At 48.2% G+C, this 55,595-nt stretch overlaps 3 protein-coding genes and 1 pseudogene across 3 annotated transcripts in view; 1 reads left to right on the top strand and 3 right to left on the bottom strand.

The window, feature by feature from the left end:
- Positions 1-214, bottom strand: part of LOC119289717 — a 4,692-nt gene extending 4,478 nt beyond the window's left edge. Inside the window, exon 1 of the mRNA XM_037568966.1 lies at positions 92-214. Within this exon, the coding sequence (XP_037424863.1) occupies positions 92-93 (2 nt within the window). The 5' untranslated portion in view covers positions 94-214. The remainder of the gene's footprint in view (positions 1-91) is intronic.
- A 20,615-nt stretch (positions 215-20,829) lies between these two features.
- LOC119284085 lies at positions 20,830-24,261 on the top strand (annotated as a pseudogene).
- A 6,684-nt stretch (positions 24,262-30,945) lies between these two features.
- Positions 30,946-36,633, bottom strand: LOC119284084. Its single transcript, XM_037563366.1, has 5 exons — positions 36,506-36,633; positions 32,723-33,107; positions 31,871-32,302; positions 31,715-31,805; positions 30,946-31,283 (listed from the first exon to the last, which is right to left on the bottom strand). The coding sequence occupies exons 1-5, from the start codon at positions 36,631-36,633 to the stop codon at positions 31,186-31,188; spliced, it is 1,134 nt and encodes a 377-aa protein (XP_037419263.1). The 3' UTR covers positions 30,946-31,185.
- On the bottom strand, positions 36,386-41,942 carry LOC119287919 (protein DJ-1 homolog C-like). The gene is made up of 9 exons (XM_037567534.1): positions 41,665-41,942; positions 40,908-41,222; positions 40,631-40,831; positions 39,255-39,404; positions 38,993-39,172; positions 38,594-38,662; positions 37,826-38,026; positions 37,162-37,299; positions 36,386-37,075 (listed from the first exon to the last, which is right to left on the bottom strand). Exons 2-9 carry the CDS (start codon positions 41,100-41,102, stop codon positions 36,854-36,856), a joined length of 1,356 nt encoding a protein of 451 aa, XP_037423431.1. The 5' UTR covers positions 41,103-41,222; positions 41,665-41,942; the 3' UTR covers positions 36,386-36,853.
- Between the last annotated feature and the right edge of the window lie 13,653 nt (positions 41,943-55,595).

Below are 55,595 nucleotides of genomic sequence, written 5' to 3'. Positions count from 1 at the left end.
GCTGCCAATCTGCGATTTGACAGATAAAACAGTATACATAGAAGGGAAGGGAAGGGACGGGACTGGTCATGAGGAAACAGAAAACACTCACATCGCGCAAACTATCCTAGCTGATTCCGTGCGTCGAGCGAGTAATGAAGGGTGGCGCGGCTTAGCCTTAGCCGGGAAGGAACAGCGGCAGATCGCCCGTCTGCAGGGGATTGAGGATATTACCCTCCCGGTCCCAGCTAGGGTTACGCGCTCGGGGAAAAGGTTGGCTGCTCTCTTTAGATATACGTATCTATTGGGGGCGGTTTACCCAATCAGACCACATATTGGTTAGGGTTTGTCAATTGTCATGGATCCTATGGAGGGATGCCGGCGGCTGCTGTTTGTGGACTTATGCGATGTTCTCATCTGGCGCCCGCTGGTATTTGTTTATTTAAAATGTTTTATGTCTTAAACCGTGCGTTCAAATTTCGAATCCTTTTCACCGTTGGATTACCCGCATCGAGATCTTCAAAAACTAGATCTCATATTAATAGGTTTTAACGCACCTTTTTTTTACAAAAAAATTAGGACGAAAAAACCGAACTAGGAGCATGTTTTTTTCCTTTTCCAAAGTCGTTTACGAGAGGCACGATCGTTCCAAGCAAAACCGTGCCTCTCACGGAAGGAAAAGGAAGAAAAAAAACACGTTTTTTTCGTTTCCGAGAGGCAAATCGTGCCTCTCGCGGATACAAAACCATGTCTCTCGCGAAAGGAAAAAATATTTTTTTTCGCTTCCGAGAGGCACGGTCACGCCTCTCGCGGATGCAAAACCGTACTTTTCACGATAGAAAAATAAATAAAACATGTTTTTTTTATCCCTAGCCATGCACAATGCACCTTATCGCAGGGTCTTAAGTTGAGAAAGGGGACCGGCAGATAGCAGGGCACAATGCACCGTTTAGACAACTCCATCACCGCCAAAGCTGGCTGTCACTAGACCTCCATATCTATATCTATAATCTATAATATCTAAATAGTTGATCCCCACTATATTATTTCTCTTGACATGCAGCCTATCCACCTCAACATAGCTGCCAAATCATCGTTCTTTTACTCACTTACGTAATAGTTGATCCCCACTATGTTATTTCTTTTGACATGCAGCCTATCCACCTCAGCAAACCTGCCGAATTATCGTTCCTTTACTCACTTACATATGGGACCAACTACTACAACGCCACTGCCACGTAAGCTTCAGTTACTTGCTAAGGGGAGACCATCTGAGAAGAATCAGTAGCTGCTGTTTGCGTGTGAGGTCGCTTCTCTGCGTGATTAACTATGGATTCAGGTGGATTCATAGAGAAATAAGTTGTCAAGTTGGAGTTTCCGCTTCTATGGGGAGCAAGATAGGATTATGGAGTGATTTTTTTTTTTGAGGGAAGATTGATTTTGTTTCATTGGAACGGATTTCACACAGCCGTGTTGCTAAATTAGTGGGATTTGGTGCGTCCGGGCATGGCTTCACATCAATCTATCAGGACTCTGCCTCTTTTCCCGCATGATAGTATATGGGCAGCGCTCTGCGCCGGCGCACTGGCCCAATTTTTCGGCCGGTCAGCCCAGATCCATCCGATTTGCACGCACGCAGCCGTCAGATCTCTTCCCCTCCTCCCTCGCACCCCATCTTCAACCTCCCGCACGGAAGAAAGGGAGTCGGAGGACCGAAGGAGGGCGCCGCCCCCGCACACACCGCCCCCTCGCCTCGCCTCGCCTCCTCATCTCCTCTCACCGCCGGTTGTCCCTGGTCGCCGACCCTCGCCGTCGGTCGCCGACGAGCTCCATGCCTCGTTCACAAAAAAAAGAGCTCCCGTGCCTGCAGCACCTCGATGCGTCGTTCATGGATGTAGCAAAACAAAACGTTAGTCGTAGCAAAAAAGCACGACGGAGATGCAGCAAAACATTGTCGTCTCCGTCATCGCGGGTCGCGGCTCCGCCATGTCGCATGTAGCAAATTTTCTCGCCGGTGGTAGCAAAATTAAAATACGGTGGTAGCAAAAATTGCTCTTGCCCGGCAAACCAAAAGATGATAGTAGCAAAAAATGTGTCTGGTCGCAGCAAAAGAAGACACTGGTTCCAGCAAAACAGTAAGGGGTGACAAAAACACACTAACATGCACCGCAGTCATCGTGGTCACCATAGTCACCACTGAAGGAGGAAAAAGCCGATTCCAGCAAAACGTGACAACGGTTCCAGCAAAATGCCATGCTGGTTGCAGCATTGCATTGATCTTGAAGCAAACATGGGCACCCGTTCCAACAAAACACGCCCGGTTCCAGCACATCGTAATGCCGGTTGCAACATTGTCGTGGCGTCCCCGCCGTTCTCCACCGTCACACCACCGCGGCTCGTGGTAGCTTTTCCAAATGCTGGTTGTGATTCCAACACTTCATGCGGTCGGTTGCAACATTAATTAGCTCGCCGTCCGTCGTTCAGCTCCAGCGACGCGTCGCTCGTCGTGCCATAGCCGCGTTTCGTATATAGCTCCATCCTCCTCGCAGGTACCACCCTCATTTTATCTTACTCTTCCATAACATCCACTTGATCCCAATATAGGATATGTCTATGTCCTCCTGATTTTCTCCTTTCCCTCTATTTGTGCTTCCCGCCTCCAATTATCAGAGTCTTGCATCACTTGAACAATATATGCCCCATAATTCGTTTCTATATGTACAACTGTAAAAAAAACTGATGTTGTTGGTAGAAGTTTTGATATGCAGTTCCATTAGAGATTCAATTATCTTTTTTTTTGTTTGTTTATACAGCAGGTGCCGCATGTCATGCTGCCACGATAGCCTACCAAATTTAATTCCATATCGGTCCCATTGGTTTCTGTTTTTTTCTTAATCTATGCCCAGGTTGAAGGTCTATTTGTTTGTGCAAATAATTTGATTATTGACCTACCAAATTTACAGGTACTGCATGTCTCTTTGTCCTAGCAAATGATCCATCAGACGTTTCATAAACTCATAGCAAGCTACGTTCTGACCCTGACAGTTAGATCTGGAGAGAGTAACATTTCAGTGTGGTGCCTTGTAGTGGCGGTTCCACTTGGCAGGCTTCAATAGGCTTAAACCTACCCTCCAAACTCCTATTTAAGTTAAACATACCACTTGACAAGTATATTCTGGTGGTTTACATGCAACAATCGCAATGCATTTGCTAATTAGACTTAGGAAATTTGTGTTTTAAGTCTACCCTCCAATGTCCTGCTAGATTCGCCACTGCCTTGTGGGCTTTATTTCTTTGAACATGGTATGCTTCATCATATGCGACAAAGAAACATCTACTGGTATGCTCTAGCATATGTGACGAATAGACATCTACTAGAGATTAGTCTATTGTCTAAGAAAGTATATTCTTATGAAGTTGTACCTTTTTGCATGGCATATTGGGACATTCTGTTTGGTGACTTGGGAGTTATACATATGTCAGCCTATGTTGATGTAGTTCTCAATTGAAATATATTTATAATCTTTATCTTACACCAGCATATTTGTACCAATTACTTTTTTAATGAATTGATATTGTGTATGTATATATTTATATTTCTGTGCAGCTGACAAATTTGTGCTGATGCTTACCATTCTCTTTGCTACTCAGGCATTTTTTATGTTCTGAGTTTCAACTCAGGCACCATCACTAAATTTATCCCATGTCAACAGAAGTACAAATCAGTTTTGACACCCAAATTAAAGTTTTCTGAACTTTCCCTCGGCTCATATTTGCCTTTCATTGGATATGAGAACATTTCAAACATCATTTTTTTGGCTATGAGCCCGTCAAGCATAGCTATGATAACAAGATCTCAAGATATTGTGGTGACATTAAATGTCGTTTTTATCACTACAGAGTTGCATCCACTGATTTTTATTTGCTATATTTAATCCATATTTACAATACAGATGTGCAAACCAGAGAGATATGTATCTCACCATCAGAATTGCAATTTGTATGTCACATTTTATCTTCCCTTCTTGGGTTTTTGTTTTCTGCAGGTATATCAAGGATGGAAAAATCTCATCTACAAGCACTAGCATGATACAAATATTACAAACAAGATTCTTGATCGTTTTCTTTTATATATACATACATATATATAAGAGAGAGATTTTCTATCATAGCTTGCCCAAATTGAGGCACACTCGAGACCCTAGGGCTCCGCCTCCTTCTCCTCCTCCTCCAAGAAAGAAAGTTAGGGTTCGTGCCTCTCGCCGGCGTCGGCGCAGGTCCGCCTCGTCTCCGGTGGCCCTAGGGCCATGGAGGCGCGGTGGATCCTGGCAAGGGCCGGCGGGAGGGCTTCATTTTTAGTCGGTTTTTTCAATCTTGTTAGGGTTTGTGTCCTACTCAAGAAGGCGAGACGGCGGCGGCTCCCTGAAGATGGAATAAAGGTCTCCCCGCTTAGCCCCCGTTCCGGCGGTGCGTCTAGCATCGTTGGTGGGCGTGTGGAGGTGTGTCTCCGGCAGATCTATCTTTGGTGGATTTGCTCGGATCTCGTCGTTGTTGTCTACGTTCGTGTGCCTTCGGTTTGGATCCTATCGATCTACGTTATTTTTCATCGGCGGCGGTTGCTGTTCTGGGGTGCTGGTCCTATGGGGCCTTAGCACGACGACTTCCCGACTGTCTACTATAACAAGTTGTGCCCGGCTCCGGCGATGGAGGGGCGATGACGGCGGCGCGCCTTCGGCTCGCTTCGGTGCTTGTAGTCGTCGCTAGGTGGTCTATGATTCTGGATGTAATTTTTATTTCTGGTATTCATTGTACTGCCATAATTGAAGATGAATAGATTGAAAGTTTTTCAAAAAAAAAAGCTTGCCCTAGAAATAGCTTATTTGCACCGTTGGTGTGCTTTGTGATTCACACTGGCTGCATGTGGTGGTACCGTCTCAGGCTCATGTGGTGAGTTAATTCGGCTGTGTTCCAGGCACATTATGACTAATGGGCTGACCAAAAGCCTGCCTGGCGAGCAGTGTTAGACGCGAGCGTCCGTATGTCACAGGTTCCATCGTCGATCAGTATATGGTGTAGGTTCCAATATATACGGCAGACCCGTAACGTCCCGTTTCCGCACGTGACGCCCGCCAGTGAGTCGCATACAAGTTCGGACAGCCAGACACGACAGATCCATCCGTAGCCTGGGAGGAACCTATGCGAAGCCTTGTTTTTTTTTTTTTTAGAAATTCTTCATTCAAATTACGAATCAGTACAAAGTTGACTCCTACAAACACACTGAAACGCAAACACAAAGGAGCATGAACACCTAGAGTATCCTAAGACAACCATAACACAAAAAGATCTTCCGAACCCTGTGTCATCATCCCTGAATCTTGAGAGAAGACCCCTGCAGCAGAAGGATCTGCAACCAGTCGCAAACAGGTCATCATCTTCGACCATGGTACAATTGCCGCCACGCTGCTTCCTCCTTTCTTGACACCATCGCTGAGAGGGCATGAACATCAATCCAACACACCTGCAACAGCCGTCGCCATCTTTGGCTTTCAGTACCGCGAAAAGTGTCCCTTCCGAAAAGGAAGAGAACTCGAGTCATCCGACCGGTCCAGCACCGCGGCCGGGCCATCTGCCCGGACAAAGCAGGATCTCCCACCAGTATCAGCGCAGAGGAAGGAGAAGAACAGCAACAGCAAATCATACCAATAAAAAAGAAGAAAGGTCTTCGTCTCCCTGCATCCATCGGCCATCTGAGGATCCAAACGGCCAGTGCCAATGGACCTCCAACCACCATAGCCCGCGACCTCGACGAGATCCGGGGATCCCCAACACCGTTGGCTCCTAGACGAAGGCAAAAGCCTCGCCTGACCGCGAACGGAGTCCGAAGAAACTTATTCCGACGCGACACCACCGCAACGGCCTCGGCAACGTCTTCCTCAACCCTAACCCTACCGCACACCCACCTAGAGAACAGACCCGGGGTTCCCCCTCCCTCCTGCCGCCGGAGCGGCCGACGGAGAGAGAGGGAACCGGCGGCGTCACCGGCGGCGCGCAAGGGATCCCGGTCGCCTCCTCCGATCGCCTGTTGCGATTTTGGCGGAACAGTTTTTTGCCGATGGTATGTTCGCCAATCCTATGCGAAGCCTTGTTGAACCTACTCTTCGTGTACATATCCATCCCATGTACCACACATATCCCTGTGATGCGCAGCACGTCGCTCGTGAAAAACATGTTGTCTCTCCTTGTACGACACTTGTGATATGGTCAACTTGGGTTTGAAATTTGTAGGTGTGAATCGTGATGTTTCTCGGCACACGGCTCGTGTCAGACGGCTCGTATCAAAGGCGTGCGTGCATGTGTTGTGTCACATGCCGCACGGATGAGTTATGTTTGTTCGACTGTGTGTCGCTCGTGAAAGTTGTAGGAGAGAGATTTTCTATCATAGCTTGCCCTAGAAATAGCTATCTGCGTCGTCGGTGTGTTTTCTGATTCACACTGGCTGCATGTGGTGGTACCGTCTCAGGCCCATGTGGTGAGTTAATTCGGCTGTGTTCCGGGCACTATGACGCGAGCGTTCGTATGTCACAGGTTCCACCGTTGATTAGTATATGGTGTAGGTTCCAATAGGATCGACGTCCATGGATTTTATGGATTTAAGTATCAGAATTTGCGGTATGTGGATATGTGGCCTAACATTTGAGGGGTGTCCACCAGTGCCCGCGGACGCGTCCGCGGATTTTTAAGGAGCCGGATTTTCCATGTCCGGCCGTAGATGCTTTAACCTTCAGCTTAACGCAAGAGACAGCGGTATCACATCGATTCTTAGAATTGGATTCAGATGCTCATCAGTTGTTAATATAGGCACCAGAGGTGGTGCAGATGAGTACATGAGGTTAGGGTTTAGGTTAGGCGTGGATTGATCTCTCAAACTAACTACCAGGATCTTATCTCAACGCCTAACATGTCCTAACTATTTACAATACACGCCACATGAAACCAGCTAGCACGGTCTATACAATACACCGTGAGTACAATGTTTAACACTCCCCCTCAATCACAACTATCGAAGTTGAGATTGCGTTGAAAGACCTCCAGCTGCCGCAGTGATGACCAGTAGGAACAAACCGAATGTTTAAAAGCTTGTTGGCAACTCTTTCACGGACAAAGTAACAATCAATCTCAATATGCTTCATCCTCACATGAAAGACAGGGTTGGCAGAGAGATAAGTAGCTCCAAGATTGTCACACCAAAGTGAAGCTGCAGGTAAGTGATGAATGCCCAACTCTGTTAACAAATTATGCACCCATATAACTTCGGCAGTGGCATTTGCTAAGGCCTTGTACTCAGCTTCTGTACTTGACTGAGACACAGTAGCTTGCTTACGTTCACTCCAAGAAATCAGGTTACCACCAAAGAACACCACAAAACCTCTAGTGGATCGCCAATCATCAGGACAACTTGCCCAGTTTGCATCTGAAAAAGCACTGACAACTGTAGAGTCTGATTTGGCAAGTTTGAGGCCATGACTCTTGGTTGCCTGAAGATAACGAAGTATTCTTTTGACCGCTGTCCAATGGGTACTAGTAGGTGCATGTAGAAACTGACAAACCTTGTTTACTGAAAAACAGATATCTGGTCTGGTTAAAGTCAAATACTGCAAAGCTCCTACAACACTTCTGTACCTGGTGGAGTCTTCAGCTCCAAGCACCTCTCCATCATGAAGGGACAACTTTTCTGACGTAGACAAAGGAGTTCGAGAAGGTTTACAATCTTTCATGCCCACTCGCTCAAGGATGTCTTGCACATATTTTTCTTGAGATAAAATAATTCCACTGCCCACATGATTTACCTCAATTCCAAGGAAAAAGTGAAGACTGCCCAAATCCTTCAGCACAAAATCCACGCGCAGATCCTGAAGAAGGGCTTCAACTGCTCTAGAGGAGGAACTGGTGACGATAATATCATCAACATAAATAAGAATAAAAATGGTTACTCCATGCCGATGATAAAAGAACAACGAGGTATCTCCCTTGGAAGCAGCAAAACCAAGAGACTGTAACTTGGAGTACAAACGATAATACCATGCTCTGGGTGCTTGTTTTAAACCATAGATTGCTTTATCATGCTTGCAACCGTGTCGTGGTAAAGCTAAACTTTCATACCCAGGAGGCTGCCTCATAAACACCTCTTCTTCCAGAACACCATGCAAAAATGCGTTCTTTACATCTAGTTGTCGCATGCACCGATTTCTAGATATTGCAACTGGAAGAATCAATCTGATAGTAGAAGCTTTCACCACAGGGTTAAAGGTATCTTCGTAATCAATTACGTACCTTTGCTTAAAGCCTTTGGCCACAAGGCGTGCCTTGTACCTGTCAATCGTGCCATCAAATTTGCGTTTTACCTTGTACACCCATTTGCAGTCAATCACGTTTCTCCCTTTGACCGGTGGAACCAAGCGCCATGTCTTGTTTGCTACGAGGGCTGAAAATTCTTCATCCATGGCCTGCTTCCACTTGGGATCACCGAGAGCACCATGCAAATTCTTCGGTTCACCTGTGGCACAAAAAGAGCCCCAACGAACACAACAATCTTTATATAACTTTGGTTTGGCAATACCACTTTGTGACCGAGTAGGTGATCGGGCAAGAGGAGGTGGAGCTGGTCGAGCTTGCTGTATTTGTAGGAGATTTTGCGTAGAGGAGACAGCATAGTCGGACGCAGCAGATGTAGCAGCAGAAGATCCCGAATCCCCCTCCTGCAGCGGCCCAGGGGGATCTGGTGCGGCAGCCGGTGACGAACTGCCACTTGGCAGATCTGAAGTAGCCACGGGGTGAGAGGGGGACTGCGCCATGCCAGAGTCCGCATGCCCCGCCTCGTGGAGGCCACGTGGGCCGTGCCCGGCTGGCCCGCCAGGAGACCGCACGCCCTCCCATGCCGGAGACACCGCGGTAGAGCGCCCGGCTGGCCCACCAGGAGACAGCGGGTTAGGGCGCCCGCTTGGCCACCCGCCTGCTGGCGCGGATCCCGGCGAGGATTCGCCTGGCGCTGTTGTGGACGCGGATCCCGCGGCTGATTCACGTGGCGCAGCTGCAGCCGCCGATCCCGAGGCCACCTGTGGATCTTCTGTGGCTGCATGAGAATTCTCAGTTTGCTGCATAAAATCATAAGAATTTTCACCAAAATCTTCAATGTTTGGCTGCCCTGTTTCCTGCACACTTTCAGCCGGGTCATTAGCATTGGACAAAGACATATTGTCAGCAGCAAAATCAGCTCTCCCTTGAGCAAAGTTAGGAGATGGCAAAAGGTGAGAGGGGAGAAGGAGCAATTCTTTGCGAAGTTGAGCACCCGCATTGGAATGGAGGCTTGCGAAGGGAAAAACTTGCTCATCAAAAATAACATCACGGGAAACATAGACACGACCAGAGGAGATATCAAGACACTTGTAGCCCTTATGAAGGGTACTGTACCCTAGGAAGGCGCATTGCTTGGACCTAAACTCAAGCTTATGCTTGTTGAAAGGGCGCAAGTTTGCCAGACGACACACCCAAAGATGCGGAGAAAGGAGTAGTTGGGCTTAGTGCCAAAGAGTCGTTCTAGAGGAGTTTGGTTCTTGATAACTCTACTGGGAATATGATTTATAAGATAGACCGCAGTGAGGAATGCTTTGTCCCAAAACTTGAGTGGCATGAATGCATGAGCGAGTAAAGAGAGACCAACTTCCACGATGTGTCTATATTTCTGCTCTACGGAGCCATTCTGTTGACAAGCATGTGGGCAAGAAATGTGGTGTGTTATGCCAATGCGTTCAAAAAAAGAGTTCAACAGTTGGTATTCTCCACCCCAATCGGTTTGCATGGCAATGATCTTACGATCAAAGAGACGTTCAACATGAGCTTGGAAAAGACGAAACTTCTCGAAAACATCAGATTTATTTTTGAGCAAATATATCCAGCTAAACTTGCTAAAATCATCAATAAAACTGACATAGTATTTCTGTCTTCCTAGAAAGACGGGTCCAGGACCCCAAACATCTGAAAAAATAAGCTCTATAGGAGCTGTGGATTCACTAGTTGAACGGGAATAAGGTAACTGATGGCTCTTGGCCATCTGACATGCATCACACACTAGGAGATGGTCTTGTTTATTTGAAACAGGAGGTTGAAGTCGCGAAGAATCTTTTGAACTACCGGAAGAGCGGGGTGCCCTAGGAGCTTGTGCCACCGAGATGTGGATGGTTTGATGGCAGCAAGAACTTGGCCTTGAGGGGAACTTTGCCGTCCGGTCACGGGGAACAAGCCCCATCTACTCTTGTTTTGAAGGATTGTTCTCCGGATAGCCTGATCCTTGACAAGAAATAATTCAGGGTGAAGTTCAATAAACACATCATTATCTCGCATAAGATTATAGGCAGAAAGGAGACTCTGGTCGGCACTATGAGCATAAAGAATGTTGTTTAAGTGTAAGGAACCAGAGGGAGTAGATAGTACTGAGTGACCAATATGTGCTATGTTCATACCTTGCCCACTCGCCGTGTGGATTTGGTCGGTGCCGGTGTAGCGATCCCGAACGGCTAGCTTCTCCAACTCGCCGACAACATGATCAGTGGCGCAAGTGTCGAGATACAGTTGTTATCCACGCCGTAGGAGTGAGCAGAGTTGGCGGAGCGAGGGTTGCCACCACTACCGCCGCCGCCACTGCCGCCACCACCCCCGCGTCCGCCGCCACTTCCGCCGCCAGCGGGGTTGCGCACGTTGTTGTTGTAGCTTTTGTCGAACTGTTTCCTGTAGTGCCACGCACTGTGGCCTTCCTCCTTGCAGATTTGGCAGCACTCGCGGTGACCGCGGTCACCACCCTGTTGGCGTGACGCACCACTGCCACCACCGTTGCCTGAGTTGTTGGGGTAGTTGCTGCCTTTGTAGCCGCCGCGTCCACCACCCTGACCGCGACATCCGCCGCCGTAGCCGCCACGCCCTTTTTTGCAGGGAGGTTGACGGAGTGATGAGCAGTGTAGGCGGCGTGCTGAGCGGCGATCCGGGACTCCGTAGAGAGCAGCAGCGAGAAGTGTTCACTGAGGCCGATCGGTTGACAGGTGACAACGCGCGTGGAGATGGCGGTGACGAACCCGTTGTAGTCGGGCTCGTGCATGAGCCCCTCCAAGATGTGTGACACGACATCATCTTCGTCAAGGGGCTTTCCTGCAGCAGCGAGCTCATCCGCTAGCCCTGTCATCTTGGTGAATTAGGCGGAAGCAGAGAGGTCGCCCTTGCGAGCGTTTCCAATCGCCGATCGGAGCTGGATCTGGCGCGCCCTGGATTGCACGGAGAAGCCCTCGACCAGGGCTTGCCAGACGCCCACTGCGGTAGTGTGCTTGGAGACCTGCATCAGAACCTCGCGAGACAATGAGGCAAGCAGAAAAGTGAGCACCTATTGATCTTGGGTGATCCAGATCGCATGCTCTGGTTTCGGCGTCTCGGTGATCTCCTTCTTCCCGGTGTTCTCCTTCTTGGTGACGATGACAGCAGTGTGTTCCTTGATCGAGCCGGCGAGGTAACCCATCGTCGCCGCAGCCCTGATGTGCGGAAGGACTTGCGCCTTCCACACCAGGAAGTTATCACGGGTGAGCTTCTCCGTGATGGTGTGGCCGAGGGAGGCGAGGGAGGGCATGGCCATGGCGGGAGTGGAGGAGGAAGAAGACATAACCTAGATGTATTGGAAGTTCTAGGCTATGTATACCATGTAAACGAGGCTGAAAGCGCATGCGTTAGCAGGGGCGTGTTGTATGTTAATATAGGCACCAGAGGCGGCGCAGATGAGTACAGGAGGTAAGGGTTTAGGTTAGGCGTGGATTGATCTCTCAAACTAACTACTAGGATCTTATCTCAACGCCTAACCTATCCTAATTATTTACAATACTACCGGCCATAGCATCATCTTTAGCGTTCCTTTAGTGGGGGCCGAAACCGAAAAAATGGGAAAGAGTAGCGGTTTTGGAAACCTTCTGCACGGTTTCAGCTCGTTTTTTCTATTTTGTCTTTCTTTTGTTGGTTTTCTGTACGTTTTTAATTGCTTTTCTGATTTATTTTTATTATTTTCTTTATTTCATTTTAATACATGTCTCTTTTTTTAATACACGTTGCACATTTTTTGTATACGTGTGTACTTTTTTGACACGCATTAAATATTTTTCGAATTCATGTTTTGAATTTTTTGGATACATGTTAAACATTTTTAAATACATGTTGAACTTTTTTTTTACATTTTACATATTTTTCAAAATATCATGAATATGTTTTTGAAATGCGTGATATTTTATAGAATGTCGCGATTATTTTCTTGAATGGTTCAAAACATTTTCCTGAACTACATGTTTTTTTAACTTTGCATAAACATTTCTCTAAAAATGTCATGAACATATTTTTGAATTACTTGAAAAATCGTTTTAATGTCGCAAACATTTTGTTGAATGGTACGACTTTTTATTGAATTACACCAATATTATTTTCATTGTATAATTTTTTGTTTAAAAAAACATCATGATCAGTTTTTACGCGTGATCTTTTTATAATGTGGACGGACATTCTTTAGGTAGTGCAGGGAACATTTTTTACATAGTTTGTCACAATATTCATGTTTTGTCTTTATTGACACTATTCATGCTGATTTTATCTTTTTTGTTTATCCATGTGTAATTTGAATTTGGATCTGAATGTGTTGTGAACATTCATAGTCTTTCTAGGAGTTTTTTTTAATAAGTTCAATTATTAGTTTTTCAATTTCATAGCATGAAAGCATCTAAGGTGGTACTGCATGATATTCTCCCCTACTTGTTAGTAGTAAATTTTGGCGCAACGCAAAGGATGCGGCGCGGCTAGTCGTCTTGGCTTGGCCCTTGCAACCTCCTTCCCGGTAAGATGGCAAATTAACCCTCTTTGCTGCTGCCTGCCTGAGACGACTTTGCTTAGTAGCAGTGATTAGCTTTCAGATGGTACGGAATAGAATATTCGCTTGATTGATTATTAGTAACCCGAGTAGTATTTTAGTCCTGTCTGACGCTCATACATACGACAAGGTCAGATACCAGATGCGCGATCCGTCTAACTGGATGAATCAACGTGGGCATTTCAAACGGAATCTTGTGAGCAAGTAGAGTAGAAAGCTTCACGCAGGGCAAAGGATGCATCTTGGTTGTCCCTTGGAAGCTCCTTCCGGGTGAGTTGACAAACCCGCTCGTTAGAAAGAACGCTGTCCTGATGCGGCGAGACTCCATGGGTGCAGGAAATAAAGATGATGCTTCGATCGTTTGCTTGCTGGGTTTAAAGTTTCTTCGGTTCGCCGCTCCGCTAATATTGCGGCACATAAATTAGCTACAGTGTGGGTTGATGATGAGCTTTGTAAGGTTTGGTTGGGGGTTTCCCCGGATTTTGTTTTAGATGTAATTTTGGATGATATTCCAAGGTTTGAAGTTTGAATAAAGGGGCAATATTAACCTAAAAAGTAAAAAAATGCTGACCGTGTATGATAGCTAATTATCTGGCCGAGTTCTGATGACAAAACCACTAGTAATTAAAACGATGCATGTCTTTCTTTTTCGTCTCACGGGTACAACCTTTCTTCCTTTGATCTCTACCGACGAGTCCGTCGATTCACCTCTCTTCGGACAGTCGTTCCAGCGATGGGTGGCGAGAAAGGAAATCTTGATGCTTCAGCTCCGGCTAGTAAACATGTTAGGGTTTTTAGTCCTTCGTAGGGGCGGTGTTCGGATCTATGGCGCCATTCTTCTTCATGTCAGTCTTTCGGGATCTGATCCTTCTGAAGTTTGTCCCTCGGGACGGATTAGATGGAGCTCCACGTACATTCTTGACATCTTCTCGGGGCGGGGTGGATAGGAGTTTTTCATCGTGCATATGCTACGGCGAGATTTGGTGTCAGGTTCTTCATATCGATTCAAGAGATCAACTGCGACAATTGTGACTCCACGATGTAGGCCCTTAGGGGCACATGCACGAAGACTTTTCAGCTGTTATCGACAGAGTTAGACCCGCTTTGGTATGAGAGCGGTAACAGTGATGTGATCGTTCTAGTGGCAATAAGCGTTTGGTTGTTCAGGAACCTTGATGTGATTTTTATTATGCTAGGGGCGCTTTGTATTTCTGGTGAACTTTTATAATAGATCTGAGTCCTTAAAAAACAGCTAGTAATTACTACCTCTGTAGCAAAATATAAGACGTTTTTTAGACCAAACTAGCCTAAAAACGTCTTATATTTTGATACGGAGGGAGTATACGCTAACTCGCTTACAAATAGTGTCCACTAGTTAATTAGTACTAGTAGTTTATCCTATCTCAAAACTTTTGCCTAGTGGCCGTACGTGATGCCGTACAATGGCAGGGTCAACTGTCCAAAAAGAAAGTACTACACTGCGATGGTCAAAATACTATATGGTAGGGCCATCGTGGCACTTGAAACAGAATCCAACTCTTGTGAATGAATGAATGTACCATGACCTTCGAACGTGTGACTTTTGCACGGACGGATGCGGCTGCTTGGATGCAGCAGTAGCTCTAGTTTATTATATGCACCCACAGGTTCGCTGCTGCCCTTTCAAGACTCCTTTCCGGTGAACTGACAACGGAGATCTCGTTTATTATATGCACCCCACAGGTTCAACACACAGAATGATGCATCTTCACCTACCAAAATAATGCAATTGGCTCAAGAATACATATATCCATCTCCCAAAACCTTGACTTCTATGTACGACAAATACGGACAGCGACTGATACATGTCCTGACGTCATCTCTGTAATTTGGGACTAAATAATTATTCCTTATGCTAGTAGAACTGAGTTTTGTTGGGGTTCCGAGCACACACCGTCAGAGGCGCTCGGTCCCGCATACGAAACCTAAAGCGTTCGCACCCACACGCCTTCCAGACGAACTAAGAACCGGCCAAGGTACACGGTTAGCTCAGGATGACGATCTGAATGAACACATTTTGGGATGGAAACTATGTTGTTGGCATACGACAGTTTTCACCATTTTACGTTGATGTAACATGTCAATTTTCTTCAGCAACATGGCATGTCCTCAGCATGATAATTATCGTCATTTTCTTTCTTTAGGCTGGCAATTCTTCATGTTTGCATCACGACAATCATTGAAAACGAATGGCAGTTATTCTCATGTAGCATTGGAATTTTCTGAGAATTTCTACATACAACATATGGCAAATTTTATACTCTTTAGAGCATGCAATTATTTATTCAATACCATGGGAAATTCATGTGTTTTGCTATCGCAATTCTGAAGCATCCGCTGGGATTATCTCTCTTTAAGGGGCCGAAAACTTTTTTTTCTACATGGCTGGAGGAACGATCGTTCGTTCGGATTACCTCTCCCTCATGGCACCCAGGATCTTATCTACGCATAGAAGTTGACTTGTTTCTTTTATTTTTGCAAGAGTTTTATAATGGAATTGTCACATTCATCGAATGTACTCCTAGTTTCGTATTCCTACTTTACCATACCATCATACTAGCGGGAGAGAAATGTTTCAGAACAAGTGAAAACTACGAACTGCACGGATGGTACAAATAGAAGTCAGATCGGCGAACGTTTCAAACGGGACACATTCAAGCAGCTAATTAGCTGGCATCTATCGTCACTGATTTGGATGTTTTGCAGGAACAGTTCGTATCAGAGTTTGCTATTTTAGAAATCTGGACAGACGTGCCTTGTTGCTTCAACTAACGCATCTCTAGCAGATTCCTTGAAAGTTATATTTGAGTGAGGATTTTTTATTGATTAAGTGCTATCTAGTAGATTCCTCAAATGTTTAGTCCCTCAAAAATATATGTTTGTATTCCTTCAAAGTTTGCTCTCTAGCCTAACTTCTCAGGAAAAGTAGGGAGGCTGCTCCCCTCCCGCTTTCATGGCGTGCCAACCAGCCGATTGGCCCAGCTCCGACTAGAAAACATGGCACCGCAGCCCCGAACCCTAGACCACCCTCACTGTGCACCTATTTTGACATGACTTGGGCCTATCCCGCCGCCAATTCGGGCCGCCGCTGCCGCCTTCCTCTAGCTTGGTGCTCTAAGGGATACGTTTTGGACATTTAGGATATGGTGCCTCCTAGGGATCCTATAAGAGGTACCAACTCATAGATTCATCATGCGCTGGAATAAGACCATTTTCCCCATCCTTTGCTCCTCTAAATTCTTCCTATCCTTTAATCTCCAATATATAAGTCATTAAACCTTTGACACACCAAAAAAAAAACTTAATCCCCTAAAAATAACTGCACACATAATTTATCTCAACCACAAATTTAGACTATATTGATTGCATAATTATAAATACTACCACATTTACCATAACATAGCATAACTAAGCACTAAAACCAGCATAATTAAACATCTTTACCACTACATCGAGATAAAACGAGCTACAAGGACTAGAAGAAGGTGATCTACTCCTCCTCGTCGGAGGAGAGTTCGATCACCCTCGCGCCGGAGACGCCGTGCTCATGGTCGTTGGTGACGTGCCGAATCTAGGGCATACCATCATTGTCCTTATCTTTGGCTTCGACATCGAGCTCATCAAACAACTCCTCATGCTTTGTATCGCGGCGGATGATCTCACGGAAGTTACAAGCCACCTCTCGTCCTCGATGAAATCTAGGATGGCCTTGTTCTCTGCGACAAGCTGTGGGTTGGCGAGGAGCTCGGCCATGGTGGCAGCGGCCTGCTCAACCTCGAGTTGCGTCTCTGCTGCTAGGTGCTCCACCTCGGCTTATGCGGTGTTGTATTGTGCCTCCACCTCGTCCAACGAGAGGAGGCAGACGACATCACCCTCGTCCACCTTCACACCCCCTCCCTCCTCCCCCGTGGCAGTGACCTCTATTCACTCCTCCTCCACCGCCATCTCCTCCTCCTACCTCGAGTCTTCGCCGGTAGCCACGTGGGCCACGCATCACCGCTTCGCCGAGAGTTGTGCATACCAAGTGATGTGGTACTTCAACGGCAATGGGGAGCTCCTTCACGGGTAGACGACGATGAGCTCACAGGCGACGGTGCGGGTTGAGCTAACGGCATGGTCTCCTTCACGAATACTGACGGTGGAGCTCGCAGATATCATCAGTGAAGCTCGTAAGCGGCGGTGGCTGCACAATTCGCAGTTGCGGCGACTCTATCTTGGAAAACTGAATGGAGGCGGGTTGTGGGTAGGGTTTGGGGCCGGTCCGGCCGGCTTGTGCAGCCGAGGTGAGGGGGATCGGGCTCGTGCCTGCCACCACACCAATAATGTGGGGTGAGGAGCCTACCTCTATTTTTATCGAGAGTTGACATTCTTAGATGAAATTTAGGGCCCGTTCTGAATCTATCCAGCTTCAAGCTTCCGAAATTCTCGGAGTGAATCTGGCCCGAACGGTTTTCCGGAGAGAAGCTAGATTCACGAAGCGTTACTGGGCCATAGTGCAATTTGGTGGAGCGAGCTTTTCCCAGCTCCACGTTTTCTCGAAACAGAAGTTCCACTTATTTACGAGGAGAATGCCACCGCCAAGAAAACGTTTCAGCCTTCTCTTCCTCGCTCGAACAGGTGTACCCATCCCACAGCGCACCATATCTCTTCCTCTCTCTCTCTCTCTCGTTCTGTTCCTCACGAAACCCTCACCGCCGCCGCCGCCCCCCCTCCCCCGTCACCGGCCGGAACTGCTCTTCCGCGTACAGATCCGGCCTTCCCAGGCCTTGTCCCTCCGATTCCCTTACTCGCCGCCGCCGTTCCCGCCGTAAGGGAGGAGCAGCGACCCCATGGGAAGGAGCAGCGCACCCCCACGCCATTGACGGCCGAGACGCCCTCCCGAGCAGGAGCAGCATCCCGGCGACCGAGCCCCTCCCCCAAACCTCAACATGAGCTCCCTTGCCTTCTTCCCTATGTTCTGCATGGTAGTATAGCATTATTGGGTCCTATAGGTGTACTGTTGATGCAAATTGGGTGCTATGGCTGCAGAATATGTAAATGTTTTGTTGGCTGTGTAGTGCTATATGTGTGAAAGCAGTGTATGTGTGCACTAGGTTGCTGATAATTGTGCAATTTTTATTCCTACTGAATGTGCTATATGTGTGAAAGCAACATATATGTGTGCAAAAATTTTGGTGGCTCTGTAGTGCTATATGTGAACAATTCTGCCATGTGTGTAGTAGGTTGCTGCTGAATGCGCATTTTTTTATAAGTTTACTCCTTTATATGTGAAGTGAGCTGCTGAATGGCTGCTGAATGGAGTGTTGAAAACACTCGGATTATCTCCGAGTTGTTTGCTGAGCAAGTGAAAGCCGGAAATAGGCCAGGCAATTATCTGACACCAAATGCGTTTGATGAGTGTGGAAAGCAATTTAAGATGAGAACTGCGCTGGACTACACATATACGCAATTGAAAAATAAATGGGACAAGCTTAAAGGTGATTTCAGCCTATTCAAGAAACTCAAGTTCCGGGAGACCGGAGCCGGATGGGACTATGTGAACAACACCGTGTCACAAGATGATGAGTGGTGGAAAAAAGCTAAAATTGTGAGTTCTCTTGCTGATGTATCGCATATCTTAATTCCTCTGTACCATTTTATTTACTAATAATGTGTTTTCTTTGTTTTATCACAGGACATTAAAGGTTGTGGCAAGTTCAAGAAGAAAGGACTTGCTAATGAGGAAAACTTGCGGGTTATATTTGGAGATATCACAAGTGATGGTACTGACCATTGGAATCCCTCTTCTGGCAAACCTCCCCCCTCTAGTGCGGCGGTGAAAGCCGCCATCAATGTTGATGACATCGAAGATCTTGATTTGGATGATACCGGAGAAGAAGCATCTCAAGCAACACCTACTTCATCTAAAGTGAGGCTTGGGATCATCATTCCGGAGAAGAACAAAGAAACCAAAGACCGCACAAGTGATGTGTGACCAAGTTACAAGAATTGGTGACATTGCCGAGGCTTCTCACTCTTCATTTCAGTCTTTCATGAAGCAAGATGAGGCAAACTGTGCTATTCCATGCAATTGAAAATGACAAGGCCACATTCCCACATCCTCCGAAGGGTTAGTATTTCTTGTTATTGCAACTTATGTAACATATCCTCGAACTCACAATCATGTTTGTTGTTACTTTGTGTAGGCAAGTATTACCTTGTAGATGCCGGTTATCCTAATCGGGATGGCTATCTAGCACCGTACAAAGGAGAACGCTATCACGTCCCCGACTTCCAAAGAGGTGCACCTCCAACTACTCCTGTAGAGAAGTTCAACCGGATCCACTCCTCCAAGCGCAATACCATAGAGAGAACCTTTGGTGTGTGGAAGATGAAATGGCAAATCTTGCTCAAGATGCCAAACTACTCGATTAGCACACAAAAAATGATTATTGCGGCTACCATGACACTACACAACTACGTCCGTCTCCATGACAAAGAGGATCTTCATTTTCTTCAGTGTGAGAGGGATCCGGATTATGTTCCAACTATTCCAGAGAGATACAAGAAGTATGTCATTCCTCCAAATGCATCGGATGTTTCAACACCGGCGGAAAGTGGTCCTAACATGGATTTGTTTAGACACGAACTAGCTACCGCCATTGCTCTAAGTTGGTGAAGTATCATGCATGTTCATGTCTTTAGATGTGTGACCATTTTGATTTGCAAACTTTATATGCAAATTGACACAGTATGTTCTTGAAGCTTTTGTTGTATGACACATGACAAAACGAGTCATTCATCTTTATTTTAACTTGTCTTAACTGGGAATATTTGTGATCTTATGAAAAATACTTTTGTGCTGTACTTTGAACACTACAGTTCTAAAAATAGCTGCCTGGATATCTCTCTGTACGCTATCTGTACAACCACAAAATCTCAGGAAATTGCTCCTCTAAAAATGGATAAGGATAGAAATACATTTGTGTTATATTTTGAACACTACAGTTATAAAAAAAGCTCTCTGTACAGCCACAAAATCGCAGGAAATTGCTCCTTGAAAAAAAAAGGATAGAAATCAGCCCAGCCATCCTTTCTCTATCTCTATGTACGCCTGCGGGCTGCACTTTGCCCCGCAATGGGCTGTTCCCAGCCAGCCTGAGCTGGGACGAGCAGGCCTGCAGGCCCACTAGCTGGGCTGAAACCCTGCTGGAGCGACTTGCGAGCGCTCGAGAAGCTCTTTTGCTGCCGAACGAATTCCAAGCGCCAGGTGAAGTGAGAAGCCAAGTTCAGAAGCTGAATCAGAGAAGTTTTAGAGAAGTGGAGGAGATCAGAACAGGCCCTTAGTCTTGAGAGGGTCTGTTTTGAGTGATAATCTATCATCTAGAGCATTAAAGGTACATGAGATGGACTCCTTTTTTTTTTGAGAAAGGAAGGACTTTGACTTAAGATTTGGCTATCCTTAGATCAGGATGAGAGAGGAAGACAAACCCAAAACTTCATCAGAACCCTGTAACTATGAATTCAATGTGACGCGGGCCTACAAATGCTCCTGCAACGTTTCAGGCACTCATGAATGATTTGTGCAAGCCCAGAAGATTTGCGTTGGTTTGGTTATATACTTCTTGACAGTAAAACACCAAAGGAGCATCAACATCAGTTGTATGCTAAGATGACCAAGTGTGAGTTTGCACTTTTAAAGGCGGAATATTAGGGGTAAAATGGGAAATCAGGGTTCTAATTTTCTAACCATTTTTTCAAGCGTTGCGTGTGTATATATAGGCTTGCACCGCTTGTTGTTCCGACAGAAATCCCACCACAAACTAGTGCTTCCTACACTGCCGCAACGTACCAGAGCGCCACCATAGAACACAAAGCTTTGTCCCACAAGCATGGCCGCTTCCGTGGAGCTCGAGCCGGTTTCTGTGCCGGTCGACAGTGGCACCAACGGCATCGCGGAGTCCCCGCTTATATCACCGCCTCAAGTGGCGTCGGACGGCGAGGAGGATGAGGAGCACGAGGACTGGAGGGAGCTGTACGGCTCGCAGCTGCAGCTGGAGGTGGAGCCGCCGGTGCGCGACGCGCGCGACGAGGGCACGGCGGACGCGTGGATGGAGCGAAACCCGTCGCTCATCCGCCTCACCGGCAAGCACCCCTTCAACTGCGAGCCGCCGCTGGCGCGCCTCATGCACCACGGCTTCATCACCCCGGCGCCGCTGCACTACGTGCGCAACCACGGCGCCGTGCCCCGCGGCGACTGGTCCGACTGGACCGTCGAGGTCTCCGGCCTCGTCAGATTGCCCGCACGGTTCACCATGGACAAGCTGGTCCGCGACTTTCCCGCCGCGGAGCTCCCCGTGACGCTCGTCTGCGCGGGGAACCGCCGCAAGGAGCAGAACATGGTGCGGCAGACGGCCGGGTTCAACTGGGGCGCCGCGGGCGTGTCCACCTCCGTGTGGCGCGGCGCGCGCCTCCGCGACGTCCTGCGCCGGTGCGGCATCATGGGCCTCAGGCAGGGTCGCGCGCTCCACGTCTGCTTCGTGGGCGCCGAGGACCTCCCCGGCGGCGGCGGCGGCGCCAAGTACGGCACCAGCGTGACGCGCGAGTGGGCGCTGGACCCGTCGCGGGACATCATGCTCGCCTACGCGCAGAACGGCGAGCCGCTGCTGCCGGACCACGGCTTCCCGGTGCGCGTCATCATCCCGGGCTGCATCGGCGGCCGCATGGTCAAGTGGCTCACGCGCATCGTCGTCACCGCCGCCGAGTCCGACAACTACTACCATTTCAAGGACAACCGCGTCCTGCCGTCCCACGTCGACGCCGAGCTCGCCGACTCACAGGCGTGGTGGTACAAGCCGGAGTACATCATCAACGAGCTCAACACAAACTCGGTGATCACCACGCCCGGGCACGACGAGATCCTTCCCATCAACGCCTTCACCACGCAGCGCGCCTACACCATGAAAGGATATGCCTACGCCGGTGAGTCGTCCATGCCTAATTATCATCCGTACGCCGGCTGGCCGTGAAAGAGGAAGGGAATCAAGTTTCCAAATAAGACTATATATGCTAGGCCAGCCAAAAAGACCAAGCAAGCAAATATAAGATGTATTGTTTTTCTGAAGTCACATGTCTTTACGTTTGACTAAGTTTATAGAAAAGAATGCAAGTTATTAACATCACAATAGTAAATAAAAAATGTGAAAATAATTTTAATAATGAACCTAATGACACTGATTGGACATCTTATATATTGATATTTCTCCATAAACTTGGGTAAAGTTAGAGATAGATGATATTAACAGATTGTTGAAGAGTAGATAATCACAATACTTGCATACCAGTTAGTGACATTGATTGTCTTCTTGAAATTCTTTCTTCATATTGAGTTGTCATAGGATATCGTACATACTCCCTTCGTAAAGAAATATAAGAGCGTTTAGATAACTAAAGTAGTGATCTATATGCTTTTATATTAGTTTACAGAGGGAGTACATAAAATAGTGGTCCCACTGCTTGTTATCGCAGCATGTGTGTTTTCATATCATCAAAATCATTGTAGTCATTAGATTAATAGTAGTTATTCTTGTGAGTGCAATTAACCTGATTTCTCACGACTCTTTTTCTTGTTGTTGCGTTGTGAAGGTGGTGGCAATTAAGAAGATCATACGAGTGGAGGTGACGCTGGATGGCGGCGAGACTTGGACGTTATGCACGCTTGACATACCGGAGAAGCCCAACAAGTATGGCAGGTACTGGTGTTGGTGCTTCTGGTCCGTCGAGGTCGAGGTCCTGGATCTCCTCGGGGCCAAGGAGGTGGCGGTGCGCGCCTGGGACCAGGCGCAGAACACCCAGCCCGAGAAGCTCATATGGAACCTCATGGTGCGTAGCCTGCACTCACATGTGCCCATCCATGGCATCGTGACCTTTGCAAATGCGATTGATTCGAGTGTGACTTTATTAATCCTAATGTGTTTCTACACATGACATGATTGCAGGGGATGATGAACAACTGCTGGTTCAAGGTGAAGGTGAACGTGTGCCGGCCACACAAGAGGGAGATCGGTCTGGTGTTCGAGCACCCCACGCAGCCAGCCAACCAGACGGGCGGGTGGATGGCGCGGCAGAAGCACATGGAGACCGCCGCCCCGGGACTCAAGCGTAGCACGTCCACGCCCTTCATTCACACCACCGATGACAAGCAGTTCACCATGTCCGAGGTGCGCAAGCACGGGTCCAAGGACTCGGCATGGATCGTCGTCCACGGACACGTCTACGACTGCACCGCCTTCCTCAAGGACCACCCAGGCGGCGCCGACAGCATCCTCATCAATGCCGGCACGGACTGCACCGAGGAGTTCGACGCCATCCACTCCGACAAGGCAAAGGCGCTTCTCGACGCGCACCGCATCGGCCAACTCATCACCACTGGCGCCGGCTATGCCTCTGACAACTCCGTCCATGGCGGCTCCTCTCTTGCGCCCATCCGCGAGGCTACCAAGGCCGCCGCCGCACCCATCGCGCTATCAAGCCCGCGTGAGAAGATCCGTTGCCGCCTCGTCGACAAGAAGGAGCTCTCCCGTGACGTCCGCCTGTTCCGCTTTGCGCTACCCTCCCCCGACCAGGTGCTCGGCCTACCGGTCGGCAAGCACATATTCGTGTGCGCCAACATCGAGGGGAAGTTGTGCATGCGTCCGTACACGCCGACGAGCATGGTCGATGAGGTCGGCCAGTTCGAGCTCCTCGTCAAGGTGTACTTCAAGAACGAGCACCCCAAGTTCCCCGACGGTGGGGTCATGACACAATACCTGGAATCGCTTCAGGTAGGCAGCTCCCACATCGACGTCAAGGGACCTCTGGGCCACGTGGAGTACACCGGCCGTGGCACCTTCATGATCGGCGGCAAGCCACGGCGTGCGCGGCGCCTGGCGATAATTTGTGGAGGGAGTGGTATCACGCCCATGTACCAGGTGATCCAGGCCGTGCTCCGCGACCAGCCAGGGGACGAGACGGAGATGCACCTCGTGTACGCAAACCGGACGGAGGACGACATCCTGCTGCGTGATGAGCTGGACCGGTGGGCGGCGGAGCACCCAGACAGGCTCAAGGTGTGGTATGTGATCGACCAGGTGAAGCGACCGGAGGAAGGCTGGATGTTTAGCATCGGACACGTGAGGGAGGACATTCTACGTGCGCACGTGCCGGAGGGGGGCGACGACACCCTCGCGCTCGCCTGTGGGCCGGCGCCCATGATCAAGTTCGCCATCTCGCCCAACCTGGAGAAGATGAAGTACGAAATGGCCAATTCTTTCATCTCGTTCTAAAATTCCACAGCACCTGCCTAAGCTAGCTTCCGCGACGACGCGTCCGGCATAGAGAACTAAGGCCTTGTACAATGGGAGGTGCTCAGAGAGATGCTTAAAAAAATAAACCGGATTTTTCTGAAGCACCGGTGCAAGCGTCTATCCTGTACAAATAAGCACCGGTGCTTAAGAAAAGTCTGGTTTGTTTCTCTAAGCACCACCCCTAAGCACCATCCATTGTACAAGGTCTAAAGCGGTCAGATGATTAGGAGGTCAGTGTTAGAGAAATATGTAATCCCAACCAACCTTCTCTCCGTATCCTCCTCAAACTCTTGTACCTTCTTGTATGCCAAGGCAGGCTCCGGCCGATAGTCAATATATACGAAGACTCTCCCCATCGAGGGAGTAGGGAGATCGCACAATATACAGAGAACTACCAAGTGGTCATCTTGGTAAGCTATCAACAAAAATTGCAACATTATACAGAGAACTGCCTTCATCATTAACTTCGGATCCTTCACGTTTCTCCTGAGCGCTTCAGTGCAATGCTTCACTGCTTCTGGGTATTTTTGCTACTTATGGAACTCATTAAACAGAGAACCTCATCATTAACTGCCCTAGACTATTAGGGGTAGAAAAGCAGTGTTAACAGTATAATTTGTAAAATTGGTTGAAGCGTATGCCTTAGCAGGGACGCGTTGCGTGTTATTTATAGATCATCGGTACAAGGTCGGTAGTTCAGGTTGTTGGTGGATTGATCCTCAAGCTAAGATCTATACAAGATAGAGATCAATCCTAACCAACCTAAACTACCTAGAGTACAACACACGCAACCCATACTACACGCGTACGTGGTTTATACATCACCACGTACGTACACATTTACATTGTCTAACACTCCCCCTCAATCATAACTTACCAAGTTGAGATTGCTCTTGAAATCTTCCAATTTACGCCATGATAGGGCTTTGGTGAAGCCATCTGCAACTTGATCATTGGTGGGAATAAAACGGATGTCCAGTAACTTCTTGGCTACTCTTTCTCTCACAAAGTGATAATCCACTTCAATATGTTTCGTCCTTGCATGAAATACTGGGTTTGCTGAAAGGTAAGTGGCACCAATATTATCACGCCAAAGACATGCAACTGGTGAATGTGTCACACCTAACTCTTTTAGCAGAGTTTGAACCCATATAATTTCAGCTGTGGCATTTGCTAACGCCTTGTATTCTGCCTCAGTACTAGACCTTGATACTGTTGCTTGTTTGCGTGCACTCCAAGATATCAAGTTGGGTCCAAAGAAAACAGCAAAGCCACCTGTGGACCTTCTGTCATCTGGACATCCTGCCCAATCTGCATCTGAAAAGGCACTTACCAATGTAGAACTTGACTTGGAAAATTTCAGTCCAGTACTCATGGTTCCTCTGAGATATCTAAGAATTCTTTTTACTGCAGTCCAATGTTCAAGGGTAGGAGAGTGCAAGAATTGACATACTTTATTGACAGAGAAGGACATATCAGGCCTTGTCAAAGTCAAGTACTGCAATGCACCTACCACACTTCTGTAATTTGTAGAATCATGAGCTCCCAAGATTTCACCATTTTCCTTAGAGAGCTTTTCGGATGTGGACAGAGGCATATTTGACACTTTGCAATTCATCATACCAGCACGTTTTAGTACATCTGATACATATTTTTCTTGAGTTAGAAGTATACCATCCTTGACCTTCTTCACCTCTATTCCCAAGAAATAGTGCAAGTCACCGAGATCTTTTAAGGCAAAATCCCTTCTGAGATCTTCCAACAATGATGTAGTTCCCTCCTGTGAAGAGCTAGCCACAATAATGTCATCGACATACACAAGCATAAAGATGGTGATCTTGCCTTTGCTATAAAAGAATAATGACGTGTCGGCCTTCGATGGTCTGAAGCCAAGCTTTTGAAGTTTTTCACTTAACCTAGAATATCATGCTCTAGGTGCTTGTTTCAACCCATACAAGGACTTATCAAGCTTACATACATAGTGTTGCTTGTTTTTCACCTCATACCCAGGAGGTTGTCTCATATACACTTCTTCCTCTAGAACGCCATGAAGAAACGCATTCTGCACATCCAACTGACGAAGACTCCAACCTTTTGATACTGCAATAGATAGAACAAGTCTGACAGTAGCAGCTTTAACAACTGGACTAAAAGTGTCCTCGTAGTCAATGCCATATCACGAGGAGGATCCAGGCGCTGGCAGCGACAGTTCTGCAGGCGGCGATCCCGAGCAAAATCTCTCGACCGCCGCGCCTGCAGGTGGGGACAACAGCCAGTCCACGCGCTCTCCCACGCACGACAGTGACCGGCCCACGCAACCCATACTACACGCGTACGTGGTTTATACATCACCACGTACGTACACATTTACATTGTCTAACACTCCCCCTCAATCATAACTTACCAAGTTGAGATTGCTCTTGAAATCTTCCAATTTACGCCATGCTGAGGCTTTCATAGCTGCCACCTACCTTATCAACAGAACTCCCAGTAAGGTGATAAATCTTGAAACACCTCTCGAACGATTGTTCCAGGAAAAACCAAACTATCATGCTCTCCGCACCTTTGGGTGCGCTTGTTGGCCTAATCTCCGCCCATTCAATTCTAAGAAGCTTGAATTCCGCTCCAAACGTTGTGTTTTTCTTGGTTATAGCAATCTCCATAAAGGGTTCAAGTGTTTGGATGTAGCTGTCAGACGGGTTTATATATCTCGTGACGTCGTGTTTGATGAAACCGTGTTTCCTTTTGCCTCACTAAACCCCAATGCCGGTGCTCTCCTTAGGTCTGAAGTTCTTCTTCTTCCTAAAAATTCTGTCACCAATGAGCCTCTTGATCATGGGGATGAAATTAGTGCTAATCCATCGGTTAATTTTCATGCAAATCCTGCCATAAACTTTGGAGGAAATCCTGTTGTGCGTCATGATTTTATGCAGCAACAGCCTGACGCGGAACACGAGGAGGATCCAGGCGCTGGCAGCGACAGTTCTGCAGGCGGCGATCCCGAGCAAAATCTCTCGACCGCCGCGCCTGCAGGTGGGGACAGCGATCGGTCCACGCGCTCTCCCACGCGCGACAGCGACCGGCCCACGCGCACGCCTCCGCCCGCTGACACTGACTGCGGGCCCGCTGGGAGTAGCCCCACAGCGCACTCCGGATCAGGCGGGTCCAAGGGCGGTACGACGGCCCCTTCGAGCCGCCAGGTGGCGGCCTCTGCACCGCGCGTTGACGCAGGGGAACGGCGGGTCCTCGACAGCATCTCTGGGTCTGCCGCGTCTGCTGCTGATTCTATCGAGATCCGCCTCGGATCGGGCGCGCCTGCTGATCCTGTCGAGATCCGTCTCGGATCGGGTGCCCCTGGCTCCTCTGCGACAGATCCGGTGGGATTTTCTGCGCCAGCTGCGGGATCATCTGCGTCAACCGTTGCCGCACCCGAACAAAATCGACGTACGCGCTCTCAGCATGGTATTGCAAAACCCAAAGTACGTACAGATGGTACGGTCAGGTATGGTAAAACTAAGTTTGTTGGTCTTACTACTACAGAAGAACCACATAGTCTACATGAAGCCTTTGCAAGTAAACAATGGAAAAATGCAATGGACGAGGAATATAGTGCATTAATCAAAAACAAAACTTGGCACCTAGTTCCTCCGGCCAAGGAAAGAAATATTATTGATTGCAAATGGGTTTATAGAGTTAAAAGAAAGGCTACCGGAGAAATAGATAGATACAAAGCCAGGCTAGTTCCAAAAGGTTTTAAACAAAGATATGGCATTGACTACGAGGACACTTTTAGTCTAGTTGTTAAAGCTGCTACTGTCAGACTTGTTCTATCTATTGCAGTATCAAAAGGTTGGAGTCTTCGTCCTCATGGTGAGCTTGTCAAGCTCACTAGTGATGTGATCTGTGGCCCCTGTGTCGACGTACCAGTTGGTGTCGACCCCGTAGGAGCTGGTGTTGGTGTTGACAGCCGCTGCGCTCTTCTCCTTGGTGAACGCGATGTCGAAGCGGCGGTAGCACTCCATAGCAACATGGTTGGGCTTGGAGCAGATCTGACAGAAGACCTCAGGGAGATCGTTGCGGCCTCCTCCTTGGCCGCGACCTCCACGGCCTTGCCCGCGGCCGCCGCCTCCACCTCTGCGGCCACCTCCATGTCCACCCCCTCGTCCGCCACGACCACCACCACGAGAGACGGCGTTGGCGGATGAGTGAGAGGATTGATGCCCGCCATCGAACATGGCGAGCCTGTTCTCGAAGCCGACGAGGAGGGAGTAGAGCTCGTTCACCTTGATCGGCTCGGCCCTGGCACACAGGGAGGAGACGAAGCCCATGTAGTCGAAGTCGAGGCCGGCGAGTATGTATGACACCATGTCATCGTCGGTGAGGGGCTTCGCAACAGAAGCTAGCTCATCTCCGAGCGCCTTCATGCAGCCGATATACTCGGCTATAGTGGAGGTGCCCTTCTTGGTGTTTGACAGGGCGATCCTCGTGTTCACCACGTGCGCTTGGGTTTGGGAGATGAACATCTCCGTGATGGCAGTCCATGCTGCCGAGGCCGTGGTGCAGTGGGCGATCTGGATCATCACAGGAGGTGAGACTGAATTGAACAGAAAACTCAAAACCTGGGAATCCTGTGCCCTGGCGATCTCGTACGCCGGATTGGGCGCATCTGTTGGCTTGCCCTCCTTGTCCATGAGCTTGGGCGCCGGATCTTCTCTGTCGGGGTTGATGTAGGCGACGAGCTGAGCGCCGCGGATGGCAGCAATGGCTTGGGCACGCCACACCAGGAAGTTGGAGCGATGGAGGCGTTCGGCGATGGGAATGAGGGCTGGTGCAGCGGCGGCGGCGGTGGAGCTTGAGGCCATGGCTAGGGTTTGGGATGTGCTTAGAGGTTAGGCTCTGAATACCATGTAAAATTGGTTGAAGCGTATGCCTTAGCAGGGACGCGTTGCGTGTTATTTATAGATCATCGGTACAAAGTCGGTAGTTCAGGTTGTTGGTGGATTGATCCTCAAGCTAAGATCTATACAAAATAGAGATCAATCCTAACCAACCTAAACTACCTAGAGTACAACACACGCAACCCATACTACACACGTACGTGGTTTATACATCACCACGTACGTACACATTTACATTGTCTAACATAATTCACGCAGCTTACCTTTCTCTCGCTCCTCATCAGCCTTTTATGGATCACAATACTCTTGTTGCTCGAGCTCCTTCTTTGCTCGTTCAGCATCATTTAGTCTTTTCAGGGTAGATGCTCAGTTAGAGCCTTCTGGAAAGTCTCAATGGCAACATCGTAGTCTTTAGAAGACTTGGCAAGTTTGACAAGAGCAGTTGCTTTCCTTGTAAGTGCCCTTGAGACTATCTTAAAGTCAGCACAGTCAGCATGAAGTTCCCTTCCCCTCTCAACAGCCGTATCACAATCCTTAATGCAATCATCATACTGGTATTTGGAGAAACAAAATATTAGCTCTCAAATCACCAGAGGCATAAGTAACTCGAGAGGGCTCCCGTTTCCAATAATTAAGTTAAGGCGAGTGCTAGGCGCCGGCGCGCCGGCCCAAGTTTCGGCCGGTCGCCGCGCTAGCGTCCGATACAATTGTTTTTGCCCGTCGGATGTGGGGCTCGCAAAAGGATAAAAACTGAATCGCTATTCCTCCTCCATCTCCGCTCTGCCTTTCTCCTTAATCCTGCAAAACTCTCAGTGTCGCCGCCGCACACTCCCCAGCACACCGGACCACCGCTTGCAGCAGGCTCCCGTCTCGAAGCCTCGCCAGCGCCGCTCGCCATTGTAGCGCCGTTGGTCGTCCCCCGGTTGCAGCTCCTTTCCCTGGATGAAGCTTTTTCGTTGTAGAAAAAAAACATGCCGGTAGAAGCTTTTTGGATTGCCGGTTAGAACAAAACAGGGCTCCAACTTCGTCGGTGCAGAGCCCACTCTGGTCGTTGTAGCAAATTCAATGGTCGGTTCCAGCTCAGGATTTCGCCGGTTCCAGCACAATCGGTTGCTGGTTCCAGCTTGCATCAAATGCAGCGTCCCGGCAAAAAATCTTGACCACGACAGCTCCCTCCCACCTTGGTTCCACCGTTCCAGCATTCGTGTTGCACAGTTGTAGCACTAGCCGTTGCTAGTTCCAGCAAATCTTGATCGTGGTAGCTCTGCCGCCCCATGTTTCCAGCTTTTTTACTCGCTGGTTCCAGCTTTTCGATTCGATGGTTGCAGCGTTTTGCTCAGCCGGATGCAACATCCTCATAGCATCCTCGCTGGAGAAGAGAAAATCGTGTGCGTGCCTCCCCGGCGATGGTTGTTGAGGATTGAGCAGATGAAGAAAACGAGGGCAATGGAACACGGACGAGAGAAGTTCAGGCGCGCGTGCTGGAGGTGGAAGAAAACCGATGTGGCGTTGTGTGGACAGGAGAAAAGAGGGGAAAGAAAGAGATAAGATAAAAAACGGTTCGCACGGACCCACCACGGACGCGTCTCGCGCGGAACTGTTCACGTGAAGGGAATACAAGGCTGCAGCACGTTGTGAGTGCCAGCGTGTCACGCGGTCGGCGGAAGTTTGGGCCGGCGTGCCGGATCTAAACGTTTCCCTTAAGTTAAAACATGTGGCAGTGAAAAATTATAGCAACACTACTGATTGACGAAATCTGCAGTTCATTCAAGCCCTGTAATATCATACAGAGCAAGTCCAAGCTCCCAAAAGGTAAGAAGGCAGATATATAGAGATAAATTCACTGTTGTTATTAAATATTGATGAATGTGTAAGGATCGCCTCGACAGTGAAATCATTCTAACTACCAGTAGTCTCTATCAAAAAATACTAATGTGTCTCTAAAACGCCCTCGCCTGTGCTCCGAGCCACCGCTGCTGCTGACACCTCCTGGCATCATTTTCTCTTAACTCGGTAAAATATGTTTCCAGTTGTACACGTATGGTTCCAGCAGTGTGAATACTTGACGGAATGATAAAAGCACAAGCGCTGCTATATTTAATCCTACAAAAACAATTGAAGATATGTTTGTACTGAATATGTTAAATGCTAATACCAAGAGCATACCAATTCATCAAGAAGGGTGGTGAATTGTGAGCAGACAGCGCTAGAAAGACAAAGCCTTTAAGATGTCCCTTTGAACATGAGATGCGGATAGTTTGTATTTACTGAATAGGCTGTGCTCCTGCCATTTATATCTAACAAATGGTACAAGTTCCCCAGTTGCATCCAGTTTTTTTAAGTAAAGATGTCAGAGTTAAGTTATTCACAGGGAATACATATCTGCATCTCAAACTCAAAGGTGCGGCATACAAGATTTTGTTCACTCACAGTAACACAACTTTTACAGAATTCATACAAACAATTGACCGAATGGCACTCTCATTGAACAGGCATTATCAAACACGATCATAATAAGCACAGAACAAACTCACCTCCATCTATCTCTCTGAACCAGCAAAGACATCTAAGCAGCAGCCACCGCCACTGCCTGCCCCCGTACCACCAGCAACAAAAGTAGCCCGCCTAATGCGACATCACAACTTCAAAATGTTGGGGATGAATGGTAAACAAGCAGAAACGTTATGTACCTCTATAGTCTGCGCACCAGCTGCCTCACGAGACCATGACACCTCACCCTTTGCTTCAGGTTCCTGCACCACAACAGTTGTGTCCGTATCCCTGACCAGCACCTCATCGGCCTTCGTCTCTGGTTGATGCGTAGGATGCACCTTGGTTGTGTCCCGGACCACCGCCTCCTCACTCTTCACCTCTGGTTCCGGCACCTCAGGTGCTTCGGACACCACATCCTGCACCACGGCATGCGCTTCCGCTCTCACATCCACCTTACCCTCTTGTTCCAGGTCAACAACTTCAGGCGGTAAAGCATCAACCATGATCTCCTCCCCGGCCTCGCATGTGCTGCCGTCATCAACGTCCTCGACGGCGCGCTCGACCGACACCTCTGATGTGCCCCCCTTCTTCCCCTTCTTCTCCTCCTCAGCCCAGCATGGAGGCCTGCGTCATCGAAGCTCCAGATCAAGGTTTTGTGGAGGAACGCATCCCGGCTCCCAGCGGCCGCGAGGGCCTCCAGCGCAGCGTCCAGGCGGCCGGTGGCAGCGTGGGATAGGGCCAGCGTCCTGCGGCGGTCGAGGGTCACCAGCCTTACCAGCTCCAGAACCACACCCCCCCCTTGGCGATCTCCTCTGTCACACACCCGACGGCTCACCGCAGCTTGTGCATATACTCAAACACCTTGTCTGCGTCCCGGCCTTCGTGCTGACCTCAAGGAGCGGGGCGAGCTCGGGCTCTTCCCGTCTTCCGGCGATGCAGCGGAGGCCGCCATGTGGGCCTCGACCGCGTAGGCCTTGCCAGCCTCTCCGGCGCGCCGGAACGCGGCAAGCACGGGGCTGTAGGACCGGAGGCGCGGCACGAGGCCGTACTTCTGCCGCGTGGAGGACGAGCCTGAAGGCTTCGTAGGCGCCCTCGGCGTCTGCAGCGACGACGCAGGCGAGCGAGGTGATGGTGGCCTCGGACGGGGGCGCCCTGGCCTCCAGCATGCCGGCGAACACGCGGCGCGCGGCGGCGGCCGGGTGGACGGGGAAGACGGTGCCGTCCGCGGAGGCGAGCAGGTGGAGGAGCTGGTTGTACTGGTGTGCGGAGAGGCGGAGGTCGGTCGCCGCGTCCGGACCGGAGGCGGCCGCGTCGAAGGTTGCCATGGTGGCCGCGGCAGCCCCGCGGCGGGTGCAGTCGGTGAGCGTGCGCCCCTTCCAGCCGGTGGATAAGATGAAGAAACGAAACACTTTTGCAGATCCACTTACGTAGGGACTGCGGGTCAAATACTAAAAAGCGCAGGGACCTTTATGCAAAAAAGCCGTGACAGTGAACCCGACACATTCAATCGGTGCTTTATTATTACTAGCAAAAGGACCCGTGGGTTGCAACGGGAGACAATCACATGTGTGTATTGCAAAAAGTATGGCTTAAGGCCTTCGTAGGTCCACACCTCTTTTTTAACCTGATGCCCACCTATGTCACCTTTTAACCTCCCTTCCCCTCTCATCGACAGTGGTCGCCGTGTCCAAGACAATGCACGCGAGCAACACAGATACTGATAAAACTAAGCAAAGTGTGTTTTTTCACATAACTTCATTCCAAAAATAATAAATAGCTCACAGGTAATTCATAGTGCATACCATCAAATTTTATAACCTTCAATATTATGTAACTTTTTTGTCTGGCTAACAAAATCACTTTGATATTATTTTTAAAATTACATCCTTTTGGTCTACGGATGTATACAATTGAAAACATTAAGAACTTATGGACATTTTTAAAATAAAGAATTAATGTTTGCATGATTTAAAAATTATATTTATATAACACATAATTAAATTAATGTTTTATTACTCATACCATTATTATTTACTCTGAAACATAAATTTAAGTTGTTAAATTTTGATCCACTGACAATTTTTAGATTTAGATTCTTTTACTAATCAAACTTCAGTCATGTTAACTTTTTTTTTTGAGAAGGAATACCATGTGCATACTCTAGAAATTCAACCACAAAATTTGAATACACTTGATGTGTTACCGGCCAACTACTTGGGCCTGACTAACCCCTCGCAGGAAAGCCCACCTAACTCCTAGCCACCCCGGTACTCTAGTCTCTAAACCTAGTCCGATCCCCTCCAGCCTATCGATCCCCCATCTCCACCCCAGCGCCGTCACACACACGCACAGAGGGCGGGCAGTGCCCAGTGCCCCTCGCTTCGCGCGTCCGCCACTCCGGCGAGGCCGCTGCCCCTCCGACCTCCACTCTCCTCCGACTGCCGTCTCCTTCCATGCTCCTCCTCTCATTCTCTTCCCGGCCACGCAGCTCCTATTGCCTCTGCCCATGGTGTCTCTCCGACTCCCTCTTCTGATGGCGCCCTTGCTCCTCCTCTGTTGCTCGACCGCCTCCCACCTCCACACCCCACGACCGCCTCCCATGGTGCGCTGCCGCAAACCCTGCCCCGGCCGCCGTGGTTCCAGCTAGGAGGTAGCTTCCATTGCTCTATGTATATTGCTGTGCTTGCAGGGTGACATGGTCCTCCTCGCCGTCTCCATGAACATGGTCGCCAGCCATGTGTTTGTTCCCCGTGCTTTCATCATCCAGCCCTCCTCGTCCTCTCCCTCCGCAGGGCCCTTCTTCTTCGACATTATCTCTCTGTATAAGTCTCAAGGCTACTTATTGATTTGTTTAACTCGTCCATATTTAAATTGGTGAGGATTAGTGCAAAGAAGCGAGGTGGGACTAACTATTTGATAAGAAACCTTGGTTTTTAACGCAAACAGGACGGAGTTCGGCTGGTTGCATTCTTTTTGATGGAACTGGAGGTCCTGTGTTGGAATCACACATGAGCACCTTTTTTATTTTTATTAGGCTGATCGTGGAAGCCCACTGGGCCCAGTAAAGCGAGGACCAGGCTGCGTGCGAAAAGATCGAGCGAGGCTCTACGAACGGACTGCATGTTGAATTTAGTATACACAGTTAAAATAGTACCACCTTGGATGTGGAAAATAATATTAGGTGAGAAAAACTGAAAGCGTAAATTCATGGGAAGAAGAAAGCGCATTGTGACGGTGAACCCGGAGACCCAATCCGTGCTTTATTATTAGGGAGAGATTAGGGAGAGAAGAGACGGGTTTTCCCCGCCCAATTTTATTAATTTTTTAGGCCAGCCCTATTTTATGAAACTAGATGAACACTAAACGCTTTACGTTGTTGCGGGACTATTTTCCAACATATTTGTATGTGATTCATTGTATGAAACATGAATATTTAAAATAATAATATAAAAGGCTAAAACTAAAAATACATATAATTTATTATGTTTGATGACTATATAGTTGCAAGGTGTGCGCCGATAAGGTAGACGCTCGGAGGTAAGGTGTGTGGAGATCCAGGCGCGGCAGAGGAGACAGCTGCTCCACCACGTCTGAACCTCCCTGTGACATCGCCGCCGCCTCCCTCTCTCGCTGTCGGCGTCGCCGCAACTTGCGGGCGACATTCTCCGCCTTGCAAGTCGCCGCGGACCAAATCATGTCGCCGACAGATGGGGCGGACTGCGTTTCCATTGCGGTGGTATGGGTCGGGCTGGACGACATCTTCGGCGGTGGATGAGGACCGGAGGTGAGGATTGGGAGCAAGGGTGGAGGCCGGCGGGGGTCCGGGCTTGAGAATGGTTGGAGGGCGGCGGGAGGAGGAAGGGTTTGATGGATTTGATGCAATTTAGGGTGGGGTCGGGCTGTCGGGTCCGACGTGGCGGGCGTGCCCAAGTGCCCCCATATCCGCCCCATATTTGGGCTGGATAGGGGGGGGGGGGGTGCCGGTCAGCCCGGGTGTTTGAGGCCCGTTTAAGGAGCCCGTCTGGGTCAAAAAATCATGACCGCACATTGACCTGGCGGCCTTCCCGGGCGTATGAGACGGGTTTGAGAGGTCCGGTTATAGATGCTCTTACCTATCTTACCTATCCTTGGTCCTAGTTTCTCCTGCCGAGCAAAGCAAGAAACCAGAGCCACCACCTGCTGCACAATCCTTGGTCCAAAGCACGACTCAACATAAACTCTCGATTTTAGCTCATCAGCTGAGCTGATTTCAGATGCCACCAGCAATGGGGGAAAAAAACGGGTTGCCACATATATCACTCGGATCTATCAGACAGAAAAGCCTTGTAATGTTCTGAAGTATATCTTGCAAAGTAGTACAAACTTCTGCACCAAGCAAACTCTCCAAAATATGCTTTGGGGTGAAAGAATATGGGATGACTAAGCCAGCAAAACACATGCAACGTGACGCAAAGGTTTTGTTGCATGTTCTGTTGTACTAGCAAACAGAAACACTGATCCAAGATGCATTCCCCAATGTGGTCTTCCCTCGTCTTTTCTTTCCTCTGAATATTACCATTTTTGGCAGTGTTCTAAGTATCGGCGTTGCCAAATTCTGACAGCAAACATAACATAAACGCGTTCAGTCACAAGGAAAACTAAGCAAGTACTCCCTCCGTTTCAAAATAGATGACCCAACTTTGTACTAACTTAATTACGTATTAAGCATCAAAGTAATATCAAACGATAAGCAGTTGGATTGATCTATTTTTGCAGGTCATTGCACCTCAATATTCAGGAATTGCCCAGAAGTTTAAAATAAACTTGCCAACATAATGCCAATATATTGTCACATGCTGTTCCGCCACAGGTCCAGTGCCCACTCACGCATGACGCTGCTGCCGTACTTGGAGCCGTCGCCACTTGGGAGGTCCTCCGTGGCCTCCAACCACACATAGAGCACGTGGCCCTTGATGCCCATGATGCCGCATCGGCGCAGAACATCTTGAGATGAACTGACCCCAAATGGATTTTCCCATTGCAGTTGTGGTTCATCTCAACATATTGAGTGGACATTTCACTGCAGTCTGCAGCTATCCACTAAGGCGGCAACAGAAGAAAATTTTGCCATCTCCGCAAGAGACAGTCACTTAAGTTTGAGCATAGCTACCGCAAGATCCAACTCCATAGTACCAGGAATGCTAGGCGTTTCTGCTCTTGGGGTAGTCAAAAACCATTCCATTTGCCACACCTTTCGCTCGCCCATGGCCAAAGAATTTTCTTACAATGGCCAGGGAAAAGTCCATGACTGTTCCAAGTCCCTTCCCGGTAATCAAATTTCCGTCAATCACAACCTTTGATCCGTCAATAACCTGGCAAGTGAGCTGATTGACTATGGAAGGATGAGCAGTTACTGTTTTATCCTGAGTAACACAATTCCGATTCATTACTTCTATTTCAATGAAGGGGTATAAGATATGCTACGAGTTTTTAGTCCGAAAAATATCACCTCGAGTAAACCTTGCTTCTGCAATATCAATGGAGAATAACTGATCCCACCGTACATCCTGCCTGCTTGCTTCTGTTCCTTGAGTAGCTTCTTAAGAGTTGGAGACCTGTGAAGACGCTCAGCTCCGGCAGGTCCCCCCTGGACAATATGAAGGGATAAAACATTGCAGAAAAAAGATATACTGGACAAAGAAAACACACAAAAAAAAAAAGCAGAGAAAGCAAAAGGACAGCACAACACGCAAATGCACACACATGAACACCTGAATTATAGGAAGCTGGGCAATGAAATTCTTAATGCTACGCCTTAAGACATGATTAAGAAGAATGAGACAAGAATGGTAAACAAATAACTTCTTTTGTCACAGAAACGCGCAGGCATAACTATGAAAGGTGTAAATGTAAGTTAATTTCTTTACAAACTAGTCGTGAGCTGGACATTCTCATATATGACCATGAAAGATGCACATGTAAATTTATTTCTTTTCAACCTTTTCTTGAGCTGGAATTTTCGTATTCTAGTAGCTCTCTATATCACAAATATTGTCAGTATTTGCAATATATATTGATGGCCAAACAAGCAAATATTTGAGCACAAACTCTTAAGTAGCTTATATTATAAATAGGAAGCATCAAATAAAAATGTGAAATGCGAAACAACTTACAGGAATAATGATTAGATCATGTTTTGAATCAGAAGCACCCAATATGCATTTATCCGCAACAATCTTCATTCTTTGAGACCCAACAACATTTGTGGACTCGTCAACTGATGCCAACACCACATTTATATTTGCCCGTCTTAGAATATCCACCAACATTATGATCTCCATCTCCTCAGACCCATTTGCAATTGGAATGAGAACCTGTTCAGAAGTCAAATCATCCAAGAATCAATGCCACACAACTTGGACTCTGATTGCACCTTTCCTAACATTTTCCCCATTTATGCTCATAGCCGAAAGTAATGACTAGACAGATATACGAACTTTATTTTTCACACTAGCATGGATATCGTTCGCATAGAAATATGGCATGGGGGTGTTTTCACGTACAGTGACAGCGTATGAGGGGGAATCAGCAGATAGACAATAATAATTCATATAGCATGCTAGGGCATACGCAATCAAACTGAGCTTTCTTAAATCAAGCATGCACCTTTAGGCAAGCATTGCTGCAAATAACAAAAACAAGAAAGTGCAAGTATTCACTCTCGTGTTGCCCAATCCCATTTTTCTTTACAAGAAATGCTTTAGGCATCCATTTGTCAAGCAAGCCTTGTTACCCTTTGTCAAAAAAAAACATACTTGCATAAGCATATTATCCTATTTATTGTAACATAAATTTTACATTAGTTATGGTTCTACATGTAAAACACACACATTATTTGAGCTAATAATTTAGCAAAAATTATAGTTCAAACATGAACTGACCTGAGGTTTGTGATCAAAAGGCCATTCAACTCTGTTGACTTCTGTACTTCTTTCAAGAGCAGCATCAATCTATGATATCCATGGGCAATTTACAACAATGGCACAGTGGTCAGCAGGTGTTACAATGCAAGAAAGAAGTTGCACCTCATAAAGCCATACCAAAAAAACATAATCTAAAAACTTGCTAGCATTCTTCCTTTAAATTGTTCTTGCTAGCATAAGCAACTGAAAAATAAATTACACTTCCTAGAATAAAAGCAACAATCTGAATTGCAGGTACAGTAGTACCCTATTAATAATAGTTTAACAACACATGAACAACTGAATTTACAAGAAATAGTCTAGTCAGCTAAAAGGCATGATGCAAAACAAAGATATGAAAGTTTTATTTTGACGAACCAAAGTACTGTCCACATCTTCAACAGCGTGAGGCCCAAACAATTGCTCGACAAATGATAAAGCAAACTGAAATGCTGTCCCAGGACCACGACTAGTAGTGAGCTCTCCTGAAACCTGAACATTTGACTCAACAGCTCGGAATGTTGGAAGATCTCCTATGAAGGATGGGTGACAGGTGATCTTGCAAAAAAGGAATAAGGGTGCAATGTCAACTAAAGAAGATCTTGATCGACTAAACCTAGTCATGTAGCAAAATGGCCACCTTTCTTCCCTTGTGAAGACCCCAGGGCATGAGAACAACCGCTGGTGCAGCACATATAGCACCATACAATCTTTTCTCTTCAGCTTGTCTAACCATAATTCTCTGAAGGATCTCGTTGTCTCTCAGCCGTACTGAACCAGGCATTCCTCCCTGAACACATCGCCCCAACAATCGAAGATTAGATTTTATATACTGCGACTTTGTAACAAACATATAACAACACAGGTGAAGTGAGTGACAACAAAGAGATGGCATGTCACAATCAGCACAAAAAGGGAAAAAATGATTAAACAGTTTGAAAGTTTGCAGTATCAAAGAGAAATGCTGAGAAATATTTTAATAAGAGAAACTATAAATGTTCCATAACTTCCTGCTGCTAAATCCAATAAGCTGTTCGGTTTTGGGAAGATCAGTGGATAGGAGACAAGCCATTAGCGGTTCAGTTTGCTCGGTTGTACAATCTCACCTTTAGTACGAATTGGACAGTAGCTGGAGCTTTCACTCAGGGTTTTGGTTGGATCACATTTAGGAGAAACCTTTGGGAGAAGAATGCTGTTCTGTGGAGTTCTTTAGGTCAGTTATGTAGTACGGTGATTTTGTTGGAGGAGCATGATAGACGTCATTGGACTTTGGAGAAGAATGGCAAGTTTACAGTTCGTTCCCTTTACCTGATCAGTAAAATTCCCCCTAGGATCAAGGTTTTCCTTTGTCTTGCTTTCCACAATAGCATATTCAGTAAGAATTATCTGTTGCATAGGGGCTGGAAAGGGACTAGTAACTTTGTAGTTGGATAATGTCAAGTCCTATTACGAAACGTCAGATTATTGCTTCTGGGATTTCAGCTTTACTTTGGTCTTTATGGAAATGTAGGAATAGATAGTGCAAGTTCCAATAGTATTATTCCCACTGATCCAACCACAGTTATTTTGATGATGGCTAACCTGTGGTCAGGTTGGGTTGTTCTTAAGAAGCGATTTCTTCAAAACAATTGGTCATGTCTGCAGTTATTGGTGATGTTTCACTGAAGCTTGAAAAGCTGGAGCAGAGAGCAATTTCTTTGTAGTATTTTTTGGTCATTCGTCAGAAAGGGTCGCTGCATTGACTAGTTTGACTGCAAGGTGTTGAGGCTGTCCTGTTCGTTATGTTGGAGTTCTAAGACTCTGGTTTTTAAAGCTGGATGGGTGAGCTAGTAGAGGATGGTCGTGTTGCATCAGGCCAAAATTTCAGGATACCAGCACAGCCTTGTTGGTGCCCAACAAAGCTGTTTATCTCCTGTTTTTTTATCGTTTTTTCAGCAATGAAATTAATAAGAAGCTCTTGCTCCTTTTATAAACCAAACAAAAGTTAAAAGAATAATAATAAGAGAGGTGGGTTACCGGGACAGCCACAAGGTCGAACACCTGGTCTGCACACGCTGCAATGGTCTTGTCTGCGATGATGCGCGTCCCATAGGAAGCCTCGATCTCGAGGCCGTCCTCCACAGAGGCCAGCGTTACGTCAGCGCCTGCTCGCCTGAGGACGCCGGCCAGGATGACTGCCTCCATTTCCTCCGTGCCCATGGCAATGGGCACAAGAACCTTCACAGTACAAAGCAGAAATTCAGGTTCTTGACGCTGTCAAAGAGAAATGTAACGAGTGGAGTGGAGATGAGACCTTCTTGGGAGATGGTGGCAACGAGACGGCCGTTGCGACTGTGAAAGAAGAAGGAGCCGCTCGCACGACGCAGCGGAATGGCGATGTCCGCCTGTGAGGCTGGGCGTAGTGTGTTGGTGCATGCGGCGGCGGCTGCCGAATCGCCATGGCAATAAGGGAGCTCGGGGAGAGAAGGGGTTTAGACGCGGAGAGCATTACAATTTGGAGTTCGGAGATGAACAAAAATTCAGCCAATAAATATGCAGCCTTTCCGCCGTAAGGCACACGCGAACTGATATAAGCTACGGCACCCTCGCGGCCTCGCCCTCCTACTGACTGCAAAAATGGAGACAAAACTGCAGAATTAGCTAGAGTTTTAGATACACAAACTGCAATATGATATCTTCAAGTTCAGATTTGATAACTAAAGTGTGAGGCATTGTAGGTAGATCACAGATATACACCCACCCAAAAAGAGCGGCAGTTTCAACGCATACAAAGGGCCGTGGTTTGAGCTTGAAAAAAAAAAGATGTTGTTGTCTTACAGTATTTCTTTTATTCATCTTGCCTTCCTGTAAATTATACTGGTTTTTTTTTTTTGCTAAATTGGTTTCCACATTTACAAAACTGCAGAATTACTACAAAACTAAGGGCAACGAGAATTAATTAAAGATCATGCTTCAATCTATCAAGCATTAATAATGCCGAGGGGCACGGCCACATTTCCTGTAGAACTTAAGCTCGAGTTGAGAGGTTGAAATGGCTAGATGGGGGATACCTTTGGCTGAGGCGGAACGCCGAAGGACGAACGCCAGACGTCGGGGTCGAGGTCTGGCTGGACGAACGCGGTCACCGGCGCGCCGCCTCGTCGGTCAGCAGGAGAGGGCAGCAGCCCGCAGATCAGCAAGGGAAGCAGACAGGAAGGAGATGGGAGGGGAGGACTGCTCGCTGCTTCACGGGGCTCGCCGTATGGGCAGGGGCACGGCGGACACGGGGCACGGCGGACGGGCGGCGAGCGGCGGCTGGATAAGGTTCCACGGGCACGGGACGACTCCGTTCTTCTCGTCGAAAACTCAATTTTTTGCTGTTTGTTATTGGGCTGACTGGCCGAGGCCCAGCAAAAGGGGTAGGGAGAGTGGGCTGCGCCCCAGGCTACCCTTTTGTCCTACGCAAACTGGGCCGTACTTGCCAGGCCGGCCCGTTAGCACGCGTGCCCGGCCTGTGCCTGGCCGGCCCGGCACATGGTTAACCAGGCCGTGTCTGGGCCTGGAAGCTGGGCATGCGTGCCGACCAGGCACATGGTTAACCAGGTCGTGTCTGGGCCTGGAAGCTGGGCATGCGTGCCGGCCTGGCCCAGCCCATTTAGTTTTATTGTTATTTATTTTCAATTTCTATAGGCCAATAGGCTGAATAATAGGTGGGCTGATGATTAAACATGTTGATGGGTCGCCCATGCGTGGCCAGGGTGGGAGGCCCGTGGGCCGGCCCGACACGACCCGTGTAGTTAGTGTGCCTGGCAAGGCCGTGCAGTGTGGCCGTGTGGGTGTGCATGGCCCGTATAACTTAGGTCGGGCCTCGCTGACAAGCTCCGGGGCAAAATGGGCGCCAACGCTCCGGCCAACGGCCGAATCGGTAAGAAAAACGACGCGTAGCGGCGGATCCAAACGGCGCGCCAGCAAGGCCTCCAACGGCGTGGCTAGGCGGTCGGGTCAGGGGTCGACGAACGAGCGGCGGTGTGTGACTACTGAGGCGAAATCACCGACGATGGAGGAGGTTCCGCATGACAGTTGGGCGTTCGCGCGTCTGTGGGCGTTTTTGCTCGGGCAAGGGCTGGTGATGCAAATTTGCATCACCCCATGATGTATTTACATTCAGAAAAAAAATTGACTTTTTTTTACATTTTTTAGGGGATGTATTTTTTTACATCTGTTTTCTATATCATGGAGGGACGTTTTTGTTCGTTGTGTAAAAAGTGGCAAGAGATGCCGAAAGTCACTTTCGAGGATGGGTGCATTGGACCCTTACATTTTGAATAGTGCCAAAATGCTATTTTGAAGTTAAAAAATATCTGAAGTATATTACACATGTGTAAATTTTGATGCTAGAATAAGTCCACGTGAGTTACACAAAAATGACAAGATCGTGATTTTTTGGAAAGATGGATAGTGCTTGTACAATTCACTATTTGGAAATCACCATTATGTTTGTATAGCTTACATGTTTACTTATTTCATAACTAAACTTTACACATATGTAATATACATTCATATACACGTAAAAAAATTGGAATCCTTTTGAAACTTTAAATGTGATTTATAAAGTATTTAAAATAAGGTCCTCCAATGCGCCTCGGTTCCAAAAATCCTCTAAGCCTCGGGGTGTCGTCGAGTGGTTCAAAGAAGAAGAGAAAGAGCCAGCCGCCGACCACGCGATTTCAGAGGACAATTCCAGTAAAAAAAGAAGCTACTAAAGTGTATGACTTCTCTGAACTCTAGATTAGTGATTTTATTTATAGTTTGTACTTACTAGAAAATTTCTTAAATCTTTGCAAAAGGAGCCCATTTTCTTAGGAAATGGACTAAGCCGAATTTATTGATAGTGTGTTGATGGTCTCTTGTCGTTTTTGTACCATATGCATGCTGGGCTAATTGTATCATGTGAATCACACGTTCACACCGTGCAGCACAAGCGCAATTATTTTTCTAAGAACATTCACATCTTCTCACAATGCCTATTTGCATATCTCGAACCGACCTGCACCGTATACAACACCTAGCAGCTAGTACTTCTCAATCAAGTGGGTTGACCAATTCATTCCCTCGTGCAACCATTTCTAATTATTTTACCCATTTTTCCCCTCTTTCCAGGGAGATCTACGCGTCTTTTGGTGGCCTCCTGATGTTGCTCAAAGGCGACCCTTCGAGTACCGCTAACCTCGAGCTGGATCAAAGGCTGTTCCTCCTCATCCGGAAGGTGTAAGCGTGTCGTGTCGTCTACCGGATAACCGGTGCTTGTAGTTCACTCACTCAGGGCTATACCGAGCCTGTCATCCTTTGAATGCTAATCGTCCTCCCACCCTCATGTACCTACTCTTTGGGCGATAATGTTACTCTAGATTGGTACCATGGCTTGTCTGTAGCGTCAGTCACTTGTGCTTGTTCCCCTGGAGCTCATTATGCGTGTTACTGATGTATGTTATCGATGGTTCTTGCATACATTACAATGCTGCATGTGATGCTCGTAGTCTGGCTCCACGACATCTTTGTTTGTCTGTACTTTGCACCCATATTTTAAGCAAATCTCCAGCAGGCGAACACCACACGGTGGGTAGTTTTCTTTTTGAGACAGTACAATCAAAGTCACTCGATACATGAGCATACACTCATCCCTATGAATGCACGCACGCACATCTTAACCCTAGATCACCTTCAAAAAACTGAACCGGCATAGCATCTTGACAGCACACGCACGCACATCTTAACCCTAGATCACCTTCAAAAAACTGAACCGGCATAGCATCTTGACAGCACACGCACAGGCACCTCGCAGTCGACGGGGCGTCTAGCTGTTGCACAGGTTTGGATTGCTTTGAAAGGGATTTTTGTGAAAAAGGACCCCAAACTACACTAAGAAAAAGACACATCCATGACGTTATAACCCGAAATAAAAATATATTTTGTCACTTACATGACGATATTTATGACAAAAACATATTCCTTATGTTCCTAAATATAAGATCTTTTAGAAACTTTCAATATGGACTACGTATGGATGTATATAGATGTATTTTAAAGCGTAGATTCACTCAGTTTACTCCGTACATAGTTCATATTGGAATCTCTAAAAAGTCTTATATTTTAAAAACAGAGGGAGTATATCATTATGGATGTGGTGGACATCTACTTCTATGATAAAAAATTATGACATAAAATGAACTTTTCGTTCTGGGCAGGCCGGAGGCGCACTTGCATTACGTTCTTTGGGCCGTCATGACGTAAAAAATCATGGTAGAAGTCAGGCGAAAATTTTACGGGGAATTTTTGGTATATGGTGAGTAGTCGGCCTCGAGGGATGCAGGGGTAGTTTGCACGTTTCTCTTGTACGCGCGCGTGTGCAAGCCCTTAGATTACTGAACACGAACGAGCCCTTCGCACTATCAACCCCGAGCAGTCCCTTCGCACTATCAAAGCCGAGCGGTCCCTCTGCACTATCAAACCCGAGCGATCCATTCGCACTACTGAATCCTAGCGGTCGATGCGAGACTCGATCGAGTTATTGCAATCCGAGGCCTGATTGGTCGTGCGCGTGATACGTAGAGTCGAGACCAGCCGGTTGTTGCATCGAGCCCCCTTGCGCGACACGTAGAGTTGAGCTGTCCGGTTGGCTGTCGATGAACAGTCTCCATTACAGCCGCGTTCTTGTACGCACGGGCGTAGACAAGCCTCAGGCTGCCCGGGCCATGGTCTGGGGCGTAGCGAGGGAACACTGTAGCAATATTATGGTATTGTAGCTAGAGTATTCATTGTAGCCCAAAGGCTGGCCCGGTGTGTGGAAAGTTCGGCTATGGCACTGCGGGTACGCTCCACCCTAGCTGGTTATAGGTTGGATGAACAGGACCATGAAAGGCGGTTAGCGCTGAATGAACATGACTCCGAGGAGGCCGTGCCGCTGTGCGCCACACCTCAACCGGTTTGGGATCGATGAACAGGATCTCGTGAAGGCTAGGCAGTTGGTGCCTGATGACCTTGCAGTTTTGTCCCAGGCGCTAGATTCTCTCTCTCTCTCTCTTTTTTTTGGAACACAGGCGCTAGATTCTCGGGAGATTTACATGGAAGCAAACTAAAGGTGAATCCACGTTCCAAATGCCAATCCACCGTGATTTCTTGTTTCTGTTAGTCATAGCAAATTCCAAGGAAACCCTAGACAAGGACCCACTTTGCTAGTAATCCAACGATCGTAAGCAAATCCCATCTGCGGTGCTGCGTTCCCTTTTTCTTGTCAAAAAAAAAAAGAGTCTCTACCCTTGGCCCCCTCAGATCGATCGGTCTTGTAGACGCCACCGGGACCGAACATGGAGCCGTCGCGACGCCGCCGGAGACAGCCGCCCTCGCTACGCCGCCGTCCTCCGCTCCACAGTAAAGTAAGTCACCTCGGCTCCCTCCGGCCATCCTCCATGATCTGCCTGTTTCCTTTCCTTGGAAGTTGGAACCCTTCTCCAAGCGTCGACGTCGTACTAACGTGTCTTTCTTCCTTTTTCTTTTTCCCTATATATATCAGCGAGGAATCAGCATGCAAGGCAGCCACTGCGCGACCGTCTTCGACTACCTACCGGAGTGGCTGGTCGTCCACGAGATCCTCGTCCGCCTGCCTGTCAGAGACGTACTCCACTGCCGCGCGGTACGCAGGTCGTGGCGCGGCGGCACTTCCACGGACGCCTTCGTCCTCGACCACCATCGCCACCAGCCCTCGCTTCCCATCGTCAAACACGGAGAGGGCATCTCACTACCGGAACGGGGCTCTACGCCGACAGCCAAATATATGCCGACGGCTGCCGTCGGCCTAGTCCGTGCCATGCCGACAGCTAGCTCCTGGCCGTCGGCGTACAATGGCCGTCGGGCTATCTGTGTCTACGCCAACAGCAGCCGTCGGCATATATAGGCCGTCGGCTTATCCCGACTACGCCTACAGCTGCCGTCGGCATATATAGGCCGTCGGCATAGATGCGGGCCCGTTGACAACTGTCATCACGGCCGGCTAACGACGTCAAATCTATGCCGACGGCCGTGACGGTGGCCGTCGGCATAGATACGGGTGACACGTCACCGATCCAGAGCGCACCGACCAGGAGCTATGCCGACGGCAGCCGTCTGCATACCCGACACGTCATCGATCCGCGGCGCTGTCCATCTGCCCTGGCCGCACCTATGCTGACGGCTTTGCCGTCGGCATAGTTTTTTTTCTTTTTTTTCTTTTTTTCCATATATTTATTATTATTATTAAGCATACAGTATGTGTTAATAAGCATACCTATAGATTGTGTTAATAAACATACAGTATGTGTTAATAAGCATACCTATAGATTGTGTTAATAAGCATATAGTATGTGTTAATAAGCATACATATAGTTTTTTTTCTTTTTCTTCACTGTTTTCTTTATTATTTTTATTTAACTAACTTACATACAGTATGTGTTAATAAGCATACATACATTATTTTTCGGTTCCGTACAGAGCGTTGTGACCCCCCTCACGAACGATGCCGCCGCCAACCGGCAACTGGAATGGGGAACAGCCGCATCGGGTCTATACGAAGGGGACTTTGCTCCAAGTGTTTATATATATCGGATGACCTACCACAACCGGATGGTGTTATGGCATGTCCGAAGAGGCGGCACGCATCTCCGGGGTGTGGCCGCGTCACGGACGGCGCCGCCGCCGGCACCTGGAGGGGGGGAGCGGACGCGTCTGGTCTACATGGAGTGGATTTAGCTATGGGTTTGGCCCGGATGTTGCTCCCCGGTGTCCCTCTGGGACGACCCGACACAACCGGGTGGAGAGATCCACTGGTCAAAGCCCATCCGTGCAAAGTCAAAGGGCTAGATCCCGTGGTCAACCGCTCCAGGGTTAGGCGGGGCGGGGGCCCTGGGGGGTAGCAATGCCACCGGAGCATCGTACCGGGCCCTCATACATGCGGGGTGGTGTTGTGGCATGTCCGAAGAGGTGGCACGCGTCTCCGGGGTGTGGCCACCGTCACGGACGGCGCCGCCGCCGGCACTTGGAGGGGGGAAATGGACGCGTCGGGTCTACACGGAGTGGATTTAGCTGTGGGTTTGGCCCGGATGTTGCTCCTCGGTGTCCCTCTGGGCCGACCCGACACAACCGGGTGGAGAGGTCCACTGGTCAAAGCCCGTCCGTGGGAAGTCAAAGGGCTAGATCTCATGGTCAAATTTGCACTTTCATTCCTTCTGACTTTGTTGATCACGGCTTGTTTCTAAGTGGACTTGTTTAACTAACATCCAGGCTATGTTGGCATCTTGGACTAACCGCACGGAGCCACCACAAGTTGGACCCCCACCACCACCTGCGGGAGACGCCCCACACATTCCCACGTTCGAGGAATGGCTGGCACTAGGCGGTGATACTCCGGTTAGTAAATTTGCCTAACTAATGACAAACTAGTTCTCGTTCATTCAACACTATCATGTCATATTTACCGTTAGAATCTTCTTTCAAACATGTAGGGGACCGGTGGCTCGACTCCTGCTCCGCCGACCCCAGTCACTCTGATCTGGCAGAGTGATGGTGGTCGCGGTGGCGGTTTTGGCGGAGGTGGACTTCGCGGTGGCGGTTTTGGCGGAGGTGGACTTGGTGGTGGTGGTGGTTTTGGCGGAGGTGGACTTGGCGGAGGTGGTGGTTTTGGCGGAGGTGGACTCGGTGGTGCTTGATGCCGATGATGATTCCGTGTATGCGGCCGTTGTGCCATGTCTTTCATGTTTCAACTTTTATGATGTTTCATGTCTTGCACTACTCTTATGTTCGTGGACTTTCGCCGGTGATGATCTTTAGATGATGAACTTGACTATGTTTAAATGATGTTGATGAACTGTTATATTTGATATTATTCCGTTTTGAAATGTTGTCAAATGAATTGGAAAAGAGAAAACAGGAAAAAAAAACTATGCCTACGGCAAAGCCGTCGGCATAGATACGCTCAGGAGCCACCAGGAGGCGACACGTGGCAGGGCTATGCCTACGGCAAAGCCATCGGCATAGATGTAAATCTATGCCGACGGCTTTGCCGTAGGCATATCTTTGCCACATGTCGCCTCCTGAGCCGCCAGCAGTTTTGACGGCGCCGTCCGTTGCCGTCAGACGGAAAACTACGCCGATGGCTAAACTATGCCGACGGCTGCGCCAGGGCCGTCGGCTTACCCCCCTATGCCGACGGCATTATTATGCCGACGGTCTGACAGGAGTACGCTGACGTGATCTACACTAACGGGGCTATGCCGACGGCAGCCGTCGGCATAGATCTATGCCGATGGCTTGGGGGCCTATGCCGACGGCCCGTGGCCGTAGGCATAGCCCGCGAGTCCAGTAGTGTCTGCCGCGTCGTCATGAGAGCCTCCAATGACCTAAAGATACGGCCCATCCTCCGGTGGTACGCATCCAATGCCGTTATACACCGCGCCACCTGCGATGGCCTCCTCATCCTGTCGCATCAACACAAATCTGATTTCTACGTCTGCAACCCGGCCACCCACAAGTGTGCGTCCCTGCCACATCCTCCACGACGATCAGACTTGCGGGTCAGTGCAGCCGGGTTCTACCGGCACCAGACATCTGGAGAACACCGAGTACTTTGGGTGTCATACCCCTGGTCATACCCGAGCGACCTAGCAGTTGAGTTGCTTGAGTATTTCGTCCTCACGGTCGGATTGGATCAGCCAAGATGCATCCAGTGGCCTACAGTTCCAGAACAAAGGTTTATTCCTGCTATTTGGTTCCGTCAATGCCCGGCAGTGCACCATCAGGGTAGGCTGCATTGGGCAATGGGTCTCAACATAACGGTATTTGACACCATAGCCGAGACATTCCGGCAGATGAGCCGCCCAACACAGTTGGGCGATACGGTGTCATTGGTGGATATGGATGGCGCCCTAGCTTTGTGCAGCACCTCCTCTCAATGTGTCACTACTTTAGATGTTTGGGTGTTGCAGGACTATGATGCTGAAACCTGGGGCTTTCTGTACCAGATTAACTTATTAGCGATGGAGGCATCGCCAGCGCTTGATTTGCAAATCAAATATGTTCCTAGCATGGCTGTGATGAACGAGCATCATCGTAGCCGTATGTTACATTGTGATACTAATGGCGTGTTTTTAGGAAATGTGGAAAGCGAAGAGCATAAAAACCACTGGACACTTACTAGGCATCGCCTCCAGAGAGCATGATTTCACTTCCATTGTTTGAGACGCAAAAACAAGAAGCTGTGAACAGGGAGCCTCTGTTCTCTATTGTGCTATGAGATGCCATGCTCCATCTTAATGTTTTGGACTAGTCGTGCCCTTGAAGCATCTATCCTGTATGAGGAAGCGAACAATTTGGATGGCGGAATCGACACTTCTTCTGTCATCATTCGGTGCTTGTTATGCTACCTTGAGCATCGTGCTAGTATTATAAACAATGGAGTACCTATGCTATATAGAACTGGTCTGAAATTATCCTCTGTTTACTTTCGGCGTTCATTGTTCAAAAGCATGAAAGGCATGGTTGCAGTTCGGAATGCTGATTCCTTCGTCAGAAGTTAATTATGGCATTTTAATTGTACAGATGTTTGGTTTTGATATTCCTTTCTGTTGCTTAATAATTCCGTCTTTCATGTTCAGTACACACCTTGGTACTATTGCTTTTGCCACCTGGTCGCTCCCGCTCTTTATGTGGAGATGTTTTTTCTCAGTCATATTTGGGAAGATGTTTGTGATCGGGGTTCCCAGCATGGTTTTGTGTCTGGTCGTTACCACAGCGGCAGCAATTGGGTCACTGCATCTGTTTTTATTTCGGTCGGATTGTTACTTCAGTATGGTTATTGTTAAAAGATAGCAAGTATTCCCTCTGTTCCTAAATATTTGTCTTTCTAGAGATTTCAAAAAGTGACTACATACGGAACAAAATAAGTGAATCCACACTTTAAAATATGTCTATACACATCCGTATGTGGTAGTCCATTTGAATCTCTAAAAAGACAAATATTTAGAAACGGAGGGAGTATTTTGTTTCATTGACCCATGTCTTCTGTTACTTCGTTCTTAGATGTTATTACTGCTAATAGAATGGAGCACTTTGTACACATAATAGTATACTGCAGTTTTGCTAAAGCATCTATATGTGGCTTAAGTATTGCACATCTAAGTCCTATATCATTGATTTTACGTGAAGATTCGTGCAGATATTTTCTTTTTTTTCCTTTCTAGTTTGGTTGAGTCACTTTAGAAATGCCCTTCCATAGGTTTATAGTTCATTGGTGTTGAGTATGCACCGTGGTCGTAACTCCTAACTATGAATGAAGTAGCAACTCTTATGGCACCTGGTTGCTCCTGCTCTTTGTGTGGAGAACTTTTTTTTTTTGCGGCAAACTTGCGTAGTTGGGTGTGATTTGACACTCAACGAAGTTTGGTGGTTTCCGATTGTTACTACAGCACGGCCTCTGCTGAAGTTTTTGGCAAGCAATTCCTGGGCTGTTTGGAAGTGTTTGTTGGGGTCTTTCTTTCCTGCTGCTTCTGTGTCCAGGATTCGGTGCTATTTTGATCAGCATGTTGGAAGGCTCGTGTTGGCCAATGGAGTATTATTTTTCTGCAAGGCTGCTGTTGCATGTCTGAAACCGATGACATGCGTCAGTGCTGAAACCGATGCATTGTGTTTTCAGTGATGTACCATGCCACTTTTACTGTAAAAAAATGATTGGAAGATGTGTCCTCTCAGTTCACCTTTGTCTGTTTGAAAATTTGTACTCCCTCCGTCTGAAAATACGTCTAGATACATCTCCTTTTATTCATTTTGATAACAAGTATTTCCGGACGGAGGAAGTACTAGCTTACATGGTGATACTTTTGACCGTGATCTGTGTAAAGCCGCAACATATCTCCCAACAATTTTTTTATAGGATGCTCTCAATCAAATAATCGCTCGTATGGATGGACAGGTGGTAAATACATTATTACTTATATGTGCATCCAAATCCAAACTAAGATATATTGTAGCTAAACTGCATTAACCCACCAAGATACAACAAGGCTGTTTCTAAAATAAAAATAAAAATACAACAAGGTCATCAGGTTACATACATAATAGTACATGCAGTTACATACATAATAGAACAAGCATACACGATGGCTACCAAAAGGTCATCTCCATGACTTGGTGGAGTTGGGGCTCTGGCCATGAATAAACGGCCTCCACTGCACCCACTGAGCCACCACCCACTGAACTGGACATAAACTCTCTCAATGTTAGCTCATCAGCTGAGCTAGCTGGTCTCACATGCTACCAGTAATGGGGAACAAAACTGTCTTCCCATATTTATCAGGTTGGATCTATCTATCAGGTGGAAAAGCCCTGTGATGTTCTAAAGTATCCTGCAAATTACAACAAACTTCGGCGCCAAAGCGGACTCTCCAAAACATGCTTTGGGATGGCAAAAGTATAGAATGGCTTAAGCCAGCAAACACAGCCACATAAGTCGATGTAGACAAATTGCGTGTCAAGACGCAGCTCAAGAAAGATCGCTGGCGCCCGATAACGCCTAACTGGCACATAAGGTTGGGCATCCCTTCGCAGCGACCATCCCGCCTTCCACCATCTGCCGCTACCGGCATACTTCCGCCCTCCACTGACATGCTTCTTGCCGTCAGAGAACCATACCAACTCATTCACCACTTCTCCAGCGGCAATACACAGGACGAAGGACATGTAACCTTCAATGTGCTCTAATTTTTTGTCCTTCAATGTGTTCTGTTCACAGTTTTGTAGCCACTTCTCCACCTTCAAGGACGAAGGATATGTAACCTGCAATAGACAACACGCCACCACTCAATTTCCAGCCTTAGACCATTGCCCTGGTGTTTGACAAAAGAACACAAAATCACAACATGAAATGGCAAACATGCTCATCAAAAGTATTATAGGAACATGATCTCAGATTTAGAGCAGGTTATCAAACTGCCACATGTATCTTTTCAAAAAACAATATCAACTTTCTTTTTTGATAACTTACAGCAGGAAAGGCTCCCACTGTTCTAAAGTGAATTGCAGAAAACATCGACACTTCAAGCAAGGTTTGCAGGAACCACACATTTATGAACTTGTGCCAAAAAGCACTAAATTTTTTCATAATTTTTTTGCAAAAAACACTACTTGACTGGTTTAGCCCATTTAAGAACGATTATGACAGGTGGAGCCCACTTTTGTTGACATGGTGTAACGGTTCGAGACAGACGTCGTTATACTTTTCTTTTGGCAAAAAACTCCTCCATAAAAAACAAAACAGCCAGCCACCCCTCCCAACGCTGCTGTCCCCTTCCTCCCGGCCCCGCAAGCTGCGCCGCCGCCAGCCGCCGCCGCCATTGACTGATGTCCGAGCCGGTGAAGCACGAGCGAGTGCGGGCCGAGGCCGTCGGGTCAGCTCAGAGCGGTGGAGGCCGACGTGCGCACGGACAGCAGCGGCGTCGGCCGTGACGGGCGCGAGCTGCGGCGGCCCCGGCCATGCGGGCATGCTGCTGGTCAGCTCGGAGCTCCGAGTGGTGGAGGCCGAGGTGCGCACGGGCAGCAGCGGCGCCGGCCGCGACGGGCACAAGCAGCAGCCGGGATGGGAACGAGCAGCAGCAGCCGCCCCTTCCGCGTGTGGGTGCGTGCCGCGACGCCATGAGCGAGCAGCAGCGGGGACGGGAATGAGCAGCAGCCGCCGCCGCGCCGGCCGGGCATGGGCGCGTGCTGCGACGCCATGTGCGAGCAGCAGCGGGGACGGGAACGAGCAAGAGAAGCCCCGCCGGCCGCGTGTGGGCGTGAGTAGAGGCGCCGGCGGCCATGCTCCAGGTGAGCTGCTCTGGTGGCTCGAGCTCGAGCTCCATCGGCCCAGGCGACATGAGTCAACGGTGAGAAAAATCTAGGAGCCGATTGCTTTTTTTATTTTTGATTAAGGGGGTCTTTGTGAAACTACAGGGTCTATTTTGTAAATCTAAAAAAACCCTCACCTAACGGTGTCTATCCTGAACCGTTACGCCATGTCATCATTTGCGGGACCCGCATGTCATAATCATGCTCAAAACGGTTTAAGCCGTTAACTAGTGTTTTTTGCAAAAAAATTATGAAAAAAATTAGTGCTTTTTGACACAATTCCGTAAATGTGTGGTTCCTGCAAACCTTGCCTGAAGTGTCGATGTTTTTTGCAATTCACTCCACTGTTCTATATTAAAAAAAAAGGCATGTTCATGCATGGCACCGGAACCATTTTTCTTGCTCTATCTTTGGCATGGAGAATTGTGACAGCCACGAAAATGCTCATGTAGGAACAAAAGAGAAGTGTGTACAGCTAGTCAGTTACTCCCTTTCAAACAAATGTAGGTCAATTGGCCATTTTTTGTCCTTCACTATGCTCTATTCGCAAATTTGTAGACATTTTAATCCACATTTCCTATTACGCCATCGACACTAGATTCTCGTGATCGGGAGCAATTAGTTCTGAGGAAGCAGATTACATGAAAGGAAACTAAGGTGGATCCACGTTTCGTTATAAATGCTAGCTAATCCACCATGATTTCTTGTTTCAATTAGTCATACAAAGAGCGAATTCCAAGGAAACCCTACACAAGGACCCACGTCGCTAGTAATACAACGATCGTAAGCAAATCCCATCTGCAGTATTGCCTTCCCTTTTTCTTGTCAAAAATAAAAGTGTCTACCCTTGTCCCCCTCAAATCGATCGGTCTTGTCTTCCTGTCCCGAGACGCCGCCGGCCGGAGATTGCCGCCCCTGCTCCACCCACTACCGGAACAGGGTCCTATGCCGATGACCCCCGTCGGCCTTGTCTGGGCTATGCCAACAGCCATGTCCAGGCCGTCGGCATAATAAAGCCGGCGGGCTATCCGTAGCTATGCCAACGGCCCCAGTCGGCCCAGACGAGCCGTCGGCTTATCCCAAGTTACGCCTACAGCGGCCGTCGGCATATATGGGCCGTCGGCATAGTTGTGGGCCCGACGATCCCACTCGTGCCGTGCGGCTAACGGCGTCCGATCTATGCCGACGACCGAGACGGGAGGCCGTCGGCATAGATTCCTTTACCACGTCGTCGATCCGAGGCGCACCGACCACCACCTATGCCGACGGCTGCCGTCGGCATAGATGCCACATCACTGATCCTCGGCGCGTCGGCCATCTGCCCTATGCCGTAGCTATGCCGTCGGCATAGTTTTTTTCTTTTTTTTCATAGCGATATTTTTTTTCATAGTTTTTTTTCTTTTTTTTACCACGTCATCGATCTTTTTTTCATAGTTCCCTTATCCACTTCCCGGTCACCCCCTCCACTCGTTAGTTTTTTTTCTTTTATTTCATAGCTATATTTTATGTTTTCTTAAATATTATTATTTGACTAACTTACATATAGTACGGGTTAATAAGCATACATACATTATTTTTCGGTTCTGTACAGAGCGGTGAGACCCCCCTCACGAGCGGTGCCGCCGCTAGCCGGCATCTGGAATGGGGAACAACAGCATCGGGTCTATACAAAGGCGACTTTGCTCCCAAGTGTTTATACATATATCGGATGACCTACCACAACCGGGTGGTGTTGTGGCATGTCCGAAGAGGCGTCACGCATCTCCGGTGCGTGGCCCCCCTCACGGACGGCGCCGCCGCCGACACCTGGAGGGGGAAACTGCCGCGTCGGGTCTACACGGAGTGGATTTAGCTGTGGGTTTGGCCCGGATGTAGCTCTCCGGTGTCCCTCTGGGCCGACCTGACACAACCGGACGGAGAGGTCCACTGGTCAAAGCCCGTCCGTGGGAAGTCAAAGGGGCTAGATCTCGTGGTCAACCGCTCCAGGGTAAAGCGGGACGGGGGGCCTGGGGTAGCAATGCCACCGGAGCGTCGTACCGGGCCCTCATACATGCGGCGTGGTGTTGTGGCATGTCCGAAGAGGCGACACGCGTCTCCG

This window comes from Triticum dicoccoides, chromosome 4A (genome assembly GCF_002162155.2).
Source record: "Triticum dicoccoides isolate Atlit2015 ecotype Zavitan chromosome 4A, WEW_v2.0, whole genome shotgun sequence".
In the NCBI taxonomy this organism is placed as follows: Eukaryota; Viridiplantae; Streptophyta; class Magnoliopsida; order Poales; family Poaceae; genus Triticum; species Triticum dicoccoides.
The sequence above is the reverse complement of the archived record's forward strand: the minus strand, read 5'-3'. Positions and strand labels throughout refer to the sequence as shown.

What these genes read in the sequence shown, in the direction of transcription:
- LOC119284084 (XM_037563366.1), bottom strand. Translation starts at nt 36,633, where the DNA reads ATGGGCATCAAGGGCCACGTGCTCTATGTGTGGTTGGAGGCCACGGAG. An exon ending in TCGTCCTCCACGCGGCAGAA is followed by an intron (nt 32,303 to 32,722) that starts GTACGGCCTCGT and finishes GAGCTTCGATGA; the next exon opens with CGCAGGCCTCCATGCTGGGC. An exon ending in GTTCAGAGAGATAGATGGAG is followed by an intron (nt 31,284 to 31,714) that starts GTGAGTTTGTTC and finishes TTGTTTTTGTAG; the next exon opens with GATTAAATATAGCAGCGCTT.
- LOC119287919 (XM_037567534.1), bottom strand. Translation starts at nt 41,102, where the DNA reads ATGCTCTCCGCGTCTAAACCCCTTCTCTCCCCGAGCTCCCTTATTGCC. An exon ending in TGCCACCATCTCCCAAGAAG is followed by an intron (nt 40,832 to 40,907) that starts GTCTCATCTCCA and finishes TGTACTGTGAAG; the next exon opens with GTTCTTGTGCCCATTGCCAT. An exon ending in GTCTTCACAAGGGAAGAAAG is followed by an intron (nt 39,173 to 39,254) that starts GTGGCCATTTTG and finishes CTTTTTTGCAAG; the next exon opens with ATCACCTGTCACCCATCCTT.